The sequence below is a fragment of the Lolium rigidum genome, chromosome 3 (genome assembly GCF_022539505.1).
Source record: "Lolium rigidum isolate FL_2022 chromosome 3, APGP_CSIRO_Lrig_0.1, whole genome shotgun sequence".
NCBI classification, from domain to species: Eukaryota; Viridiplantae; Streptophyta; class Magnoliopsida; order Poales; family Poaceae; genus Lolium; species Lolium rigidum.
This window is the reverse complement of record NC_061510.1, coordinates 77,312,804-77,379,877: the sequence shown is the minus strand read 5'-3', so window position 1 is coordinate 77,379,877 and position 67,074 is coordinate 77,312,804. Positions and strand designations below refer to the sequence as shown.

The following is a 67,074-nucleotide window of genomic DNA, read 5'->3' as shown; positions in this document are numbered from 1 at the left end:
CCATTTTCATTTGAGTAAGTCTGGTGCCTCTTAGAAATTCGTCTTTACGGACTGTTCTGTTTTGACAGATTCTGCCTTTTATTTCGCATTGCCTCTTTTGCTATGTGGGATGGATTTCTTTGTTCCATTGACTTTCAGTAGCTTTATGCAATGTCCAGAAGTGTTAAGAATGATTATGTCACCTCTGAACATGTATATTTTGATTGTGCACTAACCCTCTAATGAGTTGTTCTAAGTTTGGTGTGGAGGAAGTTTTCAAGGATCAAGAGAGGGAGATGATACAACATGATCAAGGAGAGTGAAAGCTCTAAGCTTGGGGATGCCCCGGTGGTTCACCCCTGCATATATCAAGAAGACTCAAGCGTCTAAGCTTGGGTATGCCCAAGGCATCCCCTTCTTCATCGACAAATTATCAGGTTCCTTCTCTTGAAACTATATTTTTATTTGGTCACATCTTATGTACTTTACTTGGAGCGTCTGTTTGTTTTTCATTTTTGTTTTGTTTGAATAAAATGGATCCTAGCATTCATTGTGTGGGAGAGAGACACGCTCCGCTGTTGCATATGGACAAATATGTCCTTAGGCTTTACTCATAATATTCATGGCGAAGTTTCTTCTTCGTTAAATTGTTATATGGTTGGAATTGGAAAATGCTACATGTAGTAATTTGCTAAAATGTCTTGGATAATGTGATACTTGGCAATTGTTGTGCTCATGTTTAAGCTCTTGCATCATATACTTTGCACTTATTAATGAAGAAATACATAGAGCATGCTAAAATTTGGTTTGCATATTTGGTCTCTCTAAGGTCTAGATAATTTCTAGTATTGAGTTTGAACAACAAGGAAGATGGTGTAGAGTCTTATAATGGTTACAATATGTCTTTTATGTGAGTTTTGCTGCACCGCTTCATCCTTGTGTTTGTTTCAAATAGCCTTGCTAGCCTAAACCTTGTATCGAGAGGGAATACTTCTCATGCATCCAAAATACTTGAGCCAACCACTATGCCATTTGTGTCCACCATACCTACCTACTACATGGTATTTCTCCGCCATTCCAAAGTAAATTGCTTGAGTGCTACCTTTAAATTTCCATTCTCTACCTTTACAATATATAGCTCATGGGACAAATAGCTTAAAAACTATTGTGGTATTGAATATGTACTTATGCACTTTATCTCTTATTAAGTTGCTCGTTGTGCGATAACCATGTTCCTGGGGACGCCATCAACTACTCTTTGTTGAATATCATGTGAGTTGCTATGCATGTTCGTCTTGTCTGAAGTAAGGGCGATCTACCACCTTATGGTTAGAGCGTGCATATTGTTAGAGAAGAACATTGGGCCGCTAACTAAAGCCATGATCCATGGTGGAAGTTTCAGTTTTGGACATATATCCTCAATCTCATATGAGAAAATTAATTGTTGCTACATGCTTATGCATAAAAGAGGAGTCCATTATCTCGTTGTCTATGTTGTCCCGGTATGGATGTCTAAGTTGAGAATAATCAATAGCGAGAAATCCAATGCGAGCTTTCTCCTTAGACCTTTGTACAGGCGGCATAGAGGTACCCCTTTGTGATACTTGGTTAAAACATGTGCATTGCGATAATCCCGGTAGTCCAAGCTAATTAGGACAAGGTGCGGGCACTATTAGTATACTATGCATGAGGCTTGCAACTTGTGAGATATAATTTACATAATACATATGCTTTATTACTACCGTTGACAAAATTGTTTCTTGTTTTCAAAATCAAAGCTCTAGCACAAATATAGCAATCGATGCTTTCCTCTTTGAAGGACCTTTCTTTTACTTTATTTGTTGAGTCAGTTCACCTATTTCTCTCCACCTCAAGAAGCAAACACTTGTGTGAACTGTGCATTGATTCCTACATATTTGCATATTGCACTTGTTATATTACTTTACATTGACAACTATCCATGAGATATACATGTTACAAGTTGAAAGCAACAGCTGAAACTTCATCTTCCTTTGTGTTGCTTCAATGCCTCTACTTTGAATTATTGCTTTATGAGTTAACTCTTATGCAAGACTTATTGATGCTTGTCTTGAAAGTACTATTCATGAAAAGTCTTTGCTATATGATTCATTTGTTTACTCATGTCATTTACCATTGTTTTGATCGCTGCATTCATTACATATGCTTACAATAGTATGATCAAGGTTATGATGGCATGTCACTCCGTAAATTATCTTTGTTATCGTTTACCTGCTCGGGACGAGCAGAAACTAAGCTTGGGAATGCTGATACGTCTCCGACGTATCGATAATTTCTTATGTTCCAAGCCACATTATTGATGATATCTACATGTTTTATGCACACTTTATGTCATAATTATGCGTTTTCCGGAACTAACCTATTGACGAGATGCCGAAGGGCCAGTTCCTGTTTTCTGCTGTTTTTGGTTTCAGAAATCCTACTAAGGAAATATTTTCGGAATCGGACGAAATCAACGCCCAGCATCCTATTTTTCCACGAAGCTTCCAGAACACCCGAGAGTCGCCAGAGGGGAGGCCTGGTGGGCCCAGGAGGGTGCGCCACCTTACCCCCTCGCCGCCTCTTCGACCCTCTGACGCCGCCTCTTCGCCTATATAAAGGTCCTCGACCTAAAACCACGATACGAAAAAAGCCACGGTACGAGAAACCTTCCAGAGCCGCCGCCATCGCGAAGCCAAGATCTGGGGGACAGGAGTCTCTGTTCCGGCACGCCGTCGGGACGGGGAAGTGCCCCCGGAAGGCTTCTCCATCGACACCACCGCCATCTTCATCACCGTTGTTGTCTCCCATGAGGAGGGAGTAGTTCTCCATCGAGGCTCGGGGCTGTACCGGTAGCTATGTGGTTCATCTCTCTCCTATGTACTTCAATACAATAATCTCATGAGCTGCCTTACATGATTGAGATTCATATGATGATGCTTGTAATCTAGATGTCGTTATGCTAGTCAAGTGGGTTTTACTTATGTGATCTCCGGAGACTCCTTGTCCCACGTGTGTAAAGGTGACAAGTGTGTGCACCGTGTGGGTCTCTTAGGCTATATTTCACTCGAATACTTATTCACCTGTTATGAATGGCATAGTGAAGTGCTTATTTATATCTCTTTATGATTGCAATATGTTTTGTATCACAATTTATCTATGTGCTACTCTAGTGATGTTATTAAAGTAGTTTATTCCTCCCGCACGGTGTAATGGTGACAGTGTGTGCATCCGTGTTAGTACTTGGCGTAGGCTATGATTGTGATCTCTTGTAGATTATGAAGTTAACTATTGCTATGATGGTATTGATGTGATCTATGCCTCCTTTCGTAGCGTGAAGGTGACAGTGTGCATGCTACGTTAGTACTTGGTTTAGTTGTGTTGATCTGTCGTGCACTCTAAGGTTATTTAAATATGAACATCGAATATTGTGGAGCTTGTTAACTTCGGCATTGAGGGTTCGTGTAATCCTACACGGTTAGTGGTGTTCATCATCCAACAAGAGAGTGTAGAGTATGCATTTATCTATTCTGTTATGTGATCAAAGTTGAGAGTGTCCACTAGTGAAAGTATGATCCCTAGGCCCTGTTCCTAAGTACTGCTATCGCTGCTTGTTTACTGTTTTACTGCGTTACTACTGCTGCAATATTACCACCATCAACTACACGCCAGCAAGAACTTTTCTGGTACCGTTGCTACTGCTCATACTTATTTATACCACATGTATTTCACTATCTCTTCGCCGAACTAGTGCACCTATTAGGTGTGTTGGGGACACAAGAGACTTCTTGCTTTGTGGTTGCAGGGTTGCATGAGAGGGATATCTTTGACCTCTTCCTCCCTGAGTTCGATAAACCTTGGGTGATCCACTTAAGGGAAACTTGCTGCTGTTCTACAAACCTCTGCTCTTGGAGGCCCAACACTGTCTACAAGAATAGAAGCTGCCGTAGACATCAGTCATCTAAATAAAACTAAAATAAAAAGGTAATCCTTCGTGGTATGAGATTGTTGGCAGGCACCCGAGGATTCGGTTAGCCATGGTTTGTGAAAGAAAGGTTGGAAGGAGTGCCACCCAATAAATAAAAATGTTTCATGGGAGCCGCTCTTTGAAGGTTTGTTTGGCAAGGGGGTTAGAGTGCCCACTACCATTCGTTGACAACAACAAACACCTCTCAAAACTTTACTTTTATGCTCTCTTTATGTTTTCAAAATGAAAGCTCTAGCACAAACATAGCAATCAATGCTTCCCTCTGCGAAGGGCTGATATGTCTCCGACGTATCGATAATTTCTTATGTTCCATGCCACATTATTGATGATATCTACATGTTTTATGCATACTTTATGTCATATTTATGCATTTTCCGGCACTAACCTATTAACGAGATGCCGAAGAGCCGATTCTTGTTTTACTGCTGTTTTTGGTTTCAGAAATCCTAGTAAGGAAATATTCTCGGAATTGGACGAAATCAACGCCCAGAGGCCTATTTTCACACGAAGCTTCCAGAAGACCGAAGAGGAGACGAAGTGGGGCCACGGGGCGCCGACACACTAAGGCGGCGCGACCAAGGGGGGGCCCGCGCCGCCCTACTGTGTGGCCCCCCTGTCAGGCCCCCTGACCTATCTCCTCCGCCTACTTAAAGCCTTCGTCACGAAACCCCCAGTACCGAGAGCCACGATACGGAAAACCTTCCAGAGACGCCGCCGCCGCCAATCCCATCTCGGGGGATTCAGGAGATCGCCTCCGGCACCCCGCCGGAGAGGGGAATCATCTCCCGGAGGACTCTTCACCGCCATGGTCGCCTCCGGAGTGATGAGTGAGTAGTTCACCCCTGGACTATGGGTCCATAGCAGTAGCTAGATGGTCGTCTTCTCCTAATTGTGCTTCATTGTTGGATCTTGTGAGCTGCCTAACATGATCAAGATCATCTATCTGTAATGCTATATGTTGAGTTTGTTGGGATCCGATGGATAGAGAATACTATGCTATGTTGATTATCAATCTATTATCTATGTGTTGTTTATGATCTTGCATGCTCTCCGTTATTAGTAGAGGCTCTGGCCAAGTTTTTGCTAGTAACTCCAAGAGGGAGTATTTATGCTCGATAGTGGGTTCATGCCTCCATTAAATGCGGGACGATGGATGGAAAGTTCTAAGGTTGTGGATGTGCTGTTGCCACTAGGGATAAAACATCGATGCTATGTCTAAGGATGTAGTTGTTGATTACATTACGCACCATACTTAATGCAATTGTCTCGTTGTTTGCAACTTAATACCGGAAGGGGTTCGGATGATAACCTCGAAGGTGGACTTTTTAGGCATAGATGCATGCTGGATAGCGGTCTATGTACTTTATCGTAATGCCCAATTAAATCTCACAATACTCATCATATCATGTATGTGCATGGTCATGCCCTCTTTATTTGTCAATTGCCCAACTGTAATTTGTTCACCCAACATGCTTATTCTTATCGGAGAGACGCCTCTAGTAAACTGTGGACCCTGGTCCATTCTTAACATCGAATACAATCTACTGCAATACTTGTTCTACTCGTTTTCTCGCAAACAATCATCATCCACACTATACATCTAATCCTTTGTTACAGCAAGCCGGTGAGATTGACAACCTCACCGTTACGTTGGGACAAAGTACTTTGGTTGTGTTGTGCAGAGTTCCACGTTGGCGCCGGAATCCCTGGTGTTGCGCCGCACTACACTTCGCCGCCATCAACCTTCAACGTGCTTCTTGGCTCCTACTGGTTCGATAAACCTTGGTTTCTTACTGAGGGAAAACTTGCCGCTGTATGCATCACACCTTCCTCTTGGGGTCCCCAACGGTCGCGTGCTGTACGCGTATCAAGACTATTTTCTGGCGCCGTTGCCGGGGAGACCAAGACACGCTGCAAGGGGAGTCTCCACTTCCAATCTCTTTACTTTGTTTTTGTCTTGCTTTACTTTTATTTAGTACTTTGTTTGCTGCACTAAAACAAAACACAAAAAAATTAGTTGCTAGTTTTACTTTACTTGCTATCTTGTTTGCTATATCAAAAAAAAAAAAATTAGTTACTTGCATTTACTTTATCTAGTTTGCTTTATTACTATTGCTAAAATGGTACTCCTGAAAATACTAAGTTGTGTGACTTCACAAACACAAATAATAATGATTTCTTATGCACACCTATTGCTCCACATGCTACTACAGCAGAATTCTTTGAAATTAAACCTGCTTTACTGAATCTTGTTATGCGAGAGTAATTTTCTGGTGTTAGTTCTGATGATGCTGCTGCCCATCTCAATAATTTTGTTGAACTATGTGAAATGCAAAAGTATAAGGATGTAGATGGTGACATTATAAAATTAAAATTGTTTCCTTTCTCATTAGGAGGAAGAGCTAAAGATTGGTTGTTATCTCTGCCTAAGAATAGTATTGATTCATGGACTAAATGCAAGGATGCTTTTATTGGTAGATATTATCCCCAGCTAAAATTATATCTTTGAGAAGTAGCATAATGAATTTTAAACAATTGGATAATGAGCATGTTGCCCAAGCTTGGGAAAGAATGAAATCTTTGGTTAAAAATTACCCAACCCATGGACTGACTACTTGGATGATCATCCAAACCTTTGATGCAGGACTGAATTTTTCTTCGCGGAACCTATTGGATTCAGCTGCTGGAGGTACCTTTATGTCCATCACTCTTGGCGACGCAACAAAGCTTCTTGATAATATGATGATTAATTACTCTGAATGGCACACGGAAAGAGCTCCACAAGGTAAGAAGGTAAATTCCGTCGAAGAAACCTCTTCCTTGAGTGATAAGATTGATGCTATTATGTCTATGCTTGTGAATGGTAGGACTAATGTTGATCCTAATAATGTTCCGTTAGCTTCATTGGTTGCTCAAGAAGAACATGTTGATGTGAACTTCATTAAAAATAATAATTTCAACAACAACGCTTACCGGAACAATTCTAGTAACAACTATAGGCCATATCCTTATAATAATGGCAACGGCTATGGTAATTCTTATGGAAATTCTTACAACAATAATAGAAACACACCCCCTGTACTTGAAGCTATGCTTAAAGAATTTATTAGTACATAAACTGCTTTTAACAAATCTGTTGAAGAAAAGCTTGGGAAAATTGATATACTTGCTTCTAAAGTCGATAGTCTTGTTGCTGATGTTGATCTCTTGAAATCGAAAGTTATGCCTAATGAAAATAATAATAATAAAATTGTTACTACAGCAAATGCCATCCAAGTTAGAATTAATGAGAATATAAGATTGATGGCCGAATTGCGTGCTAGGTGGGAAAAAGAAGAAAATGCTAAAGAAGATAATATAGCTAAAGTTTGGACTATTACCACCACTAGTAATGCTAATGCTCCACATGTTGCTGCACCTCCTACTATTAATGGTAAAATAATTGGTGTTAGCAATGTTTCCACTTCTAATGCAAAGCGTGAAAAACTGCCTGAAACTGCTAAAACTGCTGAAACTGCTCGTGATAAAACCGCTGAATTTTTTTCCAACATTGGGGACAATGATCCCATTGCTTTAGATTATAATGGTTTGGATTTTGATGATTGCCACATCTCTGAAGTTATAAAGTTCTTAAAAAAACTTGCTAAGAGTCCTAATGTAGTGCTATAAATTTGGCTTTCACGAAACATATTACAAATGCTCTCATAAAAGCTAGAGAAGAGAAATTAAATCGCGAAACTTCTATTCCTAGGAAGTTAGAGGATGGTTGGGAGCCCATCATTAAGATGAGGGTCAATGACTTTGATTGTAATGCTTTATGTGATCTTGGTGCAAGTATTTCCGTTATGCCTAGAAAGATCTATAATATGCTTGACTTGTCACCATTGCAAAATTGTTATTTGGATGTTAATCTTGCTGATAATTCTACAAAGAAACCTTTGGGGAGAGTTGATAATGTTCGCATTACCGTTAACAATAACCTTGTCCCCGTTGATTTTGTTGTCTTGGATATTGAATGCAATGCATCTTGTCCCATTATATTGGGAAGACCTTTTCTTCGAACTGTTGGTGCTATCATTGATATGAAGGAAGGTAATATTAAATATCAATTTCCTCTAAAGAAAGGTATGGAACACTTCCCTAGAAAGAGAATGAAGTTACCTTTTGATTCTATCATTAGAACAAATTATGAAGTTGATGCTTTGTCTCTTGATAATACTTGATACACACTTTCTGCGCCTAGCTGAAAGGCGTTAAAGAAAAGCGCTTATGGGAGACAACCCATGATTTTAGTACTGTAATTTTGTTTTATATTTATGTCTTGGAAGTTGTTACTACTGTAGCAACCCCTCCTTATCTTAGTTTTGTTGCATTGTTGTGCCAAGTAAAGTCTTTGATAGCAAGGTTGATACTAGATTTGGATTACTGCGCAGAAATAGATTTCTTGCTGTCACGAATCTGGGCCTAATTCTCTGTAAGTAACTCAGAAAATTATGCCAATTTACGTGAGTGATCCTCAGATATGTACGCAACTTTCATTCAATTTGAGAATTTTCATTTGAGAAAGTCTGGTGCCCCTTAGAAATTCGTCTTTACGGACTGTTCTGTTTTGACAGATTCTGCCTTTTATTTCGCATTGCCTGTTTTGCTATGCTTGATGGATTTTTCGATTCCATTAACTTTCAGTAGCTTTGTGCAATGTCCAGAAGTGTTAAGAATTATTATGTCACCTCTGAACATGTGAATTTTGATTGTGCACTAACCCTTTAATGAGTTGTTTTGAGTTTGGTGTGGAGGAAGTTTTCAAGGATCAAGAGAGGGAGATGATACAATATGATCAAGGAGAGTGAGAGCTCTAAGCTTGGGGATGCCCCGGTGGTTCACCCCTGCATATTTCAAGAAGACTCAAGCATCTAAGCTTGGGGATGGCCAAGGCATCCTGATACGCGTACAGCACGCGTCCGTTGGGAACCCCAAGAGGAAGGTGTGATGCGTACAGCGGCAAGTTTTCCCTCAGTAAGAAACCAAGGTTTATCGAACCAGTAGGAGCCAAGAAGCACGTTGAAGGTTGATGGCGGCGAGATGTAGTGCGGCGCAACACCAGGGATTCCGGCGCCAACATGGAACCTGCACAACACAACCCAAGTACTTTGCCCCAACAAAACAGTGAGGTTGTCAATCTCACCGGCTTGCTGTAACATAGGATTAGATGTATAGTGTGGATGATGATTGTTTGTAGAGAACAGTAGAACAAGTATTGCAGTAGATTGTATTCGATGTAAAAGAATGGACCGGGGTCCACAGTTCACTAGTGGTGTCTCTCCCATAAGATAAATAGCATGTTGGGTGAACAAATTACAGCTTGGGCAATTGACAAATAGAGAGGGCATGACCATGCACATACATGATATGATGAGTATTGTGAGATTTAATTGGGCATTACGACAAAGTACATAGACCGCTATCCAGACATGCATCTATGCCTAAAAAGTCCACCTTCAGAGTTATCATCCGAACCCCTTCCAGTATTAAGTTGCAAACAACGGACAATTGCATTAAGTATGGTGCGTAATGTAATCAATAACTACATCATCGGACATAGCATCAATGTTTTATCCCTAGTGGCAACAACGACATCCATAACCTTAGAGGTTTCTCTCACTCCCCAGCATTCATGGAGACATGAGCCCACTATCGAGCATAAATACTCCCTCTTGGAGTTACAAGCATCAACTTGGCCAAAGCATCTACTAGTAACGGAGAGCATGCAAGATCATAAACAACACATAGATTGATAATCAACATAACATAGTATTCTCTATCCATCGGATCCCAACAAACACAACATATAGCATTACAGATAGATGATCTTGATCATGTTAGGCAGCTCACAAGATCCGACAATGAAGCACATAAGGAGAAGACAACCATCTAGCTACAGCTATGGACCCATAGTCCAGGGGTGAACTACTCACTCATCACTCCGGAGGCGACCATGGCGGTGTAGAGTCCTCCGGGAGATGAATCCCCTCTCCGGCAGGGTGCCGGAGGCGATCTCCTGAATCCCCCGAGATGGGATTGACGGCGGCGGCGTCTCTGGAAGGTTTTCCGTATCGTGGCTCTTGGTACTGGGGGTTTCACGACGAAGACTATTTGTAGGCGGAAGGGCAGGTCAGGGGGCCACACGAGGGGCCCAGACGCCAGGGCCGTGCGACCAAGACCTGGGCCGCGCTGCCCTGTTGTCTGGCCACCTCGTGGCCCCACTTCGTCTCCTCTTCGGTCTTCTGGAAGCTTCGTGGCAAAATAGGCCCCTGGGCGTTGATTTCGTCCAATTCCGAGAATATTTCCTTACTAGGATTTCTGAAACCAAAAACAGCAGAAAACAACGAATCGGCTCTTCGGCATCTCGTTAATAGGTTAGTGCCGGAAAATGCATAAATATGACATAAAGTATGCATAAAACATGTAGATATCATCAATAATGTGGCATGGAACATAAGAAATTATCGATACGTCGGAGACGTATCGCATCCCCAAGCTTAGTTTCTGCTCGTCCCGAGCGAGTAAACGATAACAAAGATAATTTACTGGAGTGACATGCCATCATAACCTTGATCATACTATTGTAAGCATATGTAATGAATGCAGCGATCCAAACAATGTAAATGACATGAGTAAACAAATGAATCATATAGCAAAGACTTTTCATGAATAGTACTTCAAGACAAGCATCAATAAGTCTTGCATAAAAGTTAACTCATAAAGCAATAATTCAAAGTAAAAACATTGAAGCAACACAAAGGAAGATTAAGTTTCAGCGGTTGCTTTCAACTTATAACATGTATATCTCATGGATAGTTGTCAATGTAAAGTAATATAACAAGTGCAATATGCAAGTATGTAGGAATCAATGCACAGTTCACACAAGTGTTTGCTTCTTGAGGTGGAGAGAGATAGGTGAACTGACTCAACAATAAAAGTAGAAGAAAGGTCCTTCAAAGAGGAAAGCATCGATTGCTATATTTGTGCTAGAGCTTTGATTTTGAAAACAAGAAACAATTTTGTCAACGGTAGTAATAAAGCATATGTGTCATGTAAATTATATCTTACAAGTTGCAAGCCTCATGCATAGTATACTAATAGTGCCCGCACCTTGTCCTAATTAGCTCGGATTACCTGGATTATCATCGCAATGCACATGTTTTAACCAAGTGTCACAAAGGGGTACCTCTATGCCGCTCGTACAAAGGTCTAAGGAGAAAGCTCGCATCGGATTTCTCGCTATTGATTATTCTCAACTTAGACATCCATACCGGGACAACATAGACAACAGATAATGGACTCCTGTTATATGCATAAGCATGTAGCAACAATTAATTTTCTCATATGAGATTGAGGATATTTGTCCAAAACTGAAACTTCCACCATGGATCATGGCTTTAGTTAGCGGCCCAATGTTCTTCTCTAACATTATGCAATGCTCTAACCATTTTAGTGGTAAATCTCCCTTACTTCAGACAAGACGAACATGCATAGCAACTCACATGATATTCAACAAAGAGTAGTTGATGGCGTTGTCGAGGGTACTCCTCGCCAATGCCCTCCGATAGGGGCTTAGGGTTGATGGAATCCTGTAGGCTGACACGAGACATCGGTTCACAGACAAGCGGGGAGAGCGATTTACCCAGGTTCGGGGCCCTCGATGAGGTAAAACCCTTACGTCCTGCCTGTCTGTTCTTTGATTATGAAAACAATGGGTTACAATGGGTTGCCGAATAGTTCGGCAGAGATCTAGGCGAGATTGCTGTTGCTAGGGTTACCTAGTTCTAAGCTTCTCCTGGCTAAGATTGCTAAGATTGTTCGTGTCCTCCGGCAGCCCCTCTCCTGGCCTTTATATAGGAGGCCAGGTCTCAAGAGGTCTAACCGAATACGACTAGATTTACAATAGTTTAGATCCAATCTTTCCTTGTTTGTTCGCTTCCTTGTCTTGCCCGTCAAGGAATCTTCTGGTGCGCCGACCTAGTGGCACATCTAGCCTTCGGGTGTCTTCATGGGCCTCCAGTTGGTCAATACAGGATAGGGCAACGTTGGTTACTCGAAGGGTAATGCCCACGTCAGTAGCCCCCAAGTGTCTAGCCGAAGATAATTCGGGTAGAGACTAATGCATGTTCTCTCATGATATTCTTCATTATTCTTGTTCATCTTGATTTTTGCTCCATCTTCTTTTTATCGGGTGCGCGTCAGCGCTCCCGATGGGAGTAGCCCCCGAGTCTAGGTACGGATGCTTGCAATCCGTGCATAGACTCAAGTTGTACTACTCGAATACTTTCCACTGCCGAGTTTTTTCGCAAGTCTTCGTAGGCCATCTGATACATTTTCTTTACGCAAAGGATAATGAGTAACGTGCCCAACTTTTGTTGGTTAACTGCCTGATGGCAAAACAACGTTACTCTACACAGAATCAAGTCCCCGGGCATGATCCTGGAGTGCAAAAAACTTTTATTGGATGTACATCATGCGCTCCCGATGGGAGTGTCTAGGTGTAATCGCTTGTAACCGAGAGCAGATTCAGTCCTTTTTCCTTCGATCGCTATTCCGTCGAGTCTTCCTTTTATCGGGTGCGCGTCAGCGCTCCCGATGGGAGTAGCCCCCGAGTCCAGGTTCGGATGCTTGCAATCCGTGCGTGGACTCAAATTCTTCATCCGATAACTTTTTATGTTTCCTTCGAATGCTTCCAATTTATGACGTCATTGCTGACGTGTAACTACTGCGGGCTGATTTGATGGGTCTCATCATGATGGGCTAGCCCTAGCTCTGTTTAATCAGTGTTTTAGGGCTAGACCACTATACGCGTAACGACCGAGGTGGCTCCTCGATTTTCGCGCAATCGTGGGCGTAGTGGGCCGTCAGTTCCTTCCCTTCCTCAAGCGCCACGTGCTTACTTAACTCCTAACTTCTTCTTAAAATCTCCAAAGGGCAAAAAATTCTCAATCTTCTCCACGGTTCCCGCAGCATCTCCTCATTCTCCCTCTTCTTCCTTCTTTCGCCATTGTCGCACCGCCGCCACAGTTTCAATCTTCCCCAGATCTCGCGATGGTGAAGAAGAAGAATACCGCCGCCGCCGCTAGCTCCACCAGCGGAGGTGCCGCTGCCAAGTCCTCCTCTTCTCTTCCGAAGGGGAGCGCCCCGAGCGCCCCTCCCCCAGCTCTGGCGCCGCCAGCGCCGTCGAGCTCAATGGTCAAGCCTGGGGACTGGGTAGCTTCAACCGTCACCAAGCGTGATGAAAAGAGGTCCCGAAGCTTAGGATTGATATCCTCCGACGCGGGAGATGTGATCCTTCCAGGTGCGATCTCTCGGCTCGATCCTCCTGCTCGGATTTTCTGTGATGTTCTTATCTTTTCTTCACCGAGGCCTTTCGCTCCCCACTCATGGATTCCTCCTCCATCTCTTGCGGACGTACGAAATCCAATTATGGCAACTTACCCCCAACTCAATCCTCCATGTCGCTGTGTTCATCACCCTTTGCGAGGCATTTTTGGGTATTGAACCCCATTTCGGGCTGTGGAAGAAGATCTTCTATGTGAAGAGATACAGCCGTAGTAATGGGTACTTTGTCACCGGAGGGGTAGGTTTTGTTGCTCGCTCAGAAGTTAATTACTTCAATTTCCCAATGAGAGAGTCTGTGCAAGGATGCAGGCTGAAATGGTTTTACGTCAAAGATTCCTCGTCACCCGAGTGTCGACTCCCCTGCTATGCCGATGTTTCTGAAGCCAAGCCTAAGGACTCTTGGAAGAACATCCTCTCAGTCAACGAAAGGGCCTCAGCCGAAGAATTGTTTGCCAAATTCCTTCGAATCAAAGAGGCTGACGGCCAAACTATGATTGGTACGGAGGTGGCAGCAGTTTTCCTGAAGCGCCGAATCCAGCCAGTCATGGCCGAGTTCACCCGATGTGGTTGTACTCAGGTCCAAAGGATGAGACCAGGATTAATGCTGCCGATCTATCAGAAAAAGAGTTGCTTGATGAAGTTCGTCGTCTTACTTCCTTCAACCAGGAAGATTCGATTCCGCTAATCTCTTCTTATGCTCCCCTTGACGTTGATCATCCACCATCAGGGGTATTTTCCATTATTCACATCTCTACTATAGCTTCTTGCTCAGCCGACATGATTACCTTTGTTCTTACTTGTCATTTTCCTTTGCCAGATCCCTATGGCTTCTGAAAATACACGTGATTCACCGGATGATACTTCTGAGGGGAGGAGCTCCTCAATCCCCGTAGATTTTCACACCACCGATCAAACAGGTCTAGAGGATGAATATAATGGTCCGATGAATCTTGAAGTTGCCCACGCTGATCTTCCCCCCTCAGCCGATAACACTTGTATCGCAGATGGATCAGTGCGTAACGTCGACACTGATCGTGATACTTTTGTTGATGCAGCTGCGGAAGGGGCCAGAGCTTCTCCTGCGAAGAGATCAACCGGCGGCTTTGCCGATGAAGATGATCTCTTCGACATGTAAGTAGTTCTTTTCTGAAAGTTATATTGTGCCTTTTTTTACTTTTCATACCCCTGTTATAATCACAGTCGACTGTTTACTTTTGCAGTGACGAGGGCTTTATCGAGCCTCCTCCTAAAAAGGCCAAATCTGATGCTGTTTCGCCGGTCGTGGTGGCTTCCGAAACTTCGGCTCCTAAGGCTGCCCCCATGGCTCAAGCATCGACTGCGTCTTCCCTTTCCAAAGGGAAGGATATTTCTCCAAGCTAGCTACTCTGCGGCTCCTTTTTCTGTAAGTCCTCTTCGATCGCAATACTGATTTCTTGGAGCGTGCCTTGCTTAATTGTTTCTCTTTCTCTCTTAAGGACTCGCGAGGCGTTATTTCTTCTCCGGAGGTTTTCGCCTCCCGATTCACTTCCCTAGAGGCCGACAAAGTTCGGCTGCAAGAGGAAGTCGAATCTTCTTCCTCGAAAGCTGGATGGCGCGGTCAAGATAGGCTGCCGCGGCTCGTCAAGAGATTGATTCTGCGAAGGAGGAGCGGCCGGACCGAAAGAGAAGCCGAAGGAGGAGGAAGCATCCGAGCCGGTGGTCGAAGCTCGAGCAGCCGAAAAGGATGAAGTCCTTCGTCAATCTTCTTTGGCCTTGCTTGGTAATCTCTAACATACTTCTGTCGAATGACGTTCTTATGGATTTTAAACTTTTTGTCAATGACTGAATTTTTTCCTTTCTACTGCAGAGGCAGCAAACATCCCTGTCGATGCCCTGGAGAGAGTTCCAAATAACTCCCCAGCGAATGCTGTATCGACGATTCTCGCTTCTCACCAGCTTACACAAGAGCTTCTTGTGAAGGGGAAGGGTGCTCTGGCGCGGATGCACTCGATGATCTTCCCCAAGATCAAGCAAGAGAAGACCACAGGACAGGCTGATCGATACCTTCGCGGTTGACACCAAGGAGGTCATCGAGGTATTCAAGCGTACATCGCGCACTTTTGGTCGTTGTCCTTGCCTTCCGGCTTATGATGGGTTACGGCTTTAAGGGTGACATCGAGGAAATGACTAAGGGTCTTCCAAAAGAGCAAGATGGGCAACCTGTTGATTTGAGCACCTTTAAGGCGTCTGCTCTTACTTGTGCCCGTCAGCTCCTTGAACTAGTTTCATCAAGGAAGTCGTCGGCTGGCCCTAGTTTATCGACTCAAACCCAGCTCCCTTGATTCTTGTAACAAACTTGCGCCTTGAGCTGATGCGAAACATTGCTCTGCCGCAAAACTCATGCTTGTAATAAACTCCGTGCTAGCAGTGTTGTTAGCACACTTTTGTTATGATATCACTTTCTTGCACTTCTCCCGATGGGAGTTATTTTGGATGTTCGGCTGTACCATATCCATCACCTCTTTATAATCAGTATTTTCTGCAGGTCTTCCCAGTACCCTCATTCGCAGACGACTCGTCGGGTGCTCTTCCTGAAAGCGATCGGATCCAGCGCATGAAAGACCGGATCACGCAGATGGAAAAGGACTTACGCAGCACTTATGCCTTAGCTGCCATCATCAATAAAAAGAGCGATATTGCAGCTGACGTGGAGCGGTACATTCTTGGCGAGCTGCATAAGGCTACCGAAAGTTTAAACTGTAAGTTTCCTGATCCCTTTGCCTGTTTGCTAGCAACTTCTTGTCTGAGTCTTTACTAATTCTTTTGGCAGTCATAGCGTTGAACCATGCGGAAGAGAACAAGCGGATACACGAACGAGTGCATGCTTTGACTCAGCTTTCCTCATCCGAGGAGATTTTCTGGCGGGAACACTCGAAGGCCTCGACTGTCGTCAAATTTCAGGATCGAGTGCAACAGGTCCACCAGTTCTTCGACAAGTGCTACAGGGCTATGAGGGTAGTTTGGAAAACAATGTTTCCTCTGAATGCAGTTCCCCTACCCTTTTGACTTTGATGTACTGAATTTGGAAGCGCCAAGAAGGTTCGGGAGCTAGTAAGATCTCAAGTCTTTGCAGGGGCCAAGTGCACGCTTGCCCTTGTGCTTGCTTGTTATCCTTCAGCTTGCTTGTTGTCTATCGCCAATGCAACTGGTGATTTCGAGGAGCTGTACCCGAAGGTTTTAGCACCTGCCCATATAATTGTCGACAGGCTTGAAGAGATGTCAAAGGTACCTGAGGAAAAGGAAATTCCGCAAGGGTGATTTTAAGGCGTAAAATTACTTTTGTAAATTGTATTTGGCTAGTCCATCCGAGTGTTCGGATTTTTGAGCCGAAACTTTTTATCTTGGTTGATACATGAATATGTACTTTTACCATGCCGTTGGCAAATATTCAAAGGAGCGAAGCTTAATTGCCCGTTGGATGTATGTGTACTAGTTGGTTAGCAAATCATTATGAGTGATCGGCTCGTGTTGCGGGTTTTGCTAAACCTGTTGTATGCGCAACTTTGCTTTCAACCGTTTGTAAATTTCGACAGTCATTCCCGAATTTTTCGGGTGTAATGATTCTGCCGATGAGCCCGTTGCTCTCTGATATTTTCATAAGTGAAATATCAAGCGTGGGTTGTGTGTAAGTTTTTCCAAACTCTTGCTTTGTACGGCACTCGTAGAGGCATCTGAAGCAGAGGGATGGATTAATGTCCTTTATTCTTCTTTGCAGTGCTCGTAGAGGCTTTTGCCCTGGGTGCTATCTTCCGCCGCGCGTTAAGTTATGCCTTTACTTGGCGGCAGCACGGTCACAGATGCTTTAGATGACTGCAATACTTTAACAAGGATCGAAATTTAAGTGTTTATTGAGAAGGTAAATACGAAACTAGAGGGCGAAAAACAAGAGGCCCTGTGTAAAGGAAAAATTTAAAAACTAAGGAAGTGTTTTATCAAGGAAGGGGTTCTTCTCTTCTTCAGAGGCATCTTCCGATTTCTTTGCCATGCTGATGGTTCTTTGCAGCGCTATTGATTTCGTCGGTTGCTTGGGCAGTGATTGTTAGCGTCTTGCCGCCTCCTATCTCTTCTGCTTTGGCCACTACCAAAACTTTTTCCACCGATCCTTTTGCTGCTGGTGCTTCAGGAGTTGGCTTCTTCTTGATCTCCCTGTCGAGTTTTTCCTCCTTGATTTCTTGTATTGTCAATTTTGGCGGGGGGTCGACAGCCCCTTGCCGTGGCCCAAACTTTGCAGCAATCCTTTGGAAGTCACGATCACAATTGTCCAAGCGCGAGAAGCTTCCGTAGACTGTGATGTTTGTCCCGTTGTTCCCTGGCATCTTCAGCTTGAGGTATGCATAGTGCGGTACAGCCATGAACTTGGCGTAAGCCGGTCTCCCGAGTATGGTGTGGTACTGCGATTCCCAATTCACGACTTCAAACTCGATCTTCTCCTTCCTGAAGTTGTCGGGTTTGCCGAAAACGACGTTCAGGTATGCTTTGCCAAGAGAGTACGCTGGTGAAGTAGGGAGTATCCCATGGAAGCGAGTATCTGAGTCTTCCAGCATTCTCATGGTGATCCCCATACTTTGAATTGTGTCAAGGAATATCAAGTTGAGTCCACTTCCTCCATCCATGAAGACTTTGCTCATTTTAAACCCTCATATACGTAGCTTCGACCACTAGGGCGGCGTGCCACGGCTTTCGTATAGTCATCGGGTGGTCCATTCAAGCGAACGTGATTTCTCGAGACGACCATTCGACATATTCGGGAATGTTCGCCATGACGCTTTCTGCCAGGTTGATTTCTCGGGTGAGCTTCTTCATCTCTCTCCTTGAAACACCTGTCCTGTGGATCATATTCATTTGCCCACGTGGCGGTGGAAACGCCTCATTGGGTTGATGAGGTTGAGCTTGCTAGACTTGATGCTGTGACGGAGGTGGCGGTGGTGGTGGCGGTAGCTGTTTCTGGCCTGCCTGCTGGATGAGTTCATGCATATCAAGGAACTGCCGACAATCCCTAAGCAGGTGGCTAGACTTTACTTTTCCATCCTTAGCATCGGTATAAGAATGTAGGTAGCAAGAGGCGTTGATCTGTTCAGCGTAAGGCAATTTGGGGGTTCTCTGAGGTCGTGGCTTATAGTTGCCACGGTTCCCAGAGTCGTTCCGATTATCGTCCTGCCGATCGTCTCGCCTGTTGTCGTACCGATCATCCTGCTGATCAGAGTAACCTGCGGCCACCAAGTTATTGTCATCGTAACTGTGGTTCTTCCTTCTCTTATTCCGATCCCTTCGACCACCCGAATCATTCTTCGGCTGGTCATCATCTTCGTCGTCGCTGCGCTGTCATGGTTTTCGGACGTTGTCTTCACCATCGGCCCAGCTGTTGGCGATTTCCATTAGCTTGGTTATGGTATTCGGCTTCTTGCGCCCAAGCTCTTCTATATAGCTCTCACGTCGGATACCATCGCTGAAAGCGTCAATTGCCCTGTCGACAGATACGTCTTCCGCGGCATTTAGGAGTTTGGTGAACCTCCCGATGTACGCGCGCATCGACTCCTTCTACTTCTGTTGGCAGTGCCGTAACTCCTCGATCCCGACGGGCCTTTTGTAGGTTGCTTGAAAGTTAGCGACAAAAGCTTCTACTAAGTCATCCCATGACTTGATGGAACCCTTCGGCAGCCCTGCGAGCCGGGCTCGTGCTTTGAGTCCTTTAGGTAAAGTCTGTAGACATTGCATTGTCTGCTATACGATTCCCTTTTTGCGGAATTATCGTCGCGAGATAGTCCTCTATCCAGGATCTTGGCTCCTGCTGCCCATCGTATTTGGCAGCGTCGGTAGGTGTGGGTTTGAACTTCTTGGGTGGCATCGCCTCCCGAATTTTGTAACTCAAACAATCGGCTCCTCTAAGCTCGCCGTCGTTCTCCTGGGTCTCGTCTGAAGAATCACTGTCAAGTTCTTCTCTGATGGCGCGTCGTCGCCTTGCTTTGTCGATCCCGCTTCTCGTGTGATTTCGTCCCGAGCGTCTTTTGCGCGATGTTTTGACCCGCTGGCTGCGGGGGTCTTCTCTTTCGGTGGAACTAGATTATGTCCTAGTATCGCAAGACTCTCCAGAGCACCACGGTGGGCCTGAGCCATGGATCCTTCGGGACGTTGGTTAATGAGGTATGCTGCAAGATTGGTTGTTGCTCCTGCGACGGTTTTTGGCCGTGGCATGCCCGCGGTGTCCGTGGTCATAAAGGACTTGGTCAAGTTTGATGTTATCTCCCTTGCATCATCTTCCGAAAGCCTGGACATCCTCGATCGATGTTTGCCCCCTCCGTGGGTACTTCGGGAGGCACTCCCTGCGAGGCCCTTCGTCGCTCGTCTGGACCGGTCCGCCGCGAGATAGTCGTTTCTCGAGGGTGGCTTGCTCCTTAGACAGGCGCTCCCGATTTTTCTCCAATATGGAGCGGTAAGCGTTGAGCGTACCAACCGTGGTTCCCGCCGAAAGCGGTGTGTTGTTGAGCACGGCTGCCTTGGGCTGCTGCCCACTCTTCTTACGTAATGGTGTGGTCGCTATTGTCATTGCTTGGCGCTATCCCCAAAACTAGCTCGCCTCTCGGAACGGGGGTGCGTTCTCCGTCTCCCCTATTAGCGACGTAGACTTGGAGGGGCGCCACTCTTCGGGTGTCTCCTCGGGCGACGCTGTCGATGCTATCCTCTCCCGACGAATAGTAGGCGTTGCAGATGAATGGCGTGTCGCTTGACCCTAGTCCATGCCTGGTGTCGCAGTTTACGCAGTAGTACGAGGTCATCTCCGAGGGCACGGGGTCATCAGATCCAACCGACATGGAGGATGCCGAGTGAGGAGTCGATGGCGCAGACGGACTCGACGGGTTTTCCTGACCAGCCGAAAGGTCGGGTGTCGATGACGCACTTGGGCTTGTTGATCTGGAGATAGGAGATTCCGATGGCCGGAGGATTCCTTCGAGTTGACGTTGTAGTGGACGCTCCCGAACGCCATGTCCATGTTGCCTTGCAGACCAGAGAAGGTGGAGCGAGATGATTCGCTGTGCGGGGTGAATTCGTAGGAGCCGAAACGGATCGGGCTTCCCAGATGAGGCGATGATGGTGCTGATGAAGCTGCTGATGACATGACGGGTTCAGCCGATGTCCGATCTTGTGCCGACAGGCTTCCCACCGATGGCGCCAATTGTCGAGGGTACTCCTCGCCAATGCCCTCCGATAGGGGCTTAGGGTTGATGGAATCCTGTAGGCTGACACGAGACATCGGTTCACAGACAAGCGGGGAGAGCGATTTACCCGAGTTCGGGGCCCTCGATGAGGTAAAACCCTTACGTCTCGCTCGTCTGTTCTTTGATTATGAAAACAATGGGTTACAATGGGGTGCCGAATAGTTCGGCTGAGATCTAGGCGAGATTGTTGTTGCTAGGGTTACCTAGCTCTAAGCTTTTCCTGGCTAAGATTGCTAAGATTGTTCGTGTCCTCCGGCAGCCCCTCTCCTGGCCTTTATATAGGAGGCCAGGTCTCAAGAGGTCTAACCGAATACGACTAGATTTACAATAGTTTAGATCCAATCTTTCCTTGTTTGTTCGCTTACTTGTCTTGCCCGTCAAGGAATCTTCTGGTGCGCCGACCTAGTGGCCCATCTAGCCTTCGGGTGTCTTCATGGGCCTCCAGTTGGTCAATACAGGATAGGGCAACGTTGGTTACTCGAAGGGTAATGCCCACGTCAGGCGTCCCCAGGAACATGGTTACCGCACAACAAGCAACTTAATAAGAGATAAAGTGCATAAGTACATATTCAATACCACAATAGTTTTTAGGCTATTTGTCCCATGAGCTATATATTGTAAAGGTAGAGGATAGAAATTTAAAGGTAGCACTCAAGCAATTTACTTTGGAATGGCGGAGAAATACCATGTAGTAGGTAGGTTTGGTGGACACAAATGGCATAGTGGTTGGCTCAAGGATTTGGATGCATGAGAAGTATTCCCTCTCGATACAAGGTTTAGGCTAGCAAGGTTATTTGAAACAAACACAAGGATGAACCGGTGCGAGCAAAACTCACGTAAAAGACATATTGTAAACATTATAAGACTCTACACCGTCTTCCTTGTTGTTCAAACTCAATACTAGAAATTATCTAGACCTTAGAGAGACCAATTATGCAAACCAAATTTTAGCATGCTCTATGTATTTATTCATTAATGGGTGCAAAGTATATGATGCAAGAGCTTAAACATGAGCACAACAATTGCCAAGTATCACATTATCCAAGACATTATAGCAATTACTACATGTATCATTTTCCAATTCCAACCATATAACAATTTAACGAAGAAGAAACTTCGCCATGAATACTATGAGTAAAGCCTAAGGACATATTTGTCCATATGCAACAACGGAGCGTGTCTCTCTCCCACACAATGAATGCTAGGATCCATTTTATTCAAACAAAACAAAAACAAAAACAAACAGACGCTCCAAGCAAAGTACATAAGATGTGATGGAGTAAAAATATAGTTTCACGGGAGGAACCTGATAATGTTGTCGATGAAGAAGGGGATGCCTTGGGCATCCCCAAGCTTAGACGCTTGAGTCTTCTTGATATATGCAGGGGTGAACCACCGGGGCATCCCCAAGCTTAGAGCTTTCACTCTCCTTGATCATGTTGTATCATCTCCCTCTCTTGATCCTTGAAAACTTCCTCCACACCAAACTCAAAACAACTCATTAGAGGGTTAGTGCACAATCAAAATTTACATGTTCAGAGGTGACATGATCATCTTAATACTTCTGGACATTGCACAAAGCTACTGAAAGTCAATGGAATCGAAAAATCCATCAAGCATAGCAAAATAGGCAATGCGAAATAAAAGGCAGAATCTGTCAAAACAGAATAGTTCGTAAAGACGAATTTTATTGAGGCACCATACTTGCTCAAATGAAAATGCTCAAATTGAATGAAAGTTGCGTACATATCTGAGGATCACTCACGTAAATTGGCATAATTTTCCGAGTTACCTACGAAGAATTAGGCCCAGATTAAAGAAATGCAGTTTCTGCGCAGATAATCCAAATCTAGTATGAACCTTACTATCAACGACTTTACTTGGCACAACAATGCACAAAACTAAGATAAGGTGAGGTTGCTACAGTAGTAACAACTTCCAAGACTCAAATATAAAATAAAAGTACTGTAATAAAAAACACGGGTTGTCTCCCATAAGCGCTTTTCTTTAACGCCTTTCAGCTAGGCGCAGAAAGTGTGTATCAAGTATTGTCAAGAGACGAAGTGTCAACATCATAATTTGTTCTAATAATAGAATCAAAAGGTAACTTCATTCTCTTTCTAGGGAAGTGTTCCATACCTTTCTTGAGAGGAAATTGATATTTAATATTACCTTCCTTCATATCAATGATAGCACCAATAGTTCGAAGAAAAGGTCTTCCCAATATAATGGGACAAGATGCTTTGCATTCAATATCCAAGACAACAAAATCAACGGGGACAAGGTTATTGTTAATGGTAATGTGAACATTATCAACTCTCCCCAAAGGTTTCTTTGTAGAATGATCAGCAAGATTAACATCCAAATAACAATTTTTCAATGGTGGCAAGTCAAGCATATTATAGATTTTCTTAGGCATAACGGAAATACTTGCACCAAGATCACATAAAGCATTACAATCAAAGTCATTGACCTTCATCTTAATGATAGGCTCCCAACCATCCTCTAGCTTCCCAGGAATAGAAGCTTCGCGTTCTAGTTTCTCTTCTCTAGCTTTTATGAGAGCATTTGTAATACGTTTCGTGAAAGCCAAGTTTATAGCACTAGCATTAGGACTCTTAGCAAGTTTTTGTAAGAACTTTATAACTTCAGAGATATGACAATCATCAAAATCCAAACCATTATAATCAAAAGCAATGGGATCATCATCCCCAATGTTGGAAAAAATTTCAGCAGTTTTGTCACGGGCGGTTTCAGCGATTTAGCGGTTTCGAGCGGTTTTTCGCGCTTTGCATTTGAAGTGGAAACATTGCTAACACCAATTCTTTTACCATTATTAGTAGGAGGTGCAGCAACATGTGTAGCATTAGCATTACTAGTGGTGGTAATAGTCCAAACTTTATCTATATTATCTTCTTTTTCATTTTCTTCTTTCTCCCACCTAGCACGCAATTCGGCCATCAATCTTATATTCTCATTAATTCTAACTTGGATGGAATTTGCTGTAGTAACAATCTTATTATTATGATTTTCATGAGGCATAACTTTCGATTTCAAAAGATCAACATCAGCAGCAAGACTATCGACTTTAGAAGCAAGTATATCAATTTTCCCAAGCTTTTCTTCAACGGATTTGTTAAAAGCAGTTTGTGTACTAATAAATTATTTAAGCATGGCTTCAAGTCCAGGGGGTGTGTTCCTATTGTTGTTGTAAGAATTCCCATAAGAATTACCATAGCCGTTGCCATTATTATAAGGATATGGCCTATAGTTGTTACTAGAACTGTTCCGGTAAACATTGTTGTTGAAATTGTTATTTTTAATGTAGTTTACATCAACATGTTCTTCTTGAGCAACCAATGAAGCTAACGGAACATTATTAGGATCAATATTTGTCCTATCATTCACAAGTATAGACATAATAGCATCAATCTTATCATTCAAGGAAGAGGTTTCTTCGACAGAATTTACCTTCTTACCTTGTGGAGCTCTTTCACGTGTGCCATTCGGAGTAATTAATCATCATATTATCAAGAAGCTTTGTTGCTTCACCAAGAGTGATGGACATAAAGGTACCTCCAGCAATCTGAATCCAATAGGTTCCGCGAAGAAAAATTCGATCCTGCATAAAAGGTTTGGATGATCATCCAAGTAGTCAGTCCATGGGTTGGGCAGTTTTTAACCAAAGATTTCATTCTTTCCCATGCTTGTGCAACATGCTCAGTATCCAATTGTTTAAAATTTATTATGCTACTCCTCTGTTATCACCAGAATTTGACCATGTCAGAGGTGGGCCGCGATCAAGATGGGCTTAAAGATTATATACGGAAGAAATACATGGATCGGCCTTATATGCAAAGTTGGGCTAGATTGCCCATATATCTGTAATATAGTAGATCGTATCTTAGATAGAGTTTTACCCGTGCACGGTTAGGTGCACGCCTAAGTTAGAAAGTCCCCTGGACTATAAATATGTATCTAGGGTTTATGGAATAAACAACAACCAACGTTCAACCAACCAATCAATCTCGGCGCATCGCCAACTCCTTCGTCTCGAGGGTTTCTACCGGTAAGCATCATGTCGCCTAGATCGCATCTTGCGATCTAGGCAGCGTAGCTTTATGTTGTTCATGCGTTGCTCGTGCTTGAAGCCTTTTTGATGGCGAGCAACGTAGTTATCTTAGATATGTTAGGGTTAGCATTGTTCTTCGTATCATATGCTATCGTAGTGCAACCCTTGCATATCTAGCCGCCCTCACACCTATCTTAGGTGTGGGGCGGCACCCCGCTTGATCATTATTTAGTAGATCCGATCCGTTACGGTTGCTCCTTGTTCTTCAAGGATTAGTTTAATATCACGCAATAGTTAGGCCTTACAACGGGTTGGAGGATCCGGCGGCACGTAGGGTGTCGTTTGCTAGTCCTAGACGAGGATGTTCGGGGATCAACCTCGCGTTGGTTTTTAGGCCCTATCTAGGATCGGCTTACGATCACCGTGCGTGGCCGCGAGGCCCAATCGTGAGTAGGATGATCCGATTATGCGGTGAAAACCCTAAATCGTCGTAGATCGCATTAGCTTTATCTTGATCAAGCGGGACCACCATATATTCGTGCACCTCGTACGAATCATGGGTGGATCGGCTCCTTGAGCCGATTCACGGGATAACCCGAGAGCCGATCGAGGCTCGTATTTAATGTTTACGTGTATGCCATGCAGGAAACTAAGCGAGGCATCTCCATCACCTTCACGACCGGGTATAGGTCGGGTGGCACGCCCTTGCATCGGCATCGGACGTGTGTACTAGAGGCTTTGCGGGCCGTCGCTCGGAGGGACCGGGGCCGGCCGCAGCCCTAGGTTGTTCCCGGCTCTCTTGTGTTGCCCGTCGCTGCCCGCCGGTGGGTTTTGACCGCAACACATTCGGCACGCCCGGTGGGACAAGCTTCGTCATCAACCACATCGCCATCTACATCTGAGATGGCGGACGGCACGCCAGTCACGTACGAGGATCTGACCGACGAGCTCAAGAAGAAGTATGACGAGGTCAAAGCCATCCTCGAAGCCGACCTCATCGGCTCATATCACAGAACCCGTTCACATGGCATCAGGTGGAAGGGGTTCTCACCGGAAGGCGCGCTCGATGGAGTGGACCTATCCGTCCCGTCAGAAGAACGTACCAGGGCCGTGCGCCAGGAGATTAGCGGCATGGTGACTCACTCGTTGCATCGCCATTCTGAGAGCCTGGTGAATACTTTGGAGCATGTCGCCGTTCGGATGATCAAGGAGGTCATGAAGTATCAGCACTCTCTATTAGAACCAGATCTCGGGACCTACCAAGGAAAAGTGCCACTTCAGTCCCGTCCACTGATACGTCTCCGACGTATCGATAATTTCTTATGTTCCATGCCACATTATTGATGTTATCTACATGTTTTATGCACACTTTATGTCATATTCGTGCATTTTACGGAACTAACCTATTAACAAGATGCCGAAGTGCCGATTCGTTGTTTTCTGCTGTTTTTGGTTTCGAAATCCTAGTAAGGAAATATTCTCGGAATTGGACGAAATCAAAGCCCGGGGCCTATTTTCTCACGAAGCTTCCGGAAGTCCGAAGGAGAGACGAAGAGGGGCCACGGAGGGGCCACACTATAGGGCGGCGCGGCCCCCCTTGGCCGCGCCGGCCCGTGGTGTGGGGCCCCGTGCCGCCTCTTGACCTGCCCTTTCACCTATAAAAAGTCTCCGTGACGAAAACCCCGGTACCGAGAACCACGATACGGAAAACCTTCCCGGAGACGCCGCCGCCGCCGATCCCATCTCGGGGGATCCGGAGAGATCGCCTCCGGCACCCTGCCGGAGAGGGGAATCATCTCCCGGAGGACTCTACGCCGCCATGGTCGCCTCCGGTGTGATGTGTGAGTAGTCTACCCCTGGACTATGGGTCCATAGCGGTAGCTAGATGGTTGTCTTCTCCCCATTGTGCTATCATTGTCGGATCTTGTGAGCTGCCTAACATGATCAAGATCATCTATCCGTAATTCTATATGTTGCGTTTGTTGGGATCCGATGAATAGAGAATACTTGTTATGTTGATTATCAAAGTTATATCTATGTGTTGTTTATGATCTTGCATGCTTTCCGTTACTAGTAGATGCTACGGCCAAGTAGATGCTTGTAACTCCAAGAGGGAGTATTTATGCTCGATAGTGGGTTCATGCCTGCATTGACACCGGGACAGATGACGAGAAAGTTCTAAGGTTGTGTTGTCGTTGTTGCCACTAGGGATAAAACATTGATGCTATGTCTAAGGATGTAGTTGTTTATTACATTACGCACCATACTTAATGCAATTGTCCTGTTGTTAGCAACTTAATGCTGGAAGGGGTTCGGATGATAACTCTGAAGGTGGACTTTTTAGGCATAGATGCGGTTGGATGGCGGTCTATGTACTTTGTCGTAATGCCCAATTAAATCTCACTATACTCATCATGATATGTATGTGCATGGTCATGCTCTCTTTATTTGTCAATTGCCCAAGCTGTAATTTGTTCACCCAACATGCTTTGTTCGTCTTATGGGAGAGACACCTCTAGTGAGCTGTGGACCCCGGTCCAATTCTCTTTACTTGAAATACAATCTCTTGCAATACTTGTTCTCATTGTTTTTACGCAAACAATCATCTTCCACACAATACGGTTAACTCTTTGTTACGGCAAGCCGGTGAGATTGACAACCTCACCTGTTTCGTTGGGGCAAAGTATCTTGGTTGTGTTGTGCGGGTTCCACGTTGGCGCGGAATCACCGGTGTTGCGCCGCACTACATCTCGCCGCCATCAACCTTCAACGTGCTTCTTGACTCCTACTGGTCCGATTAAACCTTGGTTTCTTACTGAGGGAAACTTGCCGCTGTGCGCATCACACCTTCCTCTTGGGGTTCCCAACGGACGTGCCAACCACACGCATCATCCACCGTCGTCATTCGCATTGGCGGCACCAGAAGTACCTAATTCACCGTCGTGCGCCGTTGACAGGGTTAACGACACTTACCCTGGGAGGTGCCAGCCAAGATACTCGTTCAACATCAACATGATAGAACTGGGGCACCGCCCTGATGAGGGTAGAGGCGAGGGCAAGCTGCTCTCATAGCGAAGATAAGGAAGAAGGCTGCTCCACGCGATCGGCCCCGACAACGCCAAAAGATCTCGGTGATGATCAAGATGGAAGCCGATTCTAGCGATCGGCCCGTATTATCCGTACCACCTGCTCTCCCGGTATATGGCGTCGACCTCACGGGGACGGAAAGCTAGGGTATGGGTTTACATCGGCTGATGAGCTAGAGGAAGTCGACATTGGTCCCGGGGATAAGCCGCGACCGACTTTTATCGGCAAGAAGTTAGATCCACGACTCGGGGGACGGATGATAGCTCTGTTAAAAGAATACCCGATTGCTTTGCATGGGATTACACGGAGATGCACGAGTTGGACAGGAGCATCATTGAACATCGGCTCCCCTTAAGAAAGGATTTCGGCCGTTCCAACAACGAGCACGTCGGATGAGGGCCGAAATTCGGAAGAAGTCAAGAAAGATATCGAGAAAATGTTGGCCGCCGGGTTCATCGAAGCCATGCGAGTATGCTGAGTGGATCTCCAGTATCGTTCCTGTAGAGAAGAAGGACGGCCGATGGCGTGTGGCCATCGATTTCCGAGATCTCAATAGAGCCACTCCAAAGGACGAGTATCCGATGCCTGTGGCAGAAACGTTGATAAATGCCGCTGCTGGCCACAAGGTGTTGAGCTTCATGATTGGCAACGCCGGCTATAACCAGATCTTCATGGCTCCGGAAGATATACACAAGACCGCATTCAGAGTGCCAGGGGCAGTAGGCTTGTTTGAATATGTGGTCATGACCTTTGGGTTGAAGAATGCTGGTGCAACGTACCAACGAGCCATGAATTATATATTTCATGATCCGATCGGAAAGTTGGTGGAGATCTATATCGACGACGTGGTAGTCAAATCTGTCTCCATGGAGGGACACTTGGATGATTTACGGCGCGTCCTAGACCGAACTCGGAAATTCGGATCGAGAATGAATCCGAAGAAGTGTGCTTTTGGCGTGACTGGCTGGTCAATTCCTAGGTTTTCCGGTTCATGAACGGGGAATTGAGATCGGCTCGAAAAGTCGGGGAGGCGGTGCGTACCATGCAGCCGCCAACCACGAAGAAGGAGCTCCAACGTCTCATCGGCAAAATCAATTTCGTCCGACGATTCATCTCTAATCTGTTAGGGCGAATCGAGCCGTTCATGGCACTGGTGAAAACTAAATCTGACGACGAGTTTCACTGGGGGGCAGAACAGCAACAGGCGTTTGATGAGATTAAGCGGTATCTGATGACGCCGCCTGTGCTAGTTCCGCCCCGACAAGACGAGCCGTTCTACATCTACTTGTCGATAGGCGACACATCCATCGCTTCGGTAGTGGTGCAACTCTACGAGGGCGTTGAAAAGGTCGTTTTCTACCTCGGCGGGAAGGATGCTCGGACGCGGAGACAAGATATCCCGAGGTCGAGAAACTTTGCCTCCGCTTCGTTCTTTACTCGCACCAAGCTTCATCACATCCTTTTGACGGCAGAGATCATCGTCATATGCAAGTCAGATGTTGTCAAGCACATGTTGTCGGCCCCTGTTTTGAAAGGCCGACTTGGTAAGTGGATGTTTGCGTTGTCAGAGTTCGATCTCCGGTATCAGCCTGCGAAAGCAGTCAAGGGACAAGCGTTGGCCGATCTTATCGCTGAACGGATCAGTACCAATATAGCAGCACTATCTATACGTGCATGGGCTATGTTCTTCGATGGATCGGCTTGCGACGATGGTTGTGGCATCGGCATTACGCTCGTGTCGCCCGGGGCGCGAATACTCCTTCTCCATCAGATTATCTACCCCTTGCACCAACAACGTAGCAGAATATGAGGCAATACGTAAGGGAATGGAGTTACTACTGGAAGCCGGGGCAGAAGCATTAGAGCTTTTTGGAGACTCCAAGTTGGTGATTAACCAGCTCACGGATGAATATAAGTGCGAGAGTGAATCGCTTTTCCCATATTGGATGGAATGCCGTGAGTTGATGACACAGTTTCGGTACATCAACTTTAATTGGGTCCCAAGATCCCAAAACACCGAGGCCAACAATCTCGCACAAATGGCGTCAGGCTACATAGATACAGCTGACGGGTCGAAGTTCGAGTACAATTCCCGGAACGAGGATGATTGGAGAGCCGAAATCTTCAATTACTTAAAAGATTCGGCTCGGGGGCACCTAAACGGATAAGATACAAAGCCATGAAGTATGTCCTCATAGGAGACGACATGTTCTACGGGACGTTGGAAGGGTTGCTACTCAAGTGCACGGGACCAACCGAGTCTAATCGGCTCTTACATGAGGTGCATGAAGGCGCTCGTGGAACGCATCGGTCGGCTCATAAGATGAAGTGGCTGATCAGACGATCAGGGTTTTATTGGCCCACCATGCTTGAAGATTGCTTCAATTATTACAAGGGGTGCCAAGCGTGTCAGATGTTCGGGAAGATTCAGATGGTACCAACATCAGCGATGAACCCCATCATCAAGCCTTGGCCGTTTCGGGGGTGGGGCATGGATATGATCGGCAAAATCCATCCGGCGTCGAGCAAAAAACACGAATGGATTTTGGTCATCACAGATTACTTCACCAAGTGGGTGGAAGCCGTCCCTATGAAGAAGGTGAAATCGGAAGATGTGATCAAATTTGTGAAAGAACACGTCATTCATAGGTTCGGAATTCCCCAAACGATCACGACCGATGGAGGTTCGGTCTTTGTTTCTAAAGAATTCAGGACGTTCTGCGATGACATGGGGATTAAGCCGATCCGATCATCTCCATACTATGCTCAAGCTAATGGGCAAGCTGAAGCGTCCAATCGAGCACGATCAAGGCCGATCAAGAGGAAAATTGACGAGAACCCTAGGGATTGGCATAAGAAGTTATCGAAGCGTTATGGGCCTACCGCATGTCGTGCCATGGAGCTATAAAGACTTCGCCGTACCGGCTTGTCTATGGACGGAAGCCGTATTACCTTGGGAAATTACGGCTGGATCAAGACGTGTCACGTTTCGGAATGATCGACAGTCGAAGAATATGCAGCCTTGATGAGTGACACTATTGAGGACGCAACAGAACTTAGGCTTTGGTCGTTGGAGAAGATTAAGGAGAACAAAGCCAGGGTGGCTCGTGCCTACAATAAGAAAGTTAGACCAAAGGAGTTTCAAATTGGTGATCTAGTATGGGAAGCTGTGTTGCCGTTGGGAACCAGGGACAAGGCATATGGCAAATGGTCTCCTAATTGGCACGGTCCGTACAAAGTTTTCCAGGCCTTGAAGGGTAATGCATACATGCTGGAAGAGTTGAGCGGCGAGAAGTTCCCAGTAGCTGTCAATGGTCAACACCTCAAGAAGTATTTCCCAAGCATGTGGGATGATGGGCAGTAAGATGCGGGGGCCGATTTTAATCGGCCAGTAAAAAAAATTTTTTTACAGCCGATGCGCAGGACATCGACTTGAGAAAACATACGGAGATAACAGTATGCAAAAACAGCCGATGCACGGGCATCGACTTCAGAATAACAAAGCCGATACGCTGATATCGACTCTAGAGGAATAAGCTCAAATTAGCAAGTTAACGGAATCGGTTCAGACCAGAAATCTGATGGTGTGGACGGGAATTAGGCCTATTGAGGCCTGTTGGACTGCGTGTTTAGGCAACAGCTTGGCCTTAGATCGCAATGCGAGCCGATGTTCTGCTATCGGCTCTCTGTATAGAAACTCCATTCGACGATCGGCAAAGTTGACAAAGAAGCAAAATTAATGGAGGGACATTTTCTTCATTAATAGAGGGATTTCTTACAAAGAAAGAGCTGATTGCTCAGGGAAGAGGAGGGCAAAAGCCAACTACTACTACTGATCCCTAATCTAGGGGCCGTTGCTGCCCTCGTCGTCACTGCCTCCGGCGCAGCTGCTGAGAGGCTCCTCATCGGAGCTTCCGTAGCCTTCTACGGGAGTCTCATCTTCCTCATCGTCGTCATCACTGTCGTCGTCCCACCAGGTGCGGAGGCGCTTCGCTGGTGGGTAACCTTCGAGGGAGTCGTCGTCGTCGTCCTCCTCCTCCGCCTCTTCCTCGGAGGAGGTGAAATCGTCCCAGGAGAAGCGGTCATCCTCGCTCTCCGCCTCCTCTTCCCCTTCGACGAGGAATTGAAGGTCGCCCTCTCCGTCGGTCAGGGATTTGTCATCCTCAGACCAGATGGAGGAATCGTGTTCCTCCTTGTCCCACGTCATTGGGGCGAGAATGTCGTGCGCCGCCAACGAGCCCCACTCCGGCGTCGGCTCGCGGGATGAGGAGGAGTCAGAGAAGACCGACGAGGTGGAAGAGGAAGAAGAGGAAGACATGGCTATGGGAGATTGGGGGGTTTTTGGGTGCCGATGGCCAGAACAGGGCAAGGTGATGAAGTGGCAAGCTGCTCAGAGCGGTTAAATAAAGGGGCTATAGTAGAAATTCAATGCCACAGCAGTTTCCGAGGAGGCGGTGCCCAAAGACAACGGTCAAATCACGCGGAATAGTTGAGAAGACAGGGCATCATGATGAAGAATGTTGCGATGGTTCTGCTCTGCCATGACATGACCCGACGAAGAAAGAACAGAGTGATTTTGGAATTATCAATTCCAAAACCAGGGGGGCATGTGTTATCACCAGAATTTGACCATGTCAGAGGTGGGCCGCGATCAAGATGGGCTTAAAGATTATATACGGAAGAAATACATGGATCGGCCTTATATGCAAAGTTGGGCTAGATTGCCCATATATCTGTAATATAGTAGATCGTATCTTAGATAGAGTTTTCCCGTGCACGGTTAGGTGCACGCCTAAGTTAGAAAGTCCCCTGGACTATAAATATGTATCTAGGGTTTATGGAATAAACAACAACCAACGTTCAACCAACCAATCAATCTCGGCGCATCGCCAACTCCTTCGTCTCGAGGGTTTCTACCGGTAAGGATCATGCTGCCTAGATCGCATCTTGCGATCTAGGCAGCAGAAGCTTTATGTTGTTCATGCGTTGCTCGTGCTGAAGCCTTTTTGATGGCGAGCAACGTAGTTATCTTAGATATGTTAGGGTTAGCATTGTTCTTCGTATCATATGCTATCGTAGTGCAACCCTTGCATATCTAGCCGCCCTCACACCTATCTTAGGTGTGGGGGCGGCACCCCGCTTGATCATTATTTAGTAGATCCGATCCGTTACGGTTGCTCCTTGTTCTTCAAGGATTAGTTTAATATCTGCAATAGTTAGGCCTTACAAAGGGTTGGAGGATCCAGCGGCACGTAGGGTGTCGTTTGCTAGTCCTATACAGGATGTTCCGGGGATCAACCTCGCGTTGGTTTTTAGGCCCTATCTAGGATCGGCTTACGATCACCGTGCGTGGCCGCGAGGCCCAATCGTGAGTAGGATGATCCGATTATGCGGTGAAAACCCTAAATCGTCGTAGATCGCATTAGCTTTATCTTGATCAAGCGGGACCACCATATATTCGTGCACCTCGTACGAATCATGGGTGGATCGGCTCCTTGAGCCGATTCACGGGATAACCCGAGAGCCGATCGAGGCTCGTATTTAATGTTTACGTGTATGCCATGCAGGAAACTAAGCGAGGCATCTCCATCACCTTCCCGACCGGGTATAGGTCGGGTGGCACGCCCTTGCATCAGCATCAGACGTGTGTACCAGAGGCTTTGCGGGCCGTCGCTCGGAGGGACCAGGGCCAGCCACAGCCCTAGGTTGTTCCCGGCTCTACTGTGTTGCCCGTCGCTGCCCGCCGGTGGGTTTTGACCGCAACATCCTCAAAGATATAATTTTAGCAGGGGGATAATATCTACCAATAAAAGCATCCTTGCATTTAGTCCATGAATCAATACTATTCTTAGGCAGAGATAGCAACCAATCTTTAGCTCTTCCTCTTAATGAGAAAGGAAACAATTTTAATTTTATAATGTCACCATCTACATCCTTATACTTTTGCATTTCACATAGTTCAACAAAGTTATTGAAATGGGCAGCAAGCATCATCGAACTAACACTGTGAAAATTGCTCTCGCATAACAAGATTTAGTAAAGCGAGGTTTAATTTCAAAGAATTCTGCTGTAGTAGCAGGTGGAGCAATAGGTGTGCATAAGAAATCATTATTATTTGTGGTTGTGAAGTCACACAACTTAGTATTTTCAGGAGTACCCATTTTAGCAATAGTAAATAAAGCAAACTAGATAAAGTAAATGCAAGTAACTAATTTTTTGTGTTTTTGATATAGCAAACAAAATAGCAAGTAAAGTAAAACTAGCAACTAATTTTTTTGTGTTTTGATTTAGTGCAGCAAACAAAGTACTAAATAAAATAAAGTAAGACAAAAACAAAGTAAAGAGATTGGGATGTGGAGACTCCCCTTGCAGCGTGTCTTGATCTCCCCGGCAACGGCGCCAGAAAATCTGCTTGATACGCGTACAGCACGCGTCCGTTGGGAACCCCAAGAGGAAGGTGTGATGCGTACAGCGGTAAGTTTTCCCTCGATAAGAAACCAAGGTTTATCGAACCAGTAGGAGCCAAGAAGCATGTTGAAGGTTGATGGCGGCGAGATGTAGTGCGGCGCAACACCGGGGATTCCGGCGCCAACGTGGAACTCGCACATCACAACCCAAGTACTTTGCCCCAACGAAACGGTGAGGTTGTCAATCTCACCGGCTTGCTCAGTAACAAAGGATTAGATGTATAGTGTGGATGATGATTGTTTGCAGAGAACAGTAGAACAAGTATTGCGATGAGATTGTATTCGATGTAAAGGAATAGACCGGGGTCCACAGTTCACTAGTGGTGTCTCTCCCATAAGATAAATAGCATGTTGGGTGAACAAATTACAGTTGGGCAATTGACAAATAGAGAGGGCATGACCATGCACATACATGATATGATGAGTATTGTGAGATTTAATTGGGCATTACGACAAAGTACATATACCGCTATCCAGCATGCATCTATGCCTAAAAAGTCCACCTTCAGGTTATCATCCGAACCCCTTCCAGTATTAAGTTGCAAACAACAGACAATTGCATTAAGTATGGTGCGTAATGTAATCAATAACTATATCCTCGGACATAGCATCAATGTTTTATCCCTAGTGGCAACAAGCACATCCATAACCTTAGAGGTTTCTCTCACTCCCCGCATTCACGGAGACATGAACCCACTATCGAGCATAAATACTCCCTCTTGGAGTTACAAGCATCAACTTGGCCAAAGCATCTACTAGTAACGGAGAGCATGCAAGATCATAAACAACACATAGATTGATAATCAACATAACATAGTATTCTCTATCCATCGGATCCCAACAAACACAACATATAGCATTACAGATAGATGATCTTGATCATGTTAGGCAGCTCACAAGATCCGACAATGAAGCACATAAGGATAAGACAACCATCTAGCTACTGCTATGGACCCATAGTCCAGGGGTGAACTACTCACTCATCACTCCGGAGGCGACCATGGCGGTGTAGAGTCCTCCGGGAGATGAATCCCCTCTCCGGCAGGGTGCCGAAGGCGATCTCCTGAATCCCCCGAGATGGGATTGGCGGCGGCGGCGTCTCTGGAAGGTTTTCCGTATCGTGGCTCTCGGTACTGGGGGTTTCGCGACGAAGACTATTTGTAGGCGGAAGGGCAGGTCAGGGGGCCACACGAGGGGCCCAGACGCCAGGGCCGCGCGGCCAAGACCTGGGCCGCGCCGCCCTGTTGTCTGGCCACCTCGTGGCCCCACTTCGTCTCCTCTTCGGTCTTCTGGAAGCTTCGTGGCAAAATAGGCCCCCGGGCGTTGATTTCGCCCAATTCCGAGAATATTTCCTTACTAGGATTTCGAAACCAAAAACGATGAAACAAGAATCGGCTCTTCGGCATCTCGTTAATAGGTTAGTGCCGGAAAATGCATAAATATGACATAAAGTATGCATAAAACATGTAGATATCATCAATAATGTGGCATGGAACATAAGAAATTATCGATACGTCGGAGACGTATCACATCCCCTTCTTCATCGACAACATTATCAGGTTCCTCTAGTGAAACTATATTTTATTCCATCACATCTTATGTACTTTGCTTGGAGCGTCTGTTTGTTTTTGTTTTTGTTTTGTTTGAATAAAATGGATCCTAGCATTCATTGTGTGGGAGAGAGACACGCTCCGTTGTTGCATATGGACAAATATGTCCTTAGGCTTTACTCATAGTATTCATGGCGAAGGTTGAATCTTCTTCGTTAAATTGTTGTATGGTTGGAAACGGGAAATGTTGCATGTGGTAGTGTATAATAAAATACTTGTAGAACATTGAGCTTTGATAACTTGATTCTTTGCAAATGTTTTGAGGTATTTAGATGGTAAGGCTTGCTGGATAAATAAGTTAAAATTAGTAGTGGATTGTTGTCTTTAAGCTTGTGCCGTACTACAAACTCTATTTAAATAGTTGAAGGCGTAGTTGGACTTGATAGCTTTCCATGTCTGAGAGTTCATCGTAATAACTAAGTTGTGCTCGAAGGTCGAGGGAGCTAGCGGGGTACTTGTGCCACCGTGAATGGCCCTCCTTGGAGTAAATTTTAATCATGCTCTTAATGATGAACCCGCTAGTTGTTTGCAATAAGCTTGTGAGTTCTTTTTGACTAATGTTAAGCTACGGTTTTTGGCACTTCCACCATCCAAATTTGCTAGCCTCTTCGGTATCGTGCATTTCCTTTTGCTCACATTGAGAATTGTGCATACTTCGCCGAGTACATCCAAACCCGTGGGAGGACTTTCTCTTGTTCTCCTACACATAAGCCCATACATCTCCTCAAAACGAGCCACCATACCTACCTACCACGAGCATTTCCATAGTTGTTCCGAGATATATTGCCATGCAACATCCATTTTACATTACATGCCATGTTGTCATTTATTATTTATATATTGCTTTGCATGATCATATACGAACTGATGTGTGGTTTACCCATGTTACGCTAGATCATTGCACATCCTGCTACATCGGCGAGAGGCATACGGTTTCATACATCATGTTTCATTCATTATGAGTTATTTGTACCAAAAAGTGTGTTGTCATATTAGGATGTTGCCCCTAAAAATGAAAAGAGCCATGGAGGCCATCAAAAAGAAAAAAAAAAGAGAAAAGAAAGAAAAAAAATGAAATGAAAAGAAAGAAAAAAAGAAAAAAAAGAAAAAAAAGAGAATAAAGAAAAAGGGGGCAGCATTACCATCTTTTATCCACACTTGTGCTTATGTTTTAGCACCCGCATTATTCATAGTCATCATTTGTGCTCATGTTTAGCACCTACACTTCATATGAGAGAGTTTTCATGTTTTACTAGTATAACTATGTGGGGAATTTACACTATAGAACTTGGGTTGTATATTCCAATGATGAGCCTCCTCAAAAGTGCTCTAGGTCTTCGTGAGCAACCAAGTTGGATGCACCCCCACTAGTTCCATTGGAGAGCTTTCATACACATATATCTCTATGTGCATCCGTTGCATGGCAATCACTACTCCTTGCATAGCTTCGATCATAAGGCTTCCTCTTGTCTAATGGTCATTTACGGCTTTGCAAGCCTTTCTTCCATTTGGCCTTCCAAACCTCCATTAACGTTCTTTATGCCATAACATCCTGGGTGCTAATACCAAATGCTTGCGCTCACCGGTTGAGTAGACTTCGAAACAGATTGATTCATGACGTTCATGTTTATGTTTACTTGACTGAATCCTTCTTATGTTGTGAAAATTTACTTGATACTTGGAATGAAGGATAGAACTTCTATGCTTGAATACTTAACACATCCTTAATGAACTTTGTACGGTTGCATGTCTTTAAAGCAATAGTTCATGAAAACTTCTAGCTTGTCTAACTCTTGCATTATCATCTCTTATATCAATATAGATACTTGCTTTGAATGATTTGATCTCAGCTCATGTGCTTACAATAGTATGATCAAGGTTATGATGGCATGTCACTCCAGAAATTATCTTTGTTATCGTTTACCTACTCGGGACGAGCAGGAACTAAGCTTGGGGATGCTGATACGTCTCCGACGTATCGATAATTTCTTATGTTCCATGCCACATTATTGATGATATCTACATGTTTTATGCATACTTTATGTCATATTTATGCATTTTACGGCACTAACCTATTAACGAGATGCCGAAGAGCTAGTTGCTGTTTTCTGCTGTTTTTGGTTTCAGAAATCCTAGTAAAAAATATTCTCGGAATTGGACGAAATCAACGCCCAGGGGCCTATTTTCACACGAAGCTTCCAGAAGACCGAAGGAGTCACGAAGTGGGGCCACGGGGCGCCGACACGCTAAGGCGGCGCGACCAAGGGGGCCCGCGCCGCCCTCGCGTGTGGCCCCCCCGTCGGGCCCCACGACCTATCTCCTCCGCCTACTTAAAGCCTTCGTCGCGAAACCCCCGATACCGAGAGCCACGATACGGAAAACCTTCTAGAGACGCCGCCGCCGCCAATCCCATCTCGGGGGATTCGGGAGATCGCCTCCGGCACCTCGCCGGAGAGGGGAATCATCTCCCGGAGGACTCTTCACCGCCATGGTCGCCTCCGGAGTGATGAGTGAATAGTTCACCCCTGGACTATGGGTCCATAGCGAGTAGCTAGATGGTCGTCTTCTCCTAATTGTGCTTCATTGTTGGATCTTGTGAGCTGCCTAACATGATCAAGATCATCTATCTGTAATGCTATATGTTGAGTTTGTTGGGATCCGATGGATAGAGAATACTATGCTATGTTGATTATCAATCTATTATCTATGTGTTGTTTATGATCTTGCATGCTCTCCGTTATTAGTAGAGGCTCGGCCAAGTTTTTGCTAGTAACTCCAAGAGGGAGTATTTATGCTCGATAGTGGGTTCATGCCTCCATTAAATGCAGGACGGTGACGGAAAGTTCTAAGGTTGTGGATGTCTTGTTGCCACTAGGGATAAAACATCGATGCTATGTCTAAGGATGTAGTTGTTGATTACATTACGCACCATACTTAATGCAATTGTCTATTGTTTGCAACTTAATACTAGAAGGGGTTCGGATGATAACCTGAAGGTGGACTTTTTAGGCATAGATGCATGCTGGATAGCGGTCTATGTACTTTGTCGTAATGCCCAATTAAATCTCACAATACTCATCATATCATGTATGTGCATGGTCATGCCCTCTTTATTTGTCAATTGCCCAACTGTAATTTGTTCACCCAACATGCTTATTCTTATCGGAGAGACGCCTCTAGTAAACTGTTGGCCCCGGTCCATTCTTAACATCGAATACAATCTACTGCAATACTTGTTCTACTGTTTTCTGCAAACAATCATCATCCACACTATACATTTAATCCTTTGTTACAGCAAGCCGGTGAGATTGACAACCTCACTGTTACGTTGGGACAAACTACTTTGGTTGTGTTGTGCGGGTTCCACGTTGGCACTGGAATCCCTGGTGTTGCGCCGCACTACACTTCGCCGCCATCAACCTTCAACGTGCTTCTTGGCTCCTACTGGTTCGATAAACCTTGGTTTCTTACTAAGGGAAAACTTGCCGCTGTACGCATCACACCTTCCTCTTGGGGTCCCCAACGGTCGCGTGCTGTACGCGTATCAAGGGCCTTTCTTCTACTTTTATGTTGAGTCAGTTTACACATTTCTCTCTATCTTAGAAGCAAACACTTGTGTTAACTGTGCATTGATTCCTACATACTTGCTTATTGCACTTATTATATTACTTTACATTGACAATATCCATGAGATATACATGTTACAAGTTGAAAGCAACCGCTGAAACTTAATCTTCCTTTGTGTTGCTTCAATACCTTTACTTTGAATTTATTGCTTTATGAGTTAACTCTTATGCAAGACTTATTGATGCTTGTCTTGAAAGTACTATTCATAAAAAGTCTTTGCTATATGATTCAGTTGTTTAATCATTGTCTTTACCATTGCTTTGAATCGTTGCATTCATCTCATATGCTTTACAATAGTATGATTAAGATCATGTTGGTGTCATGTCACTTCAGAAATTATCTTTGTTATCGTTTACCTACTCGGGACGAGTAGGAACTAAGCTTGGGGATGCTGATACGTCTCCAACGTATCTATAATTTCTGATGTTCCATGCTTGTTTTATGACAATACCTACATGTTTTGTTCACACTTTATATCATTTTTATGCGTTTTTCGGATCTAACATATTGACGAGATGCCGAAGTGCCAGTTCTTGTTTTCTGCTGTTTTTGGTTTCAGAAATCCTAGTAAGGAAATATTCTCGAAATTGGACGAAATCAACGCCCAGCATCTTAGAATCCCACGAAGCTTCCAGAACACCCGAGAGCCACCAGAGGGGGGCCACAGGGCCACCAGATGATAGGGTGGCGCGACCAGAGGGGGGCCCGCGCCCCCCTAGTGTGTCACCGCCTCGTCAGCCCTCCGACTCCGCCTCTTCGCCAATTTAAAGGTCCCTGACCTAAATCTTCGATACGGAAAAGCCACGGTACGAGAAACCTTCGAGAGCCGCCGCCATCGCGAAGCCAAGATCCGGGGGACAGAACTCTCTCGTTCGCGCACGCCACCGGACGGGAAGTGCCCCGAAAGGCATCTTCATCGACACCACCGCCATCTTCATCACCGCTGCTGTCTCCCATGAGGAGGGAGTAGTTCTCCATCGAGGCTAAGGGCTGTACCGGTAGCTATGTGGTTAATCTCTCTCCTATGTACTTCAATACAATGATCTCATGAGCTGCCTTACATGATTGAGATCCATATGATGATGCTTGTAATCTAGATGTCATTATGCTAGTCAAGTGGATTTTACTTATGTGATCTCCGGAGACTCCTTGTCCCACGTGTGTAAAGGTGACAAGTGTGTGCACCGTGTGGGTCTCTTAGGCTATATTTCACGAATACTTATTCACCGTTATGAATAGCATAGTGAAGTGCTTATTTATATCCCTTTATGATTACAATGTGTTTTGTATCACTATTAATCTATCATGCACTCTAAGGTTATTTAAACATGAATATCGAATATTGTGGAGCTTGTTTACTCCTAAGCATTGAGGGTTCGTGTAATCCTACACAATTAGTGGTGTTCATCATCCAACAAGAGAGTGTAGAGTATAGCATTTATCTATTCTGTTATGTGATCAATGTTGAGAGTGTCCACTAGTGATAGTATAATCCCTAGGCCTTGTTTCCAAATACTGAAATCATCGCTTGTTTACTGTTCTACTGCATTTGTACTGCCTGCAATATTATCATCATCAACCACACGCCAGTTGTAGCAGCAAGCTATTTTCTGGTGCCGTTACTACTGCTCATATATATTCATACCACATGTATTTCACTATCTCTTCGCCGAACTAGTGCACCTATACATCTGACAAGTATATTAGGTGTGTTGGGGACACAAGAGACTTCTTACTTTGTGGTTGTAGGGTTGCTTGAGAGGGATATCTTTGACCTCTTCCTCCCTGAGTTCGATAAACCTTGGGTGATCCACTTGAGGGAAAACTTGCTGCTGTTCTACAAACCTCTGCTCTTGGAGGCCCAACACTGTCTACAAGAAAAGAAGCGTGAGTAGACATCAATCTTTCAGGTCGGCAGCTTGGTCTTCTCGCCGTTCTTCAGATCTGGCGAGATCTGTTTCTCGACGTGTCACTGGCGTTTGTTGTTGTCCATGACGACGCTGGGGGCCGGGGCGAGGTGGTTCTTGTGGAGCGAAGATGTTGGTCCGGAGGTGGTGGATATGTCGTTCTTCTCCGACTTCGTCGATGGGAGGCGGCGTATCTTGGTCCAAGACAGCACGGGGACGTCCCCCGGTCGACGTGCCACAGCGACATGTGCCTCGGCCGCTGCGGCAGAGCTCGTTCATCGACTCACAAAGCCTCGTTGGCGATGTTGCTTGTTTGGATATTGCAATGGTGGAGGTTCGGCGTCTCTTCTTGCGTTCGTCTCGGCGGCGGTGGAATTAGACGGCGACCGTTGGCTATGGTGGTTGCAGGAAACTCTAAGGATCGTTTTGTATTTCTCGATCTTTTAGGATTTTATCTGCAAATTCAGGATAATCATTTTATCCTGGTTTGTCTTTTAGTTTTCACATATGTTGCTTCATGTAACTTGGTTTTCGATTAATGAAATATGTGGTTGCTCTCAGAAAAAATAAACAGGCCGCTGCCACAGTGTCACGTATAAACGACGACCAGAAGATATATAGCAAGGATAACATGAGCAGCCCGTGGAAAGAGAAAGGCACGCACGACCGGGGACTGACCCGTCCCTGGGGTACACCCAGTCCACGGACGACCTTTCCGTGCCCTGTCACCTGTCACCCCACACGGCTCTCCTGCACCACGACCACCCAAGCCCGACCACTGAAGCCAATTGCCCGCACCAAGACAGCCAGTCCACCGCTCCGGCCACAGCCGTACACAGCGCCCTCTGCACCGTCCACCGCGCGCCCAGATCCCCGTCCCCACCTGTCAGCGTCGCCTCCACAGTGGACCCGCACCCACGGGCAACACGCGCCGTTAATGGCCGCCACAACGGTAAACGTTACCCAGCCAAGGAGAAGAGAAGAAGACGAGCGCCCTCCCTCCCGATCCCTCCTCCATCCTCCAGATCACGCCCGCCCGCCACCGTCGTCTCCACCTCCAGAAATCCAAATCCCTTCCCAGGCCCCCCGTGTGCGCGAGCTCGTGCTGGGCTTAGGGCTCTAGGTTTTCGCGCCCCCCGCCCGCTTCCCGGCCCCCCCGCCTCCCGGGGCTAGGGTTACGTCGCGGTCGTCGTCGGGGGCTGCGAGGCGCCAGCGGCCGATGCGGCGATCGCCGCCGATCGGGGGGCTCTAGCGGCGGGGGATCTGCTCTCGCGCTCGTCTCCAGCGATGGCCGCCGACGCGCTCGCCATCATCCCCGGCGCCGTGCTGCGCAACCTCGCCGACAAGCTCTACGAGAAGCGGAAGAACGCCGCGCTCGAGGTCAGGCCTTTCAACGATTCTTTACCCCTCGCGGGTCCCGTTCCAGCAATCGCGATGGGGAAATAATTTTGCGGTGGATGCAGATTGAGGGGATCGTAAAGCAACTGTCCACTGCCGGGGAGCACGAGAAGATAGCGGCCGTGATCGGCCTGCTCACCAGCGATTTCGCCATGTCCCCGCAGGCGAACCACCGGAAGGTTGGCTTGAACCGCTTTTACTATTGTTCCTGCTCCTGCTGCTGGCGGTGGCGGTGCTGGGGGATCCGATTTGTTGATTTCGATGCCGTTTTGTGGTTAGCAGGGCGGATTGATTGGTCTCGCGGCAGTAACCGTAGGGCTCACAAGTGAGGCTGCGCAGCACCTCGAGGTTTGCCGATTCCCTGGCCATTTATAAATATTGGAATTACATCTAGTTTCTTCCAGTTATTCTTGTGTAGTGCTGTTTCTGTATACATAATATGGCTCAAGAGGTCAAGACTTCTCTCTCTCTCTGTGCCTTCATCTTATCAAGTCTCACATAAACTGTAAGGCCAACTAAGTGCGGCAGAATTGCTAATGGTAGTACCACAATAGCCAATTGGCTCATTGAGGTTTGCTAATGGTTATTCAATGAATCTACCTCGCTTGACTGCCACACTTGTGTTCATGGGATTAATGGTAAATTTTAGTTAATAATACTAAATGCTGTAAGGGCTTCGTCTCTTGTGGTTTGTCACTAGCTATTGCTTTTTCTCTTGCATTTATTACTACCAGAGTTCAAGGTTTGGGACTTACCAACTTAAGAATGAAAGATGTGCAAAGCTTCCGCATATTCTCTAAAATGGCCACTTAGGACTGATTGGATGGGGTTGTGTATAGTCCTCTTATAGCGCTAAAGCTTAGAAACTGTTCAGTGTGTCAATTCACCATGTTTGCAGAGAGGGCCTGCCCATTTCCCCTTTCGCATTAATGTGGTGGGAACAATAGCATTTGACGTACTGAATATATTAGTTCTTTATTTATTTTCTTCATATTGCGACCTGCAGGACACGAGGGTCTTGTAAAGGCATGTTAGTGCTAGGCTGCCAGCTGCTAGAGCTGAGTTGGAAGAAAGATTATTGTTCTTCCTTGACATGGTTCTACCAAATATATGTGCACTAATGGTTGAATACTGGACCCGGGAACAAAATAGTAACATGCATTGGTGTGCCTGTGACAAAATCATCTTATCGGCATGCCAGTACGTACATCTCAAGTTAGTTTGCTACTGCCCCTGTAGTCACCATGTAATTTCCCACTTCAGAAAATACCTACATTCTTTTCTTTTGAACCATGGACATCTTGCTGTATCTATCCTGTTGTACTATGGTTCTGGAAAGCAGGGCAGCTGGTGTAAGCTGTGGGCATAAGCGCGCACATATGTCATGCGTAACATATCAATTTGATAAAAAATTAATCTCACGTGACTTAAGTAACAGTCAATACACTGTTCTCTATGGCTTGACGTCTCAACGCTTTATATTAGATAGATGACTATAATCTTATGCGTGCTTTACTACAGAATATTTACCGGCAAAAAGACTTGGACTGCAATTGTTGGTTTTTATCTTAGATCGTAATACCTACCAAAGTTCATTGCATATGGGATAGTTCCATCCATGTTTAAACTGAACTGTAAAGCATAGAGCGTCTTTAAGCTGCTCGTTTATCCAGCAAGGTTACAACTGTGATTGATTGTGTCTCAGCTCTAAATTTTTGGGTGTGCAATTATTCTCTTGGTGTCAGTTTGCTTGTATAATAAGCTCCATTTTTGTGTGCTTCCAGCTAATTGTGCCTCCTGTGCTTAATGCGTTCCTGGACCAAGATAGCAGAGTGCGCTACTATGCCTGTGAAGCGCTATATAACATAGCAAAGGTGAACATTTCATCAAGTACTGTAACAACTGATATGTATGCTTATGCTAATGTGATGTTTTATTTGTAGGTTGTAAGAGGGGATTTTATCATCTATTTCAACAAGATTTTTGATGCGCTATGCAAACTGTCAGCAGACTCTGATGCGAATGTGCAAAGTGCAGCTCATCTTCTTGATAGGCTTGTCAAGGTATGGCTTGGTTTATATACATTCCATATCATGTGTATTACCTTTTAAATTTCCCTAATAAAATTAATTATCTATTAACCAGGATATTGTAACTGAGAGTGATCAGTTCAGGTACACTTTATCTTGTTTTTCTGATAATGATATCATGCTCATCTTAAATCTTAGCACCCCTTTCTGATTGCCACATTTATCTTAATTTTACCTTTTTAGCATAGAAGAATTTATACCTCTCTTGAGAGAGCGCATGAATGTGCTGAACCCTTATGTGCGGCAATTTTTGGTGGGGTGGATCACTGTTTTAGACAGTGTGCCTGATATTGACATGCTTGGTTTCCTTCCTGATTTTCTTGACGGTAATACCTATACTTCCACTCACTATACTGCTTGTATTCGCAGTTAAGCAAACCTTGTGCTTGCTCCCCCATGCAGGTTTATTTAATATGCTGAGTGATAACAGTCACGAGATAAGGCAGCAAGCAGATGCAGCACTTTCAGAGTTCCTGCAGGAAATAAAAAATTCACCAGTAAGTCTATGGAGTACTTTGGTAAAACAGGCTGTGAATTTGTAACTCTGATCAATGTAAACTGTGTAAATGCAGTAGATATTGACTTATATACAGTACTCTATTTATGTGCTAAACAGTTATTTTCACTCTTTCAATACTGATTTTCCATCCTTAATTGAGAAGAATGTAGATTATGGTCGTATGGCTGAAATTCTTGTTCGGAGGGCAGGCTCTGATGATGAATTCACTCGTTTGACGTCTATCACATGGGTAATTCTTGTCTTGCATGCTTTCAGGAATTCAATCTTTAGAGTCTTGTTGCAGCACTGTTACATTATGTAAGCTTGAAAGTGCAGATCAATGAGTTCGTGAAGCTTGGTGGGGAACAGCTAGTCCCGTACTATGCAGATATCTTGGGAGCTATCTTACCATGCATTTCTGATGAAGAGGAGAAAATCCGAGTGGTACTTCCCTTTTTCTGCTTATACTACTATTCTTGAGATCTAAACTGTGTGCTTATTAATTATTTACTTCATTGTTTGCTAGGTTGCTCGTGAAACCAACGAGGAACTTCGAGCTATGAAATCTGATCAAACCGAGGGATTTGACATTGGAGCAATTCTTATAATTGCAGAGAGGTTCTCTATTCAAGTCATTGAGTTGAAAATTTGATTTATCTGTTATGTATTAATTGTTGTTTTAGTTACATCACAGATTATCCTTTACATTACCATGTCTTAGTAGGTACCTCAGTGTTCTCAAAACACCTGATATGCTACAGATTAAATAGATACCTTAGAAAAACTGGCATGCATATTTTAATGGGAGTGGCGTTAATGTGCATGAATGCCTTTGCTTAATCGCCCGCGTAAACCAATTTAATTTCCAAATTCCAGACCATTAATGTGCTTTGAACAGCCTAGTAAAATCCCGACGGCATGATAGAGCTCACCATGTTTCTGGAAACTAGCAAATACAAATTCTGCTCATTTTTTGTTCTGAAAATTGCAATGGTCTGTGTAAATATTGTTTAAACATCTCTGAGATTAGCACATCAGTTACGTACATTCTCACGCTTTTTTTGCATGATCTTTGATGCACAACTTTGACCACTAATGTATACAAAATTATATGGTTTCAAAATATGAAAGTGATAACGTTGCATTTGTCTTGCAAATCTCTTTCATTTCATTTATATTTATACAAATTTTGTGGACATACTATAAGTGCAAATCATATTCGAAGTTATAAGTTGTTGACCTGCGAAATTTGAGGGCTCCTTATATCTTGGGATGGAAGTACTATACTAGCTCGAATTAACTGCAGCATAATTCTGATTAATTATCAGTATTCCAGTTAATCTGGCACTACCCTGTCCGATGATCATATTTTATTCCTTTGCAACACTCTTATAAATGTACACAATCACTTGTAACTTCTCTTGGCTTGGGATTTGTGATGTGGTGCCTTTTACTGTTTCAGAGAATTGAATAGTGAACATGAAGCCACTCGGATTGAGGCATTGCACTGGTTTTCCACTTTGCTAGTTCGAAATCGTATTGAGGTACTGGAAAACTATGTTGCATAATTAAATATATTTAAACTGTCGAAGTGCTACTTTTATCACCTTGAATCTGAAATGAGCGTTACAAATTGCAATTCAGTTTGATTATAGAAGTATCAATTGATAATCTTATGATTGATCTTTCATATTTCTGTGGAACAGTTCTTGGGATACCTTGAAGGCATTTTTGAACCACTTCTAAATGCGCTCTCCGATCCTTCAGATGCGGTGAGCTTTTTGAGAAGCCTAGTACACTGCACTACCTATTTCTAGTATTTAACTGCATCCTATTGTGTCTAGCTGATATCATGTTGCTCTATGTATGGTGATCTGTAGTCAAATATTGGAAGCGAATGTCATGCTGAAGTCGTTGTATCATAAAGTAGTGTCACGTAGAATTAGATGCCATTAGTGATTTGCTTCAGCAAGAAGAATATGTTATTGCAGCAACAATCATGGCAGTTTGATCACAGCATTTTTACCTTTGCAGGTTGTCCTTTTAGTGTTGGAAGTTCATGCACGCATAGCTGAAGAGTCTCATCACTTCCGTCATCTTGTGTCTTACTTAATTCGCACTTTCCACAACAATCATGTTCTGCTGGAGAGGTATGTACATATTCCTAATGTAGAGCTGATTCTGAACTTCATTCATGAATTTTGTGGGTTAGGATTAATACTTCAGTATATAGTTAATGGCCTACCAAGTAAATGGTTCATTGCATACTGTACAGGCGTGGCGCTTTGATAGTTCGTCGACTCTGTGTTCTTTTGGGTGCTGAGAAAGTATATCGCGAGTTTTCTACTATTCTCGAGAAGGAAGGTGACCTTGATTTTGCATCCACCATGGTTCAGGTGTGTCCAATCTGTACATCTTTCAGCTACTTAGATATTTTAAATGCAAAATCAGTGTAACTAAGATAATTGTATTTTTTGTAGGCATTGAATTTGATTTTGCTCACATCGGCCGAACTTGCCGAGCTGCGGTCTCTTCTTAAGAAGTCATTGGTTGATTCTCGTGGGAAGGACTTATTTTTATCTTTATACCCTTCTTGGTGCCACTCTCCAATGGCTACAATTAGCTTGTGCCTACTTGCTCAGGTTTTAATGATGAATTGCCTACTTGTGTTGCTTATTTGGACTTGACTAATCTCTGATGTTTCTGTCGAATGTTTCTAGGCGTACAATCATGCGAGCTCTGTTATTCAATCTCTGGGAGAAGAAGACATAAATGTGAAGTTTTTGGTGCAGTTAGATAAATTGATCCGCCTGCTAGAGACTCCAGTATTTGCTTACCTGCGTTTACAGGTAAATTCGTTTTTTTTTTCTGATTAATCCGTTCCACAAACTCGATGTCTCTGTTTTTTTTCCTTTTTGTCATTCTCCTTTTCTGACAGGTTTGCCATTTGATCATCCTACTTTGACTTCTAGCTTCAGCTAATCTTCTGGTGTAACATAACTTGTCCTTTTCGTCATAATTTTTTTTTCCAAAATCTTTTCCTCTCTCTTGGGGCTTTCACATTCGGATAATATACCCTAAAGTGAACACAGAGATAATGTATGGAAGTTATGATGGTGTGCAGTACATGTTTTCTATATTGAGGTTGTTTCAATGACGGCTACTATTTTATATGGGATGCCACTCTACTAATATACTTCGAAAAATGCATGCAGCTCCTTGAGCCTGGAAAACATACTTGGCTTCTGAAAACACTCTATGGTCTCCTGATGCTCTTGCCTCAGGTATGTTCAAATGTGCTCCCGACAATGTTTCTAAGTAGTTCTAAATGAATACTACCTCCGTCCCAAAGCTTAAGGCTTATTTTTTTTTTAGAAAATCAAACTATTTCAAGTTTGACCAAGTTTTTTTACCAAAAATCATTAACACGCAAAATGCAAAACCAATATCATTAGATAGATAATGAAATATATTTTCATATGGTATCTACAAAATATCATATTTGTTCATAGATTCTTCTAAAAGTTTGGTCAAAATTTACTTGGTTTGACTTTTCGAAAAAAATATAAGCCGTAAGCTTTGTGATGGAGGTAGTATATTGTTTCCAAATTGTGAAGTTGGGGTTTTTAGATTTGTAAAGAAAGGGTAAATAGAGATAAACATGCAGTGGACCTTACAGTTGTTATTGTCTGAAGGTTACTTTTTTTTTGTATTTGCAACACACATGTTAAAAATAAGGTGCATGTTGCTCACACAAGACCAATAAAAATAAAATCTGCCTCTTCACACAGTTATTACAGACTTGTTTCTATCAAAGTCAAAGAAGAAAATCACTAGATTGCTGTGGCCATTTTGCATTCTGATAGGTATCCAATATATAATCTTCAACTTTCAGTTTTTTTGTGTTGAAACAATTGTTTTATTGTGTGTCATTCCTTACATGTCAATGCCCTGAAAGTAGTGGTGCAATAGATTAGGATGTTCTCCCTCCGATCCCTTTTAATTGACTTGGATTTAGTACAAAGTTATCGATCTCCCTCTCTCTTGAGCCTTGTGTGTTCACTCCCGGTTGGGTGTAGCCCAACCCAACCCAAGAATCGCACAGGTTCCACAGTTCTGACACCACGGCTTTCATCGGGTCAACGGTTTTCTTAGGGTAAGAGGAGCGAGACTGCAAGACACAAGCACGTGAGAACGAGCTGGACGCATGTGGCCTCGCCGAGGTAGCCGTGCAGCGCAGGCACCACCGTGAAGGAGAATGCGGCATGCCACGTCGACTGATGGCGTCTTTGCGGTAGCACCGTTTTTGGGGCCGATGGAGGATGTGCAGTAGCCTTGCCCGATGGACGGGCGGTGATTCAGGGCCCGGACGATGTTGGTCTGTTGGAGAAGGACTAGGAGGAGCAGAAATGAGAAGAGGTAGGGGAAGGGACTCTGCTGATGCGGGCATGGAGAAGAAAGCGAGATGGGTTCGCCAGTTCTAAATCGGTCTCCAACCTGGCCCGTTGAAAACTGTGCAGATAGGTCTGGTTCGGCTGGGTTTATGGTTCGACCAGGTTGAACCCAACCCGTGAGCAGGCTTCAACTGTTAGATTCCCTTATAAATTGGAATAAAGCCTTCTATTTTACCACAGGGGCACACATTTTTAATTACAGAAGACCAGATCGTTTTTGAAGGCCTGTTGACCTTTTTCACATGCCCCCCCCCTTTCTGAATATTTGTACTTAGGAATTATAACTATTTAAGTGGTTACTAGCAAATGTGCCCGTGCGTTGCATCGGGAGAAATAAATACTCAGATGCTCCTACAATTTTGTTGCTCTTCTCCAATAATAGTTTTAGAATTAGGCTAAAATAATACAACTACAATATCATCATGCATTCAATATATTTATTTTAACTTCATGTATGTCCCCTTCCGATTTGTCGCATCACACTTCCTTGAAGCATGCACAATGCCTCCTCCCACGTGTCTCTTCCATCGGTGAAATTGCAACATGTCATCTTACGGGGAAACCCCAAATCCTGTCGTCCAACCTGACTAAACGAAGTGAACCTCCGACAAAGCTTCTTGCCTAACCAACTGGAAAAAGTGAGCATGTGAAAGAACTTATTTGGCGATGCAACACTCTAGGACCCACGCATTGCCGTCCGAGCCTCAACTTTCACCGCACCCTCCTCTTTCTTTTTCCAAAACCCACATATCGCCGCCCAGCTCTAGATCAATCAGGTCTACGTCAAAACAATCCTCCTTTTAATATTAAAATTTTATCTAAAGTAACTTTGAACGCAAATCAAGTGGAGCTCAAACTAAATATTAGTTAGAAATAATACATCATGTTTAGACCGTAGAAACACACTCATTTATTTGAACATGGCATTATATTTGTGTTGGCAAATATACAAATAGCATTAAGCTCCATACGACTCAACATGTTAACCTGTAATCGGTTCAGGTTTTTTTTCTTTTCTATTAAGCACCAACAAAGAGACATTTAGGCAAGGAAGAAAACAGTTCAACTAAACTGAGCGAGTGATGCACTGGATCCAGGAGAAGGCGTCCATCTTCACGCCAAGTTTGCCAACTGCCAGGTCGATTAAGAGGATGCCATCCACGGCCGAGCGAGCGTACAAAAAATCTTGCAGCACCACGGCCAGGCAGGTTAGAGCGGGAGTGCGTCGCCGCTTCCCTAGCAAGCTGGACTAATTCCCCATAATCGGCTACTTTCTCGTCAATTCGGCGGACGCGCTCGAAGCCACCGTGAACTGAACCTGCAATAGCTAATCGGGAGCAGGAGCTTCCAGGTCGAATTCCACAGGGAGCAATTTGGGGATCCGCGGTGGCGTTCCCCGGTGGAAGGGAGAGATGGGCCATAACTCCTGCGAGCCGCACGCCTTCCTCCACCACGCCCAGCGCCGTGAGTTGAGGATTTGGGAAAGTCTCCCATCCCCTTCCTTCGTTTCTTTTCTACTGTATTTCTGTGTTTCCCCGCCTGTGAATCCTGCTGTGAGGTCGCGAATGGTTCCCGTCTGTAGCTCTCGCCTCCACTCTACCACGAGAATGGCTTGATCTGCTGACTTTCTACCTCTAGTTCGGTTCGAGGTGCCCGAGAGGGGGAGCAGGGTGAGAGCAGATTCGAGATGGACCTGGTAGGCGTCGTATGCGGCCGCCGAGAGAGGCAAAGTGAGAGCGGCTCCGGCTAGGATTGTGCCCGCCACCGCGGAGACGGAGCTGCGTGGGTGCGGGTTGGGCGGAGGGATCTGGATGGGAGCTGCGCAGGTGCGGGTTGGGCGGAGGGATTTTGGAGGTTCTGGGAAGGGAGGAGGGAAAATAATAGAACGAACCGGTACGGGTGGCAGTTGTGCAGTATTATGTGGTTTGGTGGGAGGGTAAAATGGTCCAAATAATTGTTGGACGAAAATTTTGGCAGAAACCTTAGCTCCTTTATTATTAGGTATAGAAGAATTTACTTTTATATGTTTACACAGCAAAGTGCGGCCTTCAAGATCTTGAGGACTCGACTGAAGACAGTGCCTTTCAGTGAAAATCTCAAGCGCACATCTTCTGCAAATCCATACTCTCAAATTCTACAAGTGACGGAAGATGGCAATAGAAATCAAGATACACCAAACTATAGTGCAATCAATTTTCCGTCCCGTCTCCAGCAGTTCGAGAGCATGCAGCAGCAACACCGAGACCATTTGAAGAATCAACTGCAATCTAGAAAGTCCGCTTCGGCAGCAGTATTAACGCAGGTACGCATGTCTTATTACTACATTGAGGGACAGTCTTGGAGGCATGTAGGAAACATCTCTGCCTTTGATTACTAAATAATTTCTAAACATTATTTACAAAATGGTATCATCAGATTCATCAAATTCTTTTCAAGATATAACATTTTTGTAATTAACCTTCATATAGAAGTAATGTTCAAAGTTGCATATTGGAGACCGTACACATGTTCAAAATGTCACCTGTCCTTACACATGTTCAAAATGTCACCTGTCCTTACACATGTTCAAAATGTCACCTGTCCTTAAACATAGGGGAGTACTCCTCCATCCGCGAATAAGTGTACATCTAAGAAATAGTAGACGACTTAGTTCTCTCTCATCTTTTATGAGTCTCCATTCTATTAATTGAAGGAGATAAATGATGATTGGTGGTTGAGGTGGAGGAGGAATGAGGATTGGAGGATGGAGTTGGGGAGTGATTACGAGGAGCTAATTGCATTAATTAACAGCATTGGTAGGTGTAGATGTACACTTTTTTGGGACAAATTTTGAACCTAGAAGTACACTTATTTGAGGACGGAGAGAGTATGTTATATCTAATCGAGTAACTATGAATCAGGCTACAATTTTGTAATTATTATTTTAAGAACTGTGTTTTCGTTGGTTTGGACCACCTAGTCATAATTGTTCCTGGGATTGCACAGGTATAGTCTTTTGTTTATTTTTCTTCTACTCCTTCATTGTCGGTTGGTTGGCTATTGGAACCTATCTAAGTTTCCAAGAAGCAGATATCAGCCATATAATTTGCCGAATGTTCGATTCAGACAACATGTTTGGGTTGTAGGCCTGCTGAACCTGTGCAACTTTTATCTTCAAAATATTTTTCTATTCCCTTCAAATGGCTACTATTGGACGTTTTGGCCTTGTTACTCCTGTTTAACAAGGCTGAGCTGCTCTTGGAAATATAGCTATTCAAATCCAGAAAATGTTACTCCCTCCGATCCATATTAGTTGACTCTTGTATAGATGTAACTAGATACATTTTAGTTTTAGGTAGGCAAGTAATATGAAGCGGTGGGAGTAATTATGTTCTTTTATCATAGATCCTCGATTTTCACTCGTATTCTTAAAATCATCTTCGTGACATAATTTGACTGCATCGTTATTTAACTTCTTTTTCTCTGTGTAAAGCCGCCTTTGCTCTAAAATATGATTGTCAGGTAACATTTGTGAATTGCATGCAGGAGATTCAAAGATACGAAGAATCACATTCCTCGTCGGTACCAGAGATAAGCAGGCCCCCTTCAAGAGCATCCAGAGTCATTTCCTGATGCATATGGATGCTTGTGGTGTGTGATACATTTGCAGGAAGGATCGTCACAAATTTGTTGGGGCTTGGTTAGTCTCCTTTAGTTTTTTTCAAAGGAGGTTGCATAGGGGGGTACATAGAGTGTAATCTTTTTGTTTGGTTCCTAGATTTTGTCATGGGACGGCAATTATTTGTTGGAGAAAGCTCGTTTCCACTCTCTTTAGCCATTTTTTTTTTCCTTAGCTGTTTTACTGCTCATCTGGTTTCTGTAATTTTTCAATTGAAGGCCAAATGAGCATAGTAGCATTTGGAGAGATGATACAACTGTTCTGCTTGTCAATCTCCAATAAATTTAGAGATGCGGTGTAAATTTCTGCCCCTGCCTTTGCTTCCTGGCATATGTACTCTTCTGCCATTAAATATGCATTTTTAAAATCTAGCCCCTTCGAATTTGTGCTATTGAATATTGTTCCTGCCGTGGCCGTTGTGTTGCCACGTCTTAACAACAATTAGCTGCCAGGTTTCATTGAATGGATTGTCCGTTTTCTCTTGTCTCGCTGTTGTCTGTCGTGACTTGCGCATGCAAGACATCGGGACAAGATGAGGAATGTTATCACATGGCACAATATTTCCTAGGGTGATCAACTGTCCAAATGTGGGTGCGTTAGCAAGCTATGCAAGGAGAGTTCCACTTGTGTTGCTCAAACGAAATCATGTTGTCCGATTCATCCGACCTTTGCACACTTCTTTTGCAGCTTAGTGAGCAGCCTTCTGCAGCTACTGCCTACTGGTGGTCTGTCCTGGCGATACACAGGGAATATATTTATCCACGGTATAGATTCTGAGATCTGCTAGGCCAAGTAAAGAGGTGGAGCACGACTGGTCCTAATTCATCCAACCATGGGGCATGCACGTTTCTATCCAATCTTGTTAGCAAACATTTTATTGGCGATCTGGTGGTTCTAGGTAAAGCCAGCCTCCCGACCCTTCTTTCTGAACAGTGAAACACACACGGACGAATTTGTGCTGATTTGATGCTTATTCCTGGTGTTATGTATATCTCAATGTTGCCGATTTGCACTGCATGGCCCGGCGATGGCTTCTCGCAGCAGTTTTATTCCAATCCCAAGTTGCAAATTCAAGAGCCTTTTGGCACAGCAAAACACAACCTCATGTAAGAATTATTCAGGCCTTTTGTTAGTTTTGCAAAGCTGTTGCACTGAACTAACGAGGATTCATCAAGATTCAGATCTCGCATGATTTAGGGCGAACGGTACTTCGTTTTCTCAGTACCTCTTTCCAAGGTAACGCCTCTAGCGACAGTCGAAGCGTTAGAGACTTGCAACACCGCCAAGGGGGGATGTCACATTGACTTCACCAAGTTATTTGTCGATAGGCTGCTTGTGTACAGTGTCACCGAAATGTTTTATACTACCGACTAGTCTTTTTTTCAATGACTACATTGATCAGAAATTCAGAATGTAGCTGAGGCAATTGGAGTTGTTGTATGCTAACAAGTATGACAGTTTCAAGATAAATGAGGGGTATCTGTTACACCTGATGACAATATCACGGGTTGAGAGGAAGACCACAAACATATTATTCTATCCCTTTTATAATACAGTAGGTGATAGCGTAAGTTGTTAATGGCCTTAGTTTTCCCACTTAAACAAGTAGAGTTGAGACCATTGCACGTTGAATAAATAGTTATGTCCCCCTAAAAAAGTAGCTTAGTTTGCAAGTTCTCGATGGTGAGAGATACTACAAAATAATGAGTATCTTGGTTGACCTTTCCTCTATAAAAATAAGAACTCCAATCAACTAGACAACAAACTGTGCTGAGAATAGATTCCATGGCCAATTAGTACAAGCCAGTGACGCCACGGAGATGCAAGATTCTTCACAGAAAGTGAGCAGCAAACTACAATTTGAGCTCTCGGAAACAAGTTTAGAAACATAAACGGCTAGCTGGTTCTTGGGGGAACAATAAAGACACTGGTGTGACTTTTACGAGCCTAAAGGGACATCATTTTGGTATCTTCTGTCACACCTCAAGCCTCAAGGGTTGGGCTAACCCCGTATGAACACATGGACGGTTGTTGGTTTTGTTGCGCGGTATGTATACGTACGGTGGGTGCCAAGTTGATACGTAGACATGTTACATAGAGAAAATAGTAGCGCGAAAGAACATATATACTGAATTATCTGGTCAATCTGCAAAGCGATTTAGTCCTGAAAACAAAAGATAAACTTGTTAAAACTCAGTTAGGATCCTGGACACCTGTACAAGAACATTTCTTCAAGATTATATAATCATATCTTATGAAAGCATCGGTGAAAATGTCACCGTCTTTACCTCCAATGATTGGATACCCGAACAGAGACATTAAAAGGGAGACATTGTGCTAAAACGCAAATCAGTTTGCCAAAATATGTCGCATCAAATGACGATCTTGCACGCCATACAAAAGTCAATTTCTTATTACAAGAAAAGGACAAGGGAGAAAAGAACGCCAACAATACGTGTAGATGCAAAGTCAACCAATGCGGTGAATGGAAGACGTGAGATGCAACAGGTATGTTCGAATACTGCCTTTAATGAGCTGCTATTTTAGCTGACAACATTATAGAATCAAGAACCCCAGGCTGGCTGAATAATTTGGACAGATTAAGGAACACAAATAAGATTGGTGGAGGTGAAACAATAATGTGAGAATCTTGAAGCAAGAGATTACTTGTTTATTCCTACTAACTTCCCATTATGTCATCAAATAACAAATCACTTTTGTACACTCTTCCTCGTGCCTAGAAAACTTTTACAAGTTGTAGCGAATTGGCAACTCATCTTTGAAAACTCAGGAATGCGCGGCACAACAGCATTATACAGCGAATGCATTGTTCTCGCAGGCGCCGGCCGTTTTTGTTGGTTTCAGCAAATGTCATCGTCTATGCTGATGGGTGAGCCAATCGATGGTTTTGTGGTGAGGAGGTCAGTATTTTAGCATAAAGGCTCCGTGTATCAATTTGGCAGCCTTATCTTTGGCTGATATTTCCTATTGAAGGCCTGATGATGGGTACACGATGCCAACTGCATAGCTATGAACAGCAAAGGATAACAGTGAGACAAAAAATGTGATGCTATTTTTATGTAGTCCACCACTTCGGGTAGATGGATGGCATCCAATGCCTAATTCAAGCCCCCATCACGTACGAAGATCTCCAATATCTTCTTATTTTGTTGTGCACTTATGTTAAAAAGTACAGGTAACTAACCAGAAGCATGGTTCCTTGTTGCTTGTGGAAGCCGGCAAGTTACATATGGGAAAAGGTCAGAACTTGTACTTTTCTATAGGAACTCCTCTACTCTGAAACAGTGAAATGGTCGGACAAGCAAGTAAGCTCATGTTGGTCACTAGCAAACGGAACGAGAGCAAAAAACCAGGGGAAAGTGAATTCGACACGAAATACCCAACTTAGATCAAATTAGCAGGTCTACCACCACCGCCGTCTGCCATGCCGCTAAGGGCGTGCGCGTCTACCACCCCGAGGCTTGTGTAATTGCCATATCATTACACCTAGATTGAAATAGGTGTAAAACTAGTGTATCCTACCGGCATTTTTTTTGAAGCTGAACAGTGAGTTTCCTCACTGCATATTTTTATATTTTATTAAAATAAAGGTCTGTACAAACAGTGCTAGAGAAAAGCACTGAAAGAAAAGAGAAAAAGCGCCTACAAAACTATACAAAATTTTCTACCCAAACCTGCAGTCCCGCATAGGACTTCCTTTTGGCCTTGTGAATAAGGAGAGACAGTTCATCCTTTAATTTTCGCCTGGCTCTGTAGAGGCTAGGAGTCAATCCTTTGAAAATAGCATCATTACGTGTCGTCCAGATGGACCAACAAATGAGAATTATAATTTTCATGAAGAAAGGCTGTCGAATATGTGCTTTGATACTCTGTATATAATTCTGGATATCATTTGGCATAGCAACTTGAGGAAGATTCCAGAGAGGGCACATGTACTGCCAGCAATGTTGCGCAAATGGGCAAGTAAAAAACAGATGATCTCTAGTCTCAGTAACTGCTTGATTACACATGATGCATGTGTAATCATTCATATAGAAATTCTTCCTTTGCAAGAGTGCTCTTGTGTTCAAACGATTATGGATCAATAACCAGAAAAACACTCGATGTTTATCTTGACAGCAACTTTTCCAAAGCCATTTGATGGCAGGGATCACAGGATCATGCTTGGTTAAAGATCTGTATGCTGAAGAAACTTTATAACCTTGGCCATTATCAGTAACACTCCAGCTATCCTTATCCTGGGAGAGTTGTGTTGTGTGCACCAAATGGAGTAAGGCATTATATTCATTCATAGCTTGCACTGATAAGGGCAGGTGAAACAACTCAGCAATGTCAGCAGAATTTATAACATCCCAAACTGAAAGAGATACATTCTTAGCAAAGGTGTAAAGGAACTGCCATTTTTGTGCCAATATCTCTGGCCCCCATTTATCAGTCCAAAACAAAATGGACCAACCATTCTGTAAAGAGCATGTAGTCAGGGTCTTGTAAATATCCAAGGATTTGAGACAGTCCCGCCACCAAAAGGAAATATCTCTTGCTCTAAGGGGTGGCAGAACCGTTTGATAATAAGCTTCCCAAGAAATATCCTACCGGCATTTAGTTAAACTTTGAGCGAAAATGCTGGTGGCCATTACATTTAGATCCATTCCAAGCAGCCTCTTAAGCATCTACTGCCTCTGTTAAGACAATTTAGACATTTCAAAGTAAGCTAGATACACATCATAATGAGTGAACAGAGGGGCATGCAAGTATCATTTACAGTAGTGCAAACTTATGTACTCCGTATTTTTTCTCTCGAAATGGGGATGTACCCCGGCTTCTGCATCATGATGATGCACACGGCCTTTTATTAAAAAGTTCAAGAAATATATTGTTTACAACCCAAACATCACCAATGATTGATACAACAATCAACCAATGCTAAGAAACATGATAAAAAAGGAGAACTCATCAACATAGCCTCCTAGTATGCCACCAACCAGTCCGGCACAAGATATTCTGAGCGACCATCAGGAGCCGTGTGCATCCAGTAGCCATAGCATCCCGCTGTCCCTCCGGCGAGAGAAGAGACCAAAGCTGAACCCAATAAGGCACCATTCCTTCGCGTTCTATTATGTACTCCGTATGTAAATGCTTAGATGATCTATTATGTACTCCCTCTGTTAACAATTCCTTCGCGTTCCGGGTTTGGTCAAAATCAAACGTGTATACTTAGACCAAACATTTACGAAAAAATATAAACTATTACGTGAAGTAATTGTTTATATAAACATCCGCACAGAAATTACATTTTAGTAGAATCATTATAAAATACATTTTCGTATTATATTTGTATGATATTACAGATATAATTTTTTTTTATTACATATTTTTTTGAGCTTCGCAAAGTTTGATTTTGACTAAACCCAAAATGCGAAGTTATAAAAACGGAGGGAGTACTAATTAGTACTAGTCAAATGCATAAACCACATGTAGACATTGGGCCTGAACAAGCACCAATACTTCAATGTAAGCCCTAATGCTAATTTACGTGGCAACCACCTTTGTAAGCATTTTGCATTGTACTCTACCAAAATATATCTGACAAATTGCACCTTGCACTGCACGAAGCCGGTCCTTTTGTATTTCTTTCAAAGAAAAAACTTTTGGAAATATATCATATGTATTTTAGGTTCACTATGAAACAAGGTTGGCACATTTCATTCGTATAAACAACTTAATAAAACTTACTGTTTTTTTTTTTGAAACTATTGCATTATTACAATTTACCAGTCTTTTGTGAGAAAACACACAAGGTTTTACAACATCTATGATTTCAGATTTTTCCAAACTTAATGTGTGTGGATTTTATTGGACCGATAATTGTGTTGACCTGACTTTGACTTGGATGCCACATGATATCCCCTGTTCTCACTTAGGTGTTGGCCACGGTGTGTGTTGCCTACTTCTCCAGCGTAAACTCATATAGGCATGTGCCATGGGATAATTCATGGCAAAGTTTTATGCCTCAAACTCTGCACCGCTGCTCAACGCGCAACATCCACCATGACTCCTTGTAAAACGATCGACGATGTGGAGAATGGTACCTACAACATGTGAAGAACTGAGCATAGTGCGTCACCCATAACAATACACACAAACTACCTTGCCTAGGGTTTCTTTTGATTGGAGCTTCACCTGCGCGGCGGCTTTGGCACACATGCACCTTCAAGCACATATGACTCGATGCCATCATCATAGCCATCATGAGGCATCGAGTCTAAAGTGGGGCGACATGCAGTGCATAGGATGTGAACACAAGGATAAGCAACATTGTTGTGGCAACTCCAACAATGAGGCAAAACTGACACGTAGGGCCAACAAGCAAGATGCCAAGTTGACACCACGTCACATAGCAAGGCGTTTAGGCTTTCAAAATTTCTTTGCATCTTAAATGTGGTAAGTTCTAAAATCATGGGTATCAAATCTAGCCGTTTATATAGTAAGGCATGCCACTTTGTTTCAAGTTACCGGCAAATCCAGATTTTACAAAATAAAAATTATATATGTTGATTGTTTTGTCTTTATACTCAATGGCACCCTATGAAAAATGATTGGAGTAAACATGCATGCAACATGATTTCTTTTTAGTATGATCGACTTTGCTTCAGTACAAACCGAGACCTCAACTCAAAACTGAATGTTTTAAATTCACATCTTTTATTAATTTGTTAGTTGTATGTAAGGATAGCGTTTTGTAAATACGCAACAAACACTATTCTGAAGGGATGTATGAGATGTAGTTTTCTTTTCGAAGATTTAATTGTATAATTCGATAGTCAACTTGGAAAACAAGGTACACATCAATCTGGTGACAATTCCCACGACTGGCCACATCCCCATCCAGACTTAAGTCACGATCCTATGATGTTCGATCTTTGCAACAATAAACCCCGCATAAAATATTTCCCTCAGTGTTTGCGTTATGTTGCAACATTTCCCTGTGTGACATATAAAACAATATCCAAAATTGTTTGCAGCATTCGAACATACTCTTGCAACAAAAGTAACGTGAGCACGAGAAAAATCCCTATTGGTTTCAACAGACCTATTAAAATAGGCAAACATAAAATTCAAATGCATTCATCATATTAAAACAACAAATCTTTGCAATAATAAACTCCACATAAAATATTTCCCTCAGTGTTTGCAATATGTTGCAACATTTCCCTGTGTGACACATAAAAGAATATCCAAAATTGTTTGCATCATTCGAACATACTCTTGCAACAAAAGTAACGTGAGCACGAGACAAATCCCCATTGGTTTCAACAGACCTATTAAAATAGGCAAACATAAAATTCAAATGCATTCATCATATAAAACAACAATGGTTAATACATTTGCAACATAATTTTGAACCTTCCCTAGATATATGTTCAAATAATTGCATTGTGTTTCTCATGTGTAAACAATAAACAATGCACGCTTGCAACATGCTAAAATACTCCACACAACATAAACATAATTTATTCCACTAAATTCCCCTATCAACAAGAGGGGTTGACCTTCTCCAATTCAGGAGCACATTGACACCGCATCGAGCATCCTATAGCCATTCCATGTAGTCCCGCACCTTCCTTGATGCTGGCCGCATGGAGGGATTCAATTTTACTCAACCTCAAGGTCCGTGGGCACAAGTGCTTCCCTCTCCAAATGAGGGGAATAAGCAACATAGGACTGTTAGAGGAGGAATGCTACACTAGAGTGGATGGGGAGAAGCACAAACGATCATTGGCTAAGGATGAACTCCAAGGAGAGTATGTATGGTAGGGAAAAAGTGGTATGTGGATGGGGAGGAGGAATAGAGAGAGGATGATGTAAAGAAGGAGAGGTGGAGGGAGAGCAGCGAGGCACTCATGTTTAAGGGAGAATGTGAGGTGCGAGAGACAAATGCAAACTATAGAGTGGTCGGAACCACCGATCAATTGGTCTTATATATATGTTTTCAAAAAAGGTTATTTTTTTTATTAAAATCAACGTTTGCATCAAGGCAATACAAGCAACATGAGCTTACACATGGTCTATGCATAGGTAGGATGCACATGGTGGTAACACTTTAAGCTTCCTTGCTAGCTGCACATTTCAAGGTTACGCTTGGTGATGATGACACCTTTGCGGAGGTACCGCACAATTTTGTTTTGTATTTAGATGTACCTTCATTTCAAAATGTGTTTATTATTAACAATAAAAGTTGAATGTAAAATTGCTCTGTGCGTGGAATCCTATAAGACTTGTGTAAATTCCAATGAAGGTCGTCAGTTGCTTGCGACAATTGGATCATTGACAACCACCCGACATTGCATGCTGCAAGTCGAACCCTGACTAAATGCCATCTAAATGCCACATTAGCTGGGGAGGTTTGCATCACACCAACGACAACATCGCTTTTGTGATGTGCAATATGGTGTAGAGATGGATAATGGTCTCCTAGGGTGGTATTTCCTAGGCGTTATCCTCACAAAACCTTGTCCCCAAGATATCCTTGATGATAAATGTTCCAAAGAGAAATTAATATTTCTTCATTGTCATTAGACATGCAAAGATGTGAGTCTATCGGTTTCAGCAAACCTTGGAGAGGCCCTTTGATCCTACATACTTTTCATGAGGGTTTCCTCCGTAAGAAGCTTGAAAAATTATTTACTAAGGAGGAAATATTCTTAACTTGAAGGTCTTAAGTGCCAAAACCATCATGATGTTTGAGATTTGATCCTACATACTTTTCATGAGGGTTTCCTTCATAAGAAGCTTGAAAAATTATTTACCGAGGAGGAAATATTCTTAACTTGAAGGTCTTAAGTGCCGAAACCACCATGATCTTTGGGATTTGATCCTACATACTTTTCATGAGGGTTTCCTCCGTAAGAAGCTTGAAAAATTATTTACTTAGGAGGAAATATTCTTAACTTGAAGGTCTTAAGTGCCAAAACCACCATGATCTTTGGGACGATAGATTGCATCCATTTAGCCAATCGGTACCTTTTCTTTTCACCGCCGCCTCACCAAAAGAATCTTGATAGTAGTAATCCAACCTTTGTAGGGTATCTGGAGCTTGGAAGAAAGGTAACATATATAATAGAAATGTTACTTAGTATTAAATTGATGGGAACCAATGTTGTGAGCTTTGCAACTCAACCCTTTTCGAGGCACTTCACAACATGTTTCCACTACGCTTTTTTTTTGAACGTGCATTTGTTAGTCCCTGACAGAACATATATTCTACAATTCAGGTTGCCGCGACACGTTTCTAACTAGTGACCAGATTGATTTATGTAACATGTTCTAATACACTCTCTAAACCTAAGATATTTGCGAGCTGCTCAATCAACTTACAACTAGGGCTTCGATACGTGTAGCCCCATCTCAAGTTGAGATGATTATTAATTGAGGTTCTTGCCACACAAACGGTAATGTATCCCCTCCATAAAAAGAGAGAGAGATAAGAGTATCTTTTTTCAAACTGTCTATGCAACTGAAAAACAAATCATACCAGCTTGCGAAAAGAAACTTGCCAGCGTAGGCACCTCCTTGCTATAAATACCGGTCGCCTCCCCCGGCTTTTTCCTCATCCCCTGCTTCTCGAGCTGCACACCTCATCCCATCGTCTTCCCCATTGCCATCCCATCCTCTCCTTTGCGATCAGCAATGGCCAGCCTCGCCGACCTCATTAACCTTGACCTCAGCGACACCACCGACAAGATCATCGTCGAGTACCTATGGTTAGCATCCTCCTCTGCTTTCCATCTGCTCCCGATCTTGACAGAGAAAAAGAAAGATCCTACCAAAGATTATGGATCACACTCTCATGCGAAATTACACTACTTACATTCTACATACACCATCTTTGATTCTGCTGCAAGCCTAATTCTCAATGTTTTTCTATCGAGTTTAATCTGCGTGATCAATTATCACCTCTAATTCTTTGTTTCTCTCTGTTCAGGGTTGGAGGAACTGGTGTTGACATCAGGAGCAAAGCAAGGGTGAGTACTTTGATCTACACTTCAGAAAAAATCTCATGAGATACCGGCCGGTGCAACGATTTCTCACCATCCGACTGCTTTTTTTTCGATCTGAGCAGACGGTGAACGGCCCCATCACCGACGCGAGCCAGCTGCCCAAGTGGAACTACGACGGCTCCAGCACCGGACAGGCTCCCGGAGAGGACAGCGAAGTCATCCTCTAGTATGACCTCGATTTCCTCACCGCTTCTAATAGTTCTATTTACTTTCTACTCTCTTCTCGTGTATACTTACATGCTGTTCTACCTGTTTGACTCTGAAGCCCACAAGCCATCTTCAAGGACCCATTCAGGAGGGGTGACCACATCCTTGTAAGCTCCTCTGCCTTTTATTTTCCATGTTTCACACCGAACTTGTTATGCACCATGGCATGGCCTAAAGTAAGAAGAGTGAAGAGGATAGGAAAAGACACAGCATGTACTTCGAAAAAAAATACAGTCCTATATTTTTGTAACTTGTAACCTGCCTAAAATATTGTGTAACGTAGACCCCTTTTACGGTTTTACTAAGTATCGGCATCTTATTTTTCTAAGTCTGAATCTTTGATATGGTGGACAAAACAACCAGGTGGAGTGTGTGTCCTGTTGTATACAAACCTCAAAAGTCCACAAGTTGCCCGTCTAGTAGCTGGCCCATAACTTTCAGTTCAGAGAGATTCAACTTCTTAGTGCTGATTGGTGCTATTTGAAAAAAATAGGTCAACTAGCACAACTCATATATCTTTGCTTAAATAAATAATAAAAAGCTTCACCCAATGCAGAACCGATGTTACCACTGTATTTGGCACTAAATTATCTATTCAATATTCCTTGTAGGTTATGTGCGACTGCTACACACCACAAGGTGTGCCAATCCCCACCAACAAGAGGAACAACGCTGCCAAGATCTTCGACAACCCTAAGGTTGCAGCTGAGGTGACATGGTAAGAATACTTCTATCGAGAGTTCAAGTTATCTTTGCTTTTCTTCCTGCGGTGTTGTTTCAGTCATGTTCTTGTTTCAAACATACAACATAAAATTCTAAAGGAGGAGATTACTACCAGACACTGTACTTTGCATCAGATGAAAAATACAAATATAAATAATGTCCAACATAAGAGCTAAGAAAAATACTAAATATTCAGTTCCTGGAAAAGAAAAGCTACCAGGAAAGTGACCGGAGAGCATTTGGCACCTTTGCATCCACTTTCCTGCCTTATCTGTTTTATGATAGCACACACAGTAGGCTTATCTCTGAATCCAAAACAGGTACGGTATCGAGCAGGAGTACACCCTCCTTCAGAAGGACGTGAACTGGCCCCTTGGCTGGCCCATTGGTGGCTACCCTGGTCCTCAGGGCCCCTACTACTGCGCCGCCGGTGCGGACAAGGCGTTCGGCCGTGACATCGTTGACGCTCACTACAAGGCCTGCCTCTACGCCGGGATCAACATCAGCGGCATTAACGGGGAGGTCATGCCCGGCCAGGTACTACACATCCGCTCGCAGCAACTCCCTTCTCAAAAAGAGACACTTGCGTGTGCCGCCAATTCTGAACCTGATTCTGCTTTGTGACAGTGGGAGTTCCAAGTTGGCCCGTCCGTCGGGATCGCCGCCTCCGACCAGTTGTGGGTGGCCCGCTACATCCTCGAGGTCCGTGCTCGTGCGAATATATTCCAGTGTACTGATCCGGAGAATCGTTGCAACTGACTGACAGACTCTGATTTTATGCTGATTAATAACAGAGGATCACTGAGGTTGCCGGAGTGGTGCTGTCCCTGGACCCGAAGCCGATCCCCGGCGACTGGAACGGCGCCGGCGCGCACACCAACTACAGCACCAAGTCCATGAGGGAGGCCGGCGGATTCGAGGTGATCAAGAAGGCCATCGAGAAGCTCGGCAAGAGGCACCCGGAGCACATCGCCGCCTACGGCGAGGGCAACGAGCGCCGCCTCACCGGACACCACGAGACCGCCGACATCAACACCTTCAAATGGGTATGTAGCTAAGTGCCAGTGTGGCATGTCGATCGTGCTACCTGACCTGACGTGATGCTAACTAACAATTTGGGTTGACTGACTTGCAGGGCGTCGCGAACCGCGGCGCGTCCATCCGCGTGGGCCGCGACACCGAGAAGGAGGGCAAGGGCTACTTCGAGGACCGCAGGCCCGCCTCCAACATGGACCCCTACGTCGTCACCTCCATGATCGCTGAGACCACGCTCCTCCTCTAAACGCACACACAAAAAACCCCTACCTATACCTACATACGGCAACGATGATTGTTACATCCTCGACTCTCTCGATGGAGGGTGGTTGTGATGGTTAATTTCTGCAAATTGTCAAAGTTCCCTTCCTTGTCTTCTTGAGCAGTCCTGTCTGTTTTTTGGGGGTGCGCCTTCCTTCAGTGTACTCTGAATAATGCTAAATGTCCGCATTCTGATAAATGAATTTACGGAACCATTTGTGTTTCTGTTCAGAATCTCCACATATGTCCACGTTCTCCACTCTCTTTTGCCATGTCACACTGACGCGAACAAATTGGATCATTGACAACCACCCGGCATTGCATGCTGCAATGCGAACCCCGACTAAATGCCGTCTAAATGCCACATTAGATGGGGAGGTTTGCATCACCTCAACGGTATCATCGCTTTTGTGACGTGCAATATGGTCTTGAGATGGATATTGGTCTCCTAGGGTGGTATTTCCTAGGCGTTATCCTCACAAAACCTGATCTCCAAGATATCCTTGATGATAAATGTTCCAGAGAGAACTTAATATTTCTTCATTGTCATTAGACCTGCTAAAGATGCGGGAGTCTCTTTTCCAGTAAACCGTGGAGAGGGCCTTTGATCCTGCATACTTTTTATGAGGGTTTCCTTCTACGAAGTTTGAAAAATTATTTACTAATGAGGAAATATTCTTAACTTGAAGGTCAAAAACCACCGTGATCTTTGGGATTTGATCCTACATACTTTTCATGAGGGTTTCCTCCGTGAGAAGCTTGAAAATTATTTACTAAAGAGGAAATATTCTTAACTTAAAAGGTCTTAAGTGCCAAAACCACCATGATCTTTGGGATGATAGATTAAATCCATTTAGCTAATCGGTATCTTTTCTTTTCATCGCCGCCTCACTAAAAGAATCTTAATAGTAGTAAACCAATCTTTGTAGGGTATTTGGAACTTGGAATAAAGGTAGCATATACAATAGAAATGTTACTTAGTGATAATTGGAGAATATTACTTGTATAGATTGTTGCCTCAATGGGCTGTTTATATAGAGTACAAGCCTTGGAGAATAAGGATAATAGATATAGATTACAACTCAAACTACTAAACCGGTATATACTCTAATATCCCCCCGTAGTGTCAACCTCTGGTGAAACGATGTTGAAACTGGAGCATATATCGTTGAAGGATGCAGTCAGGAGCCCTTTGGTGAAAATATCAGCAAACTGTGCACTTGTTGGAACATGAAGAACACTGACTTCTCCAAGAGCCACTTTCTCACGAACAAA

General features: G+C 44.0%; 2 protein-coding genes across 3 annotated transcripts; both read left to right on the top strand.

Moving 5' to 3' along the window:
* The first annotated feature begins 42,656 nt into the window (after positions 1 to 42,656).
* On the top strand, positions 42,657 to 53,806 carry LOC124701834 (protein VAC14 homolog). 2 transcript variants are annotated; one of them, XM_047233929.1, is made up of 20 exons: positions 42,657 to 42,775; positions 42,859 to 42,972; positions 43,076 to 43,141; positions 44,578 to 44,667; positions 44,737 to 44,856; positions 44,939 to 44,967; positions 45,067 to 45,209; positions 45,286 to 45,380; positions 45,546 to 45,632; positions 45,719 to 45,826; positions 45,909 to 46,000; positions 46,845 to 46,926; positions 47,089 to 47,154; positions 47,417 to 47,532; positions 47,658 to 47,778; positions 47,863 to 48,024; positions 48,103 to 48,231; positions 48,598 to 48,666; positions 51,872 to 52,138; positions 53,362 to 53,806. In XM_047233929.1, the coding sequence occupies exons 1-20, from the start codon at positions 42,683 to 42,685 to the stop codon at positions 53,446 to 53,448; spliced, it is 2,136 nt and encodes a 711-aa protein (XP_047089885.1). In that variant the 5' UTR covers positions 42,657 to 42,682; the 3' UTR covers positions 53,449 to 53,806. The 2 variants fall into 2 exon arrangements, with proteins under 2 accessions (XP_047089885.1, XP_047089884.1); XM_047233928.1 differs by having other exon boundaries at positions 43,073 to 43,141.
* Positions 53,807 to 63,164: 9,358 nt separating this feature from the next.
* LOC124701833 (glutamine synthetase root isozyme 1-like) lies at positions 63,165 to 66,035 on the top strand. The gene is made up of 9 exons (XM_047233927.1): positions 63,165 to 63,276; positions 63,498 to 63,537; positions 63,636 to 63,739; positions 63,839 to 63,887; positions 64,392 to 64,498; positions 64,824 to 65,040; positions 65,131 to 65,205; positions 65,298 to 65,549; positions 65,639 to 66,035. The coding sequence occupies exons 1-9, from the start codon at positions 63,203 to 63,205 to the stop codon at positions 65,783 to 65,785; spliced, it is 1,065 nt and encodes a 354-aa protein (XP_047089883.1). The 5' UTR covers positions 63,165 to 63,202; the 3' UTR covers positions 65,786 to 66,035.
* Positions 66,036 to 67,074: the final 1,039 nt, after the last annotated feature.

What these genes read in the sequence shown, in the direction of transcription:
- LOC124701833 (XM_047233927.1), top strand. Translation starts at nt 63,203, where the DNA reads ATGGCCAGCCTCGCCGACCTCATTAACCTTGACCTCAGCGACACCACC. An exon ending in ATCATCGTCGAGTACCTATG is followed by an intron (nt 63,277 to 63,497) that starts GTTAGCATCCTC and finishes CTCTCTGTTCAG; the next exon opens with GGTTGGAGGAACTGGTGTTG. An exon ending in GGAGGGGTGACCACATCCTT is followed by an intron (nt 63,888 to 64,391) that starts GTAAGCTCCTCT and finishes TATTCCTTGTAG; the next exon opens with GTTATGTGCGACTGCTACAC.
- LOC124701834 (XM_047233928.1), top strand. Translation starts at nt 42,683, where the DNA reads ATGGCCGCCGACGCGCTCGCCATCATCCCCGGCGCCGTGCTGCGCAAC. An exon ending in TAGTTCGAAATCGTATTGAG is followed by an intron (nt 46,927 to 47,088) that starts GTACTGGAAAAC and finishes TCTGTGGAACAG; the next exon opens with TTCTTGGGATACCTTGAAGG. An exon ending in CGGCAGCAGTATTAACGCAG is followed by an intron (nt 52,139 to 53,361) that starts GTACGCATGTCT and finishes AATTGCATGCAG; the next exon opens with GAGATTCAAAGATACGAAGA.